The 72,089-nt window shown below is 40.6% G+C and overlaps 2 protein-coding genes across 3 annotated transcripts; one reads left to right on the forward strand and one right to left on the reverse strand.

Moving 5' to 3' along the window:
- The first annotated feature begins 18,854 nt into the window (after window positions 1-18,854).
- Window positions 18,855-22,184, forward strand: LOC307003909 (T-cell-specific guanine nucleotide triphosphate-binding protein 2-like). The gene is made up of 4 exons (XM_079622800.1): window positions 18,855-19,179; window positions 19,639-19,690; window positions 19,912-21,838; window positions 22,076-22,184. Exon 3 carries the CDS (start codon window positions 19,920-19,922, stop codon window positions 21,078-21,080), a length of 1,161 nt encoding a protein of 386 aa, XP_079478926.1. The 5' UTR covers window positions 18,855-19,179; window positions 19,639-19,690; window positions 19,912-19,919; the 3' UTR covers window positions 21,081-21,838; window positions 22,076-22,184.
- Window positions 22,185-25,617: 3,433 nt separating this feature from the next.
- LOC307004240 (uncharacterized protein) lies at window positions 25,618-30,158 on the reverse strand. Of its 2 annotated transcripts, none has more exons than XM_079623341.1 (2): window positions 29,194-29,296; window positions 25,618-28,008 (listed from the first exon to the last, which is right to left on the reverse strand). In XM_079623341.1, exons 1-2 carry the CDS (start codon window positions 29,230-29,232, stop codon window positions 27,076-27,078), a joined length of 972 nt encoding a protein of 323 aa, XP_079479467.1. In that variant the 5' UTR covers window positions 29,233-29,296; the 3' UTR covers window positions 25,618-27,075. The 2 variants fall into 2 exon arrangements, with proteins under 2 accessions (XP_079479467.1, XP_079479468.1); XM_079623342.1 differs by lacking the exon at window positions 29,194-29,296 and adding an exon at window positions 29,921-30,158 and having other exon boundaries at window positions 25,624-28,008.
- Window positions 30,159-72,089: the final 41,931 nt, after the last annotated feature.

The following is a 72,089-nucleotide window of genomic DNA, read 5'->3' on the forward strand; positions in this document are numbered from 1 at the left end:
GAACAGAGCCAACATAACATACATGAATTGGATTACACTAAACAACACAATGCATTGCATGAAGGAACCATATAGAATAATGAAAATAATAACACTTAAAGCGGACTCCATCATGGCTCCGTGGGAGACAGAATAATAATACTTCCAACACTTAAAGCAGTCTCCATCATAAATAAGCTCAATAATGAAAGTCCTCAAAACAGCCTTTCCCAAGCCAAAAAGTTGACATATAATGTACATAACTGTTTGAAAACACAAATGTTATCACATGACTCTTAATGAGAGAACCAATTAATAGAGAGGTCCATTGTTTTGTAACATCCCAAATTCTCCTTAAGACATGAGGCGTAGCTCTGCCGCTCAATTTCACGGTCTAGGTCCACCAACTCCCCTCTCTTTTCCTTGCATCTTTTTCTCATGGAATTGGATTTAGTGATAAGTTCTGCCATCTTGGTCCCTGCTGTATTCTCAGCCTTCTCTGCAAGGCCATCTGCATCCTTTTCTAGAGTTTCACACACAGTTGAGTTTGTTCTTTTCTTGCGTAGCTCTTCAAGCTCATCTTCAACCCCTTTTCTCTTGTTCGACTGTTTTGTCTTTTCCTTTTTCTTCCTCTCATCTTCCAAGAAGATCCTGTACCGGTTGCGTGCAGATGCACACTCATTTAGCAGCTCTTTAGTTAGTGGCACTTTGACCACTCCACCACACATCCTCACATAGTCGCAGATTAGTCTCTGTGAGACTATAGTGTCTTCATTCATATTGCACATCTCCACCTCCTTGTTTATGGAGAACCCACGCTCCACAAAGCTCCAAAGTTCAGGGCTGCACAATTCTTGCTAAAATGTGAATCACGATTTTTCTCCATGGGAATTGAGATCCCGATTCTCTTATACGATTCTCATTTTTTAAACCAAAATGTATTGCACTCAAGTACAAAACACAACAAAAAAAAAACTCAGGACATTCAGTATAATAAAGTGCAGGAGTAACAAAAAATTGTCTCTTTTCTTTATTTTAGACCCCTTAAAGTGAATAATTTTAAAGCTTTGCACATAAGAGAGCATTACAATAATAAATAAAAGTAACTAAATAGAACCTGTGCTTTTTGCTCCAATTGGCAATTTTATAATTGCCTTAAATCCCTTGTTTTTAACGGTGTTGATTGGAGCCATGTCTTTAGCTAAATGATAAGCGATGGTGTTTGTTATCTCTTTGTGCCGCTGGGAACTTGGAGGGTATGGCGATGCTCCGTACAACAAGTTATGGAAGTTTGTGTGGTCTGGCGGCTGGTATTTTGAGGTGTGGCTCCTTTGTCTTTCATGGCTAACCCGTACTGTATTACTCGTACATTCATATTTAATTTTAAAAGGGCTTTTTAAACCTGCTAAGAGTTATCCAGCCAAGAAAAAGCCTAGAACTGCTTTTCTGACGGACTGATATTAATGATGGCTTTTTATTTCTCATCTCCATAAATATATCTTAGTAAAGCAAATGCAAGGGCTAGAAATCAATTAATTATTTGCTGATACTTCCCTCGTCATCATGGAGAGCGCAGTTCGCACCGCTTTCTCCTTTCCACAAGCACTTGCTCTCCCGTGGCGTCTGTCGTTGCTATGCAACCATGAACATAGGCACGCCTGGAAAAACGAGCGCGCCGCGTCTCTATCATTATGAGCGAGCTTGTCGCGCGCCTATATTTGAAATAACAAATCTGCACGCGCAAAAAACGCGCTATGTGAACGGCCCCTTATGGCAACGTGACATTAGCCTAATCCAAAATATTTCCAAATGTGGATCTTTCCTCCTTTCTTATCAATAAGTGGATTTACAGCCACCACATCAGCAGCACTTGACACAGCAGCACATCAGCAATAAACTTTATTGAGACCCAGATAGCAAACTGACATCGAATCAATGTGGAAACAACGTTTCTCGTGACATTTAAACAACATCTTTTTGCTCATCGAATTAACGTTGAATCAAAGTCAGACACGCCATTCAACCGCATTTCAATGTTGAATCGATGTTTTATTTTCGGTGTAATAACGTTCTGATTGAACGTAACTGTTGATTCAACGTTGAAATTTGATTGATGATTGATACTAACCTTTACAACTAAAAATCAACGTTGAATCGACATCGGTCTGCTATCTGGGGAGTTGGATCTGTTTGTTCGTTTCATTTGCATATTAATATACCATAATGTATATAGCTAACAAACAAACGTTAAGTTAGTAATCAGGGGCCAAATAGACAAAACCAATCCAACCAGGCTTTTTTGATACCATGATGCTGATCATCAACTCTCTCTGTCAACTCAGGCTTTGATCCTGAGTTTAGGTGTGACATCAATAGCGAACTGCCAATCACATGCTGAGAGAGAGTGAAACTGCGATTCATTTCTCCCAAGAGAAGCAGAGCAATTCACTTATTAAATAAAAGTACTAAAATATTAAGAATTTAAACCAATTTACACAGCAAGAAGAAAATAGCTGTCTATAAGAGAGGACAATTAAAAGAAAAAGTCTCGCTACTGTAGCAGTGCAAGTAAAAGTTGTGAAGTTAGTTTATACAGTTGATAAAGGTATAGAGATATTACAAGCATTGAATATTGTACAAATGTAGTCATTTTATAGCTTCATGTATTTATATTACCTTTATATATTAATTAATTTAAACTCTGTGTAATAATAATTGATGAACGTGATCGATTAAGGGTAATTACATAAATAATATCTAAATCATACAAATCTATTATTCAAAATAAGCATTACTAAAAGCCAGACAATTTTGTCTTTAGAAATCATTTGCTATGTAGTGACCTTTAATTTGGAGTAGAAACAGGTGGAGTGACTTTATCACATCAGACATGACACTTTGCTCACAGCTGATTGGTCCAAGTTCGGTTGGCAACCTCTTACCTGGAACATAACCTGACCCGGACCAGGTTAGCCGTGGAGCGTGAGTTACTATGGTGATGAACACTGCTAACAGCCAAACCACTTTCTTGGAGCCTAAAACCCTTGTGCATTGCTTCAGCATAAAGGTCAGTGGCAAACTACTAAAGGTGATGCCATACCCCCTCAAATTGCCTACACAAACCATCCCAGCTTAATGCCCTCACAGCATAACAGCCACCATCCCCCAACTGTAAGGGTGAAAGGGTCATCACCCCCCAAAAAAGAAATTCTGCCATTAATTATTCACCCTCGTGTAGTTACAAACCCATAATTCGTTCATATTTGGAACATTTTATTTACATATAAACATTCATCCATGCACACTTCTGTTAAGCTCAAGCATGCGTTTGAGAACCAGTGACGTTCATTCTCGTGTTATGCCGCACTCCGTGTTACTTGAGCTTCAGTGCGAACCAATGAGGTTTGTTCTCGTGCGTCAAGCAGTTTCGGGTTAAGCTTTAGTTTATGTTTTGTGATCAATGTTCATATGTGAATAAAAGCCAAACTTCAATCTGTTCATCATATAAAGCGATTGATCATATGAAAATAACTGTCATTTGATAATATGCCTTTTTACCTTATTTAACCCGTACTCATGATAGTTGTGACGTGTGGCAAAAGGACTGGAATTGGGAACCCCTGGTTTAAATTGTCATCCATAAATTTAAACACAGTATGTGTGTGAATACTTGGTGAAATGTATTTTCTTTCTTACTCATAAATTAAACATTTGTAGAGTACCATGATTCATTTACTCAAGAATGAAGTTGCCACAGTTACAAACCAAACTTACAAACTGCATTTCTAGGGAATGCAGATGATTACTGCGTGGTATGCTTCTTGCTTGAAAAAGATGCAGATCAGAGCATGATTGAAATGGTAAAGTATAACATAAAATGTGAAGTTTTATGTATCTAATGCTGCTTTTTATTTTTTTGTAGGTGCAGTGTGATTTGTGCAGTAGGTGGGCACATTTTAAATGTGCCAAATATGAAAAAGATAGTTGTGCTACATATACGTGCAAAAAGTGCCAGAGAGTGTGAAATGTGAACAAAGTAGGTAGCACTTGACACGAGTAATCAGATTGTCCTAACTTTAATGTTGTGTGATATGGCACACGGCTTTAAATAAATAAAAAATAATAATTTACTGTTTTGCCAGATTCAGAGTACTTTCATAATTTTAGTTTCTAGGGCTGGCATAGTGTTCTGCTTCTGTAAAATAAACTGAATAAAGTATTCATACAGTGCATATGGAGTGAGTAGTTTGTATTCATAAAGGGTCAATTAAGTTAATGTTAACATAACTTGTTACATGAATTTAATATTTTAACATTATTCAACATATTAAACATTAACTCAATCGACTGATGTTATTTCATAGCCAACTTTTCATAAAATGTAACATGTTATTTAACTAGGGCCGGGACTCGATTAAAAAAAAAATCTAATTAATTAGAGGCTTTGTAATTAATTAATCGAAATTAATCGCATTTTAATCGCATATAAATATTTGACCTGAGAACAGTGAGAAGTAATTTTTTTCACATGGATTTTTAGTATACCATTGAATAATGGCTGAATACATAAGCTTAAGCAACAAAATATTGTTTATTTTTGTTCAACCAAGTCCAGCAGACCAGTGCTATTTTTGCCATTAAAGGGATAGTTCACTTTGAAATTAATTTTTGATATGTTTTAGCTTACCTCAAGGGCATCCAAGATAGGTGTCTTTGTTTCCATATTATTTTCAATTTTGATATTTTCAGGTCAAACCGTTGTTGTCTGACAGTCATACCATGCAGGTCTATGGGGTCCACCTCAAAAGAGCATGCACAGAGAAGTCCAAATTAAACATGATTTAATGACTCGTAAATGTAAGTACACATTGATGGCCTAAGACACGAAACGAGCGGTTTGTGTGAGAAAACGAACAGTATTTATATCGGTTTTACCTCTTATACACAGCCACGTCCAAAGTGATCTGAGGGCGCGGGCGCTTCCTTCTGTGTGACGTGTGCGCAGACTGGAGCATAGAAGTATACACTAGATGTCGCCTTGGCTACGGCAGTTCATTGGAACGAATGTCTTTAATGCGACATCTAGTGTATACATCTATGCACCAGTCTGCGTACACGTCACACAGAAGGAAGCGCCCGCAGATCACTTGTACGTGGCTGTGTTACAAGAGGTAAAAACGATATAAATACCGTTCGTTTTCTCACACAAACCGCTCGTTTCGTGTCTTAGACCATCAATGTGTACTTACATTCACGAGTCATTAACCGTTCGCATAATCTGTTCGCTATTGGTGCTCCAGTATAATCGGTCCGCCTAAACTCATCCAGTGAGAAACGTTTCGCAGTGCGATTAAAATGCGTTAAAAAAATGTTACGCGTTATTTTTTGTGTAATTAATTAATCTTAATTAACGCGTTAAAGTCCCGGCTCTATATTTAACATTAACTTCAAGTTAAACACAATGATAAGATATTCATACATATTTAATAAGATTTCATACATCAAATTATTGTTTATAAATTGTTTTTATGTACACAGTTTTAATGATTTATAATTTGTAATTTGATATATAATTTGAAGTGAACGTGATTTAAAAATGTTTTCATCATTTAAAAAGGAAAGTTAAGTAAAAACCAAAAGATGTCAGGAAAGAAAATGCTGTATGCGAAGGAGATCTTAGTGCAGGCAGTAGAGGAAGTGAGAGCAGGAGCAAGCTTGAGGGCCACAGCAAAAAAAGTACGGCACTCCCCACATCACTCTACTGGATTATATAAAAAATGTATATTCCCACAACCCTCATCCTAATTCGGCCCTGACACCCACAGAGGAAGAGGCCCTTATTTCTTTTATTTTTTGTATGGCGGATCATGGCTTCCCAGTTACAAGATCCCTAGTAAAAATACTTGTGACAGGGATCATAAAGGAGAGTGGCAGAACAGACAACACCACTGTCAATTTAGAGAAGGGACCAAGTGATGTCTGGTGGTCCAGGTTTAAGGCCCGCCATCCGGAACTGACCTCACGGACAGCAGACTCCCTGGACAGAGCCAGAGTCCATGGTGCTACACCAGAGGCTATTGAGTTTTTTTATTTTTTATATATGAGGCCCTCTACTTGATGCACGGTTTGGATGAAAAGCCACAGCTCATTTTCAACTGTGATGAGACTGGCTTTGGGGACAAGCCTCGGTCCAGGGAGAAGGTCCTGTGCCAGACTGGGAGGAAACATCTACCAGCAGCAGACGACGACCAGGGAGCACATCACAGTGCACTGCTGTGTGAAGGCAGCCGGGGACAGCATTACACCCTTCATCATTTACCCCGGCTGCCTTCACACAGCAGTGCATATAGGCTGGATGGGCCCCCCAACGCCTCTATGGCATCCAGGATAAGGGATACATGAATTCAGAGCTATTCCTGAAATGGCTCTGCCATTTTATCCAGTATGCCCCTAAGGAGAGACCACTAGTATTAATCATGGACCAACATGAGACACACGTTTCAAAAAATGTAATTATGTACTGTAGAGAGAATAAGGTCGAAATGATTTGCCTGCCTGCCCACACCACGCATCCTATCCAGCACTCAAACACCTTGCCCCACCTGCAAAAGTGTGACTCCGAAAAATTACCTGGTGGCAGCAGGTGTAATTCCCGAGAGTCTGGCCAACGTCCTCATGAGCGACGCCCTGGAGAGACAGGAGAAAGTGAGGCGTCACATTCCGCTGCCAGCCCGTGTCATCACCAGTGACCAGTATTTCAGCCTGCTGGTAGAAAAAGAAGCTGAGGAGAAAGAAAAGGAAGAAAAGAAAACGGAAGGAAGAAATGGCAAAGAAGGAGGAAAAAAGGCAAGCCCAGGAGGCCAAAAGACAGAAAAAGCAGGGACCTCCTCAGACTGAAGAGGATGGAGAACACTGCGCTCTCTGCAGAAGAGCGGTCCCACCCGGCTCAACAGATGACACCATCGACGAATGGGTCCAGTGTGATCTGTGCCATTTGTGGTTCCACCTGGAGTGCGCAGGGGTGGAGGAAGTGCCAGACACTGACTGGCTTTGCCATAAATGTTGTCGGTCCACATAAATACAACACATTATAAACACACAATGTAAATTGTGCACACACACACACACACACACACACGTAAATAGTTCACACAGAAAAGGTTACTGTCTAGTTCTGTTATTTTTTAATCAGTTTGTTAAATGTAAATAGTTCTAACGTTAAACACACACACACGCACCCTGATAATTTATGTTCGTAAGTTTTTTAATTGGATAATAAAACGTTTTTTTTTTTTTTTAAATCAATGCAAATTGTTTGTCCTTCTTTGTCTTCAGAAAGATATGGTTATTCACTAACGTTTCACATGGTTCATGCTTAACACACATGCCATAATTAATATCAGGACACAATCATGTCTAACTTGCATGGTCCTCTAGCTTAATAAAGCAGTAATTAACTTCCATTTTAATCAAATAAAAAGGTACTCACCTTTTTTTATTAATCTGTTTAAATGATGTTTTCTTGATCAGTTGATCAGTGAAATGTCCATTTTCGCGGTTGAAATCAAGTGATGCGCTCTGTACGGAACACAGTTATATGCCTGTACAGAACATCGTTAGGCCGGTGACACACTGGATGCGTGGCGTTTCTGTTGCGTGTCAGCTGCGTCGCGTTTTCTCCGTCTTTACCATGCGGCAACCTCCCTGTCTCTCTCTTGAAACCAACACGGAAGTGAATTAAACGGCAATTCATCGAGTTTAACTTCAGCTGTGCTAAAGTATGTAGAGACATTTTCATTCAATATTTTATACTGTTTAATACAGCGTCTGGTGCAAAAACATAAATATGCAGTAGTCAACATTTAATTTTTTTTATACAGTATATACATTATACAGTTTTTTTTTGTACAAAACTTGTACAGGCCCAAAAATAAAAATAAAATTCAGCCTCTACACACTACTCACTCTCCTCTAAAATGGCTGCCTGTTTTATAGGCTTTGGCTCCTCCTATTCTTGGAACATACCATTTTAGAGGGAAACCTATAAATGACAAACAGGTGATAAGAAAAACAAAAAAACCTTTGACATTTTTAACTCTACAATATATACCGTTTAAAGTGCTCAAAATAATAAAGACAAAGCAGCACAAATAATATGTATGTATCTAATTGATGCGTTTTAAAGACGCCTTTGAATTCACATTGGGAAGATTTAGTTCACCATTACACTGAACCTAACTGTACCGCTAAAAGGAGAAAAACAAACCACTGGAAGGAAAATTAAATATTAGTTTAAAAAATTACTTTTCTTGTCAATCAGTTGTTGTAAATTCAGTTGGACCTTTGTCAACATCAGTTTTTGTCAACTCCACCCGTTTTTTAACATGTCAGATGATTTTGGTTAATTTTGAAAAAAAAACTTTTTTTTCATTTGTTATGTTAAAATACTAAAACATCAACTGAACTACATGATATTATGTCTGATTTACCAAGAAGATTGGATATATAAAAAAAAGTGTAGAGATTTAGGAACTGGATTGTTCATAATAACCCTAACCCAGGGGAAAAATGAAGAGAGTGTATTAGTTACTGGTGTGAATGTATTATATTACTAGAATATAATAGTTACTTTACTGAACACCAGTATTACTTAATTGAAGACTTTACTATAAATCAAATTAAAATAGCATGCTTTTTAAAGTCCCACTCCGATCATATTTTGAGCTATTTTGAAACATTCCCAGTGGTCTTTAAATTATGATTATGCCATTTTTAGCCAAAATCTCAAAACCTGTGCCGTTTTCTGGGACTTCGCTTTAGTAGAGCGGCAGTAGCTCATTAGCAATTCGCCTCTGCGTTGTGGGCGGAGCCGTTGGCACGGAGAAGCATTACAGTATTATATACACGTTAATTATTATTATCCGAAGTTAATCAAAGTTATCACCGATCACCGATCATTATTTCACTCCGAGACGTCGCGGTAAAAAACAGCTCGACTTCGCCTCAATATTTCATCCCTCCCACAGTGATCAATCAGGACATATTTAGTATCAGTGGATTGCTCGGAATTTCGGGATTATTATGATGCTAATGTCACCGCTATATCTGAAAAACTGACTGACTCTCTCACGAGTGATGGGCTTGACACACGAGAGGACAAACGACTGCGACAGGCGAAACTCGTCGCCACCCGGCGTGTGCAAGTCTACTTGGACGAGCGCGGAATTTCACATGCACGAATGTCGCCTGTTGCTTGGCTGGAGGAGGCTGGCTGCCCTCTCTCTTTATGTAATGATGTAATTACTGACGGTATCAGTCTGTGCTCTCCAAACTTTAGTTTTGACGATTGATATAGACGGTGAAAAGTGACTTATTTGTTACAGTATGTGTTCCAATTTGAGTATGAGCTCGTGGCCCCGCCCAGTGGAGTCACTACGTCATAACTCCAGTCTATTTTAAACGGCATTTTTGCGTCTGCTACTGATTCACAGACATTTGAATGTAGAAATACTCAGAAATACAACTTTGAGCTTATTTTTCTCAAGATATGTCCTCTAACATCAGAAAAATGCCACAAGAACATGTTAACACCTAGAAAAACATGATTTTCATCGGAGTGGGTCTTTAATGCATCTGACAAGAGTTGATACAAATCAAGTTATGAAGTGAATAAATATACATTTTAGATAAAAAACAAAACATTTCCAGAAAAAAAAAACTTTGTTCCCTTACATGGTTCAGTAACTAAGTTACTTTTTAACTGAGACCTTAGTCTACAAATTTCAGTTTATAATAATGTATTACTAAATAATAAAAATGAATTTCTAAAACATGTTTCGTCCCTTATCTCAATAATCTTGTACAACAGTTCACATTAAATGTGTTTATCAGTGAAACCTGCACATAAGATATTTATAGTAATCAGTGCAAGCAACAACTAACCGGTCAGCTGACTTTGTGCATTTAAGGTGGAACCACTGTCTGCAAATAATGCATAAATATACTCATCTCTGTGTTTGGGTCGATGTTAAGCAGAAGTCCAGTCTTTTCATGATACCTGTGTAATCTGCTTTATTTACAGATACTGTTTGTGTGACTGCCTCATATTTCTGTACTTCTTTTTTTAAAGCATTGCAGTTTTTCCTGTGAGAATCCCTGTCTTCTGGCCATTTGATGCCCATATCTTTCAGTAAGTGAGTTAATCCACATTCTTCTCTGTTGACTGCACCTAATGGTGCGTTGTCACTGATAGCACAGTCGTTCAAAACAGCAAACACACCACAGTGATACCAAGTGTCTTGTTGTGGAGTATTCACCACATCTGAAATTTTCCAGTCAGAAGCTTGAAGGTCTTCTGTTGCTGAAGCTACAACTGTCATTAGTATTAGAGCTATGATTAGTATTATGTTTTAAAGTTAAGACTGTGGACTAAGGCCCCGTTTACACGATGGGAAAACGCAGATATTTCTCTGCGTTTTGGCCTGTCATTTACACGAAAACGCCGTTTTTATCCCAGAAAACGATTATTTCTAAAAACTCCGGCCAAAGTGGAGATTTCTGAAAACGCCGGTTATGTGTTGTCATGTCAACTGGGAGAAACGGGGTTTTAGGTTCTCTCTTGTCGATTCTGAGGATTCTGATTGGCTTGCATGGCTTTATCCTTCTCCCTACACTGCCGCCCATAGGTTTAGCATAGTTGTAAAGGCGCTCGACGGCGTATTTATGCGGGTTGTGTGCACGATGTTATTATTGAAAACGGAGGGGGAGAAATATTCGTTTCTCTAAATACCCGGCTATGTGTAAATGTGGCCTGAATCTCTCGCTCTTTGAAATTTGCTGTGGCAAGATCCCTTTGATAACCACTGCCGGAAATGCTGAATGGAATATATTGATTAGATTATAATTTAGAGCCCTGTTTGCAGCACAAAACTGGACTAAAGTCTCCAAGGGCAGCCGGCTGGTAAAGGTTTGTGTGTGCATATAGAATTGTGCACATGCCTTATTAGTTAAATAAATGAGCAAGAACTGTTACTGTATTCCTGGCATTTGAGCCAGACCCTCAGTCACCTCTCAGATATCAAATACAGACATTAAAAGAATACACAAAAATAAAAAAAAATTGGTGATCACACTCATATAATGTAATGAGGGCAAATATTGATCAGTAATTATTAACTTGATTGTAAACCATATTTGTAAATCATTCATATATCACTCAAAATAATATATATACACAGAAGAGACAAGGGATTCCAGAATTTCCCTTTTTAACACATACACACGTCCATCAAGTTCAACTGGTGAATTCAGATCAGGTCTTCCTGAGTCTATTACAGAAGAGGAGTTTCATAAAGCTGTTGAGAACCAGTTCAACCAGATCTCATCTGTGGTTAAACAAGAGCTAAATACCGTGATTGAAGCTAAACCCAAAGAAGTAAATCTGCTAAATGTGTTACCAGAGTATATTATAAGCAGGGGCGGATCTAGAAAAAAAATCATGGGGTGGCAAGCAGGGTCAGGGATAATTTCTGGGGTGGCGAATGTTTATAGCGGGGGTACGCAAGTTTTGCTTGATCGCAAGGCAATTTTTCCGTTTAGGTGAAGGCTGAGCCTCCCAAACTTATATAGAAAAGTACCATTGTCCATATTATAAGTAGTTTTTTTTTAAACTCAGATAAAATTGTAACTTTTGTAAAAAAAAAAAAAAAAAAATCATCTTGGGAGCCACAGGAGTTGGCACCTGGCTCCTTATTTAGCTATAAAGTTATTATAATTCTTTGTCCTGTAAAAAAGTACTAACTGAGAGTGAGCCTCTGTAAGCACCCAAGTAGCTTCTAGAGCAGATGTGAGACATCACATTTGTTAAACAGACCAAAAGAACGATTAAATTAATCAGGTTTTGAAGATCTGGATTGCAACTAGCCTAGTCCTTGAAACAATGCATTTATAAAGTGCCAGGTTGATGACTACACTAGAATTTAGACAGTTCCAGACAAGGACAAAAACTGGAAGACTTTTCCAAACCAGGACTAAACATGGAATGCACCACTAGGTATAATCTGGGACTAAAAAAAAAAAAAAATTGTCATAATGCTTTTCAAAAAAAAAAAAAAACAAGTGGTTTTATTTATTTTAAAGCTTAAGCTTGAGTAAGCAAACTGTACTTTTTATGTAGGCTAATTTATGTAATAAATATAACCTTATTGTAAAGTGTTACTGATTAGTTATACACCGATTCATTAAAATGAATCGGTTCAAATTAATCATTAGTTCGCGAATTGGACGTGTCATGCGCGTTGTGTGATTATACAACCTCGTACGAATTAGCCACCTTTTAATCACTCGTACAAATTCGTACGAATTGGTCGTGAGATAGCGTTGGATTATCCCAGCAGAAGGACATTGACATCCAATATTTCTGTCAACACAGAAAACATTTCATCACTGGATATTTTTTTCCCGTTTAATTAAAGTGTTATTTTATGTCAGCTGAATGTCCAGAACGCTTTTCAGAGAAGATAAGGCAACTTATTTAGCACAATTCACACCCATCGGTAATTCAGAAAAAAAAAAAAAATCTCCGAATGCTCCACATGAAACTTTGGTCTTCCGACCTTTTACCACCGTGTTGATTTATTTTGATTAATATGTGCGAGGGAGAGAAAGCAAGACAGCGCTTAGTTTGGAGATGGTGAATTGTTTACACTTTCGCCTGGCTCCGAAGAGAGAGAGAGTGCGCGCGCGCGACCGTCTCTCTCTCTCTGCTCGTTCTTGCAGTTAAACATGCGCCCTGTCACAAGCGCGGCAGTTCATCTACATTACTCACCGATCAAATAAGACTTTGGCGGGACAAAATTTCACTTTGGCCGGCGGTAAAACAAGTTCAATGCAGGAAAATTCATGCGTGAAACTGAGTAGTAGCCGGACTGGCTGACATCAATGGGGTGGCAGCTGGGGTGGCAAGACCTTTACTAGGGGTGGCAGCTGCCACCCCGTGCCACCCCAGTAGATCCGCCCCTGATTATAAGTAATAATTAATAATATAATATAATTATTGGACTGAGTGTTTTCATGCGCTGAAGAACTCCCTGATTTTTAACCTTTTTAAACCTGGGATCTGTGTGGTATGCTGAGTAATCCTCACTATAATTAACAGCTTCTAGTGTAGGCTATTGTGATTGTCAAACTATTTGGTAGCCTAAACTACACATCATTTTATTAAGTTTAGTGACAGCATGGTGCAATAATTGGTAGACCTATAGAATAATATGTATTCTATTTTGTTTTATGCAGCTGGGGTCTGGGGCTTCGAAGATGCTCCTGAATGTAATAGATTGCAGAGCAGGGCCATGAGGTGTTTCCTTGGAGTGCACCGGTTCACTACTAGAGCTGCGCTAGAGGGAGATATGGGTTGGGAGCCTTGTATGGTGAAACAAAAGGTGGAAGTAATAAGATTGTGGAATCGTTTTATAAAATTACCTGAAGATAGACTTACTCGGAAAGTTTTTGATTGGGATAAAGCTCACAATTATCCTTGGTCAATGGAGGTCCTTGGAATACTTTCATCAGTAAAGCAACATTATATATTTACAAATACTTTACGAGGTGATATATCTCAGGTCAGGCAGCTGTTGTTTAATTCTTATAAAGAGCAATGGCAATGGCAGGTGTTAAATAAGCCCAAATGAGAAGTTATGTTCACTTTAAAAATGATTACTCCACTGAGCCTTATGTTAAATGTTGGTTAACTAGATTACAGAGGTCTTTGTGTGCCCAGCTCAGAGCTGGGGTGTTGCCCTTGCAGATCGAGGTGGGGCGCTACAAGGGTGTCCCAGAAGAGGACACATTATGTGTTTTGTGTGATTTAATGGTTGTTGAGGATGAATGGCATTTTTTGTTTTTTTGCCCGTTATATCATGATTTAAGAACGGATATGTTTGAGAGAATTCAATATAAAAAGCCTGATTTGTTTTGGATGACGGATGGGGATATGTTGAATTGGCTTTTTGAAAATGAAATCTATAGTCTGGCTAGATATGTGGAAAAAGCGTGGAAACTTATATCCTGACGTAAATTGACGGTGTCTTGTCTTGTTTTGTTTGTTTATATTGTGAAAATGATGGTAATGTATTGTGTATGATGTTCATCTTTCTATGTTCTTTGTTTCATGGTCATCTTTGTGTATTATTTTTGTTTTATGTCATTAGTGTCTTTTAAGCCTATTTGGGCTGGGCATGTAAGTGCAAGACACTTTAATAAAAATAATAATAATAATAATAAAATAGGCTACTGCTTTTATTATTGCTTGATACAAATTTTACAATTTCAATTTAATTATTGTGGTTTTATTCCGATCTTGATTCAATTTGGATACATATTAGGTACAGTATGGAGCGAGAATTGTGTCTTTATTACATGCAAGAAAATAAATGATTTGAGGGGAAAAAAAAGTTATCACACTGATAGCAAAAAAGCATTTCATGAGAGAAAAAATTATATTTGAGAGAAAAAGTTTTCATACCAATAGCAAAAAATAATATTTGAGACTAAAAAAGTTTTGAGAGAAAGTATTATATAAAAATAAAAACACTAATCCTTTTAGAGCGATGACACCTCCCATAATTCGCCGATATGCCATCAAAACAGGCCTTTGTTTGTTCTGTCAGTATAACATGATGCAAATATTAGTTTGACGTCCATTAAAGCGTCCCATGAAAAGTGGTGCGAATAAAGCCTGTAGTGGTTGCTGATGAATATAAAATATATCGAATTTTTTCATTTTAAAAATGATTTCTGAGGAAAAAAATCTCTCTCAAAATACTTTGAAAAAAACTCTCAAATATATATTTTTTGCTATCAGTGTGAAAACATTTTCTAAGTGTTTCTCTCAAAACGCTTTTCTTTGCTCTCGATGCAATTTCCTGCTCTCGTGTCAGGATTTTGCTTTCGCTGTGAAAATTGTGTCATGGGCGGGGCCACGTTCCTATTGGCCAGTCGGGTGAGCATTGTCTTGTCTTGGGAGTCGAACTGAATCATTACACTATTGTTCGGTTCACCTAGATAGATGCCGCCTCTGCCTTGGTTGAGTACGGACACTCCAATGTTTGGGTAAGATGATGACACACAACTCGATGGGTAGCTGGTAGGGGTGTGACGAGACCCTTATCTCACGAGACAAGACGAGACACGAGATTGGGTTCACAAGAACGAGACGAGACGAGATTTTTGCACAATATTTCATAGAAATCCTCAATGACAAAATTCATGACTGGAAAAATAGTCTGCAGGTGCATTTTGAAATGTTGTAACTAAATCATCTTGTAATGAATGTCATTTCAGTTCTACTTTGAGTATGAATTATCAAATACATTGAAATACAACAATATAGAAGCACTGTAAAGGTTTTAACACAAACTCAACTGACTGCCTTCTCTCAAGTATGATTTCACACGAGTCTCTTCAGATCTTACTGTACATTATGAGCTTCCAGAACTTCTGATTGAGGCTGTGTGACCTCCAAATAAAACTACTTTCCACAAATTGAAAATAGAAATAAAAACAGTATAAAACAACAGTTTTTCTTATTAGTGCAAACGATAATTAAGTGCAAGGGCAACCATAATCAAAGTAGGCCAACTCTCTCTGTATTCAAAGTGCAAACAGAGACCAAAACAGAGACCAGAGCCACAACTACAACGTCCAGAGATAGGTTTGATATTGGGAGACGGGATATTGTATGCAGTCTATTGGGAGACGGGTTATTGTATGCAGTCTAATTTGCGCGCATCATGTTTACTTTCACTTTCACTCCGTAGTGGCGGTGCTGAACGCGCGTTCTACAAGATAAGGGGCCATTCACACAGAATGCGTTTTTGCTGTGTAAAATGCGATACTACGTAGAATGGGGGAACTGATTTTAACTTGAGCACCGCGTTTTTAGAACGCTGTGTCATGCGCGAGACGCTGCAAAAGATGCAAGACGCGAGCGCAAGGTTACACATCCGTCTAGCGCGTTTACATAGAAAAACAATGGAAAAGTGCCGCACTGGAATGGAAAAACACGTTCTGTGTGAACCGCCCTAAGACATCTCAGATCGACTCTGTTGCGCAACAAATCCTCCGCCATCATAACGCGGTCAGTGAACTGAGTCCTGCTGCACTGTCACAGTCTGTGTGCGACTGCAACTCGTGCTGGATGAGCAGAGGAGACGTTTACAATAGCAAAACGACAGTGGAGGCGGCCGGTGCCGCGGTGTACACCGTAATGTGAATGTAGCGGTGGCATATTCTATTCTAATTATGGCGATATCGCGAGACAGCTTTTCAGTCGACGAGACATCTCGTCACATTTTAGTCTCGCGAGATCTCGTGGCACGAGATCTCGTCACACCCCTAGTAGCTGGCTGAGCAAGTTCAGCGTCACTGAAGATTAAACATTAAAAAACAGCACTCAAATTCATGAATGTGTATTATATTATTAGCTGGCTAATCACTAGTAAGGCTAATCGCTAATTAGCCATCATGCTAGGTAAACTTGCAAACTCACCTGGTTTATACTATTTTTTAAATCAAATGCCAAATGAATGTTTTGATTTAGATAGATTCACTCCTTATTTAGTGAGTAGTGAGCTAGTTTCTACCTTTGCACTTCCTAGCCTCAAACGTAGGCTACCTGAAGAGTAACTGCTTGTTCATCATATACAACCTCCTGTACAACTTTCAACTAACGTTAGTATGCATGGGAGGTGGCAACCCTATTAGCTAGCTAACGTTAGACAGTGATTGATATACCGTTTGAAAGTGTCCCACCTAGTTTTGTTTAAAATAGTTTTTGTATGGTTGTTGCACTACACGTTTAGCTACACGGCTTATTCTAAATCTTTTGACATGTTTACATAAAATAAAAAGTTACTGTCATTGTAATGTGCATTCTTGCTGCTTTTTATTTCCAGCATGGAAAATCACTGCAGTGACCGCACACAACCTCCGGCAAGCCATTGCAAAGTTTATTTCAGTGCTGTTGCCACACAATATGTTGTTGAGGTGTCCTTACATGCATAATCCCTTTCAGTCTGATGCACATGAGACTGTGCAACACCGTCCTAGAGTTCAGGTATGAGGCCCTCTTTACCCAAACATTGAATTATCTGTATCCTATCTGCACTTCATCTCCTTGTTGATTTTTTTCTTTCTATTTTCCCTCTTGCAGGAACTTGCATAGCATGGATACATATATTTATGCATAACCTATTCAGGGTAAAATTTGACCAATTTTAACATTTGTGAGGGTTAATCTATTGTGTTTTTAGTTGTCATATTGTAAGACACCCACGTTGTTGTTTTTTTGTTTTGTTTTTATTTGGGAAGTCTTTTATTATTCCTAGACTTATGGTCTTTTGATAGATTTTAAAGATCATTATAGTTGATGCTATTGTGTGAGTGAGGTTCGAGTAATGTAGTTGACTTGAAGTTATGCCAGCACATTTTCTGTTCTCGTGCAAGGCTCACACATTCATGTAAAAGGACATTTTCTGTTTTCAAGGACTATAAACCACAATGTTACTACACATATTTGCCTTTTGTCTGTAAAACCATACATATCTTTGTTTCTAATAGAGAAAATGGATAAATATGTATAATAAACAGTTTGGACCACTGGCCATCATTGGATTTTCTGGAGGGAAAGGGGTCCATCAAATAGATAGCTAGATTGATTTATTGAATTTAAGTGTCATGCTTCAAAAAGCCCAGACCATATGGGCTTACAAGTAACTCCAAAGAGGTCAAATACAGTGTTCAATAATACAAAACAAACAAATGCTATGTTTTGTAAACTGCTTATCCAGCTCTTACATAAGGAATGAGACCAATAGAAGATCATGCATATAGATATCCCGCCCAAGAGAAGAGGAGCAGTGGGGTTAATATCTTGTAAGGCAGCTAGAGCCTCAGCTGACAAGGGGCATGCAGTTTCTGATACTATGACTCCATGTTCTGGATCAGCGCCACGAGCTGCCTGGTCATGCAAGTGTTGCATCTGTAATAGAAAATAAAAAGTCAAACAAAATACTATTATAACAATTGTCTTCTAACGTACTGTGAGATTGAATATTCATACTATGTTAGGTCGTAGTTATCTAGATACTTCATGTACATGTAACCTGCTTTAAAAACTAATGTATTACATGCTGCAATGTCTGGGACAAACCTCAGACAGATCTGGCTCTTGCACCGGTACTCACTAAATAAGGAGTGCAACTATCTAAATCAAAACATTAATTTGGCATTTGATTTAAAAATAGTATAAACCAGGTGAGTTTGCAAGTTTACCTAGCATGATGGCTAATTAGCGATTAGCTTTAGACCTTTACATTTTTTTTAGCGATTAGACGGGACGTCGGGCTAGTGATTTTGCAAGCCCTGAGCCTACGGCTGCTGCTCACGAAAGTTGTGTTCTGCTCTTTCTGACGGCTGCGTGCCTAACGCCACTCAGTGACAAATGCTGTTTAGTATATTGAAATATCAAAAAAATATTTTTTAAATCATATCACCGTTATTGAAAAAAATATATATATATTGCGATATATATTGATATTGAATTATTGTCCAGCCATAATGTTAACTAATGAAACGTTATTGTTAAGTGTTACCAATTAAGAGAGCTTTTTGTGATTTTTTTTTTTTTTCACGCACATGATTTTTTGTCGTTGTGTGTACGTGAATTAGGTTTCATGCATGTGAAATTGTCTACGCATGTGTGAATAAAGTTTTTTCCATGGATTATAATTGAGACTAATCAGCTTCCATATAAAACAAATCTAACTTCAGGCAATCTCAAACATCTGCTGGTACTCTTATTCACTGAGGTAATAGTTGTTAGACAAGGAAGTAGGTTTGTTCATTAAGCAGTTGGGAAAGCCCCACAAGAGTTAAAAGCCTTGGAGCGGATTTGCCAAGCCCTAACCGCCAGTTGGTATCCTGCCCCTTTGTCAAAGTACCTGCCCCCTTTTTTTTAAAGAGGCTACAACTGAGCTGTAGCTACATGATAAACTATCCAGCAGGAACTTAAGAAGGCATTAAGAACTCTTTATACTATTGTTAACTATTGTTTTCTCAAACCTCACTTGTAACTACAGAGGAACACAAAACATTGTCATCATTCAGGTGTGTCACTACTCCTGCTGGAACAAAGAATTTAAGGTAATTATAATTCTTTCTTTAAAAAAATAAAAATAAATTACTTTATGGAATGACATTATTTTAATAAGTATTATGTCTCCTATCAAGAATATCAACCAAGTATCTTTAAATATACACTATTTTAAATTAATGAAAACATTTTTTTAATGATTTGTTACTTTTTAACATTTCTTTACCTATATTTGACACCACATTACAGTTATATATATATATATCATATATAATTTAAAGCACAGCAGTATGGATACGGTTTCTGAATACACATAATTGAACATAAAAAAAATAGCAAAATTAAACCCTGACAAGGAGGATCAGGACCCCGAGCTGGTTTTGCAAAGTATTGTGGGTTTATCTGTCTCTCCTTAACTTTGTTACTCAGTAGTTTTATGCTGTTCAAGTAATTTGACCCCACTACCCCAGTTATCAATGTATGAAACGTGGTTTAATGTCCACTGACAGGCCAGAGGAACATAAAAGGAAAGAAAATGTTAAAAACGTCTCCACACAAAAGGTCAGTATAAAACACTATGACCATCAAATGCTATGTCTTTTTGATCATTTTAAGTGTAATGTACATCCTAATAAATGTATGTGGCCCTTTAGTTAAAACATTACCTGACTTTTATGTAACAATGCATCTAGGCCTTTCTGTTGAATTCAGTTGTTAAAAACAAGCATATGGGTTGAATGTGGATCACAATACAGAAACTGTACTTTTATCTTTTATTGCAGTTTAAAGCATGGCAACTGAATGCTGTGCTGTTTTGGAGGCAGTAAGTGCATCAGGCGAGTCCACCCTGGTCAGGGCTACAGCAAAAGCGACTAAAACAATTGGCCAGTTGTTAAATGTCTCACTTAACATCGCTGTGACTGGAAAGACAGGATCTGGGAAATCTTCCTTTGTAAATGTAATTCTAGGCCTAAGTGAAAATGATAATGGAGCGGCACCTAGTGGTGTCACAGAAACTACAACAGAGCCCAACATGTATGTGCATCCTACAATGCCAAATGTGAACATCTGGGACCTGCCTGGAATAGGAAGTCCAAATTTCAAAGCAAATAAATACCTTAAAGATGTCAAATTTAAAACTTATGATTTTTTCATTATCCTTAACTCGGAGAGGTTCACGGAGAATGACATCATGCTGGCTAAAGAAATAAGAAAACAGAAGAAAGGTTTTTACTTTGTTCGTTCCAAGATTGACATCGACATCTCTTCAGAGCAAAGGAAAGATATGTTTAATGAGCAGGAAGTTCTTAGCACATTAAGAGAGTACTGTCAGAGCCACTTGAGTGAATTTAAAGACACCAAAGTTTTCTTGATATCGTCTGTTTATTTGGAGAAATATGATTTTGAAATACTTCAAAACACACTGTTAGATGATCTTCCGGACCACAAACGAGCTGCTCTTCTTCAAACCTGGCCAGTGTGCTCTGCTGCATGTCTTGAGAAGAAGATCGAGTTATTTAAAGCACTGACCTGGGCTGCATCTCTTGCTTCTGCCGGGATAGCAATGGTCCCTATGCCGGGCACATCAGTGGCGTGTGATGCAGCCATTGCGTTTCTTTTCCTTTCAAAGTGCTATTATGCATTTGGTTTGGATGACAGATCACTGAAAAGGCTTTCAGAAAAAGTAAACATGTCCTTGCTGGAATATCGGGCCAAATCAAAGTTTGCTAATGCCATCCAAAATAAAGCACTGACCACATTACCTGTCTGTGCTGTGGTTGTAACACTTACTACCATTGAAGATTTGTTGAGTCTCCTTCCAGTTGTGGGCAGTGTGTGTGCTGCAGGATTGTCCTTTGCCTCTACTCAATTCTTCTTGACAGAAGGATTAAAAGAACTGGCAAATACTGCTCGCGAGATCATAAAAGTAGCTGGGCTGGACACAATCTAATAAGTCCTAGCTGGCCTGAACATGTGTTATCTTGAAAATGTATGTGGTCTTAGATTGCTTCTGTTAATTTAGTTTATTTCTTATAGAGCATGTATGCATGTTCTGCCTTTGTCATGGACTAAATCATTTATGTTGAATAGAGATTACAACTGTCTTAATAGGACATATGCTAATATGCATGTAAACAGTATACAGGAACAAATTGCCACTTGAATTAGTTGATAACCCTTCAATTGTTCTATTGTTGTTTATTTGATCCTTTTAGTTGTTGAATTTCATTAATGAAATCAGGATTTTTTTATCATGTAAATATAATGTATCATACATAAACAATAATCATGTATATGTCTCATACATAATAAACTATAATCATGTATATGTCTCATACATAAACAATAATCATGTATATGTCTCATACATAATAAACTATAATCATGTATATGTCTCATACATAATAAACTATAATCATGTATATGTCTCATACATAATAAACTATAATCATGTATATGTCTCATACATAAACAATAATCATGTATATGTCTCATACATAATAAACTATAATCATGTATATGTCTCATACATAATAAACTATAATCATGTATATGTCTCATACATAATAAACTATAATCATGTATATGTCTTATACATAAACTATAATCATGTATATGTCTCATACATAAACTATAATCATGTATATGTCTCATACATAATAAACTATAATCATGTATATGTTGTAACGTAAATGACTCGGACTCTGGGTCCATATGAATTAGCTCAAATGATCTATAGGGAATTTTAATAACTAATCATGAATATGATTAATATATTGCATATTACAGTTACATTAAATTATCGAAATTGAAAATAGATTATATGAATAATCAATCACAACGTCTTATAATTCCTCATTCATATATCAATAATCTTATTACAGATCGATTATTGGATAATCCTTAAGGGAAATTAATGTAATTATCAAATCGGTGTTCGTCCAGCGAACGACCATAAGATTAATATCAATTTCTCAATAAAGTTATCCTTTCTTACAAACTCCAAGAAATATTAACTTTCTGGCCGTGAACATTAATTTTCCTGTGTTTATAAAATTATAACTACTCAATGTAGTAACTAGTAAAAGCTGGTAGCTCTTGGATCTGATCTCATTGACTTTGTATTTATTAACTTTCAAACAGAAACAGTCATATAATGGTTTTAATAAATGCAAAACTACAGAATATACGGACTACAAAATATACACTGATTATATGTCTATGTACATAACTTACAGTTAAACAATACAAGGCAAACGGATAACAGGTGAGAGAGGAAGATTTGGAGAGAGAGAAAATCGACTCGGCGGAGGTTTGAGGGTGAGAGAGAGGAGAGCGAGAGAGAGAGAGAGAGAGAGAGAGAGAGAGAGAGAGAGAGAGGAACAGATCACGAATGATCATAGAATAGCAAAATCACAGACCTTTTGAGAGCCAACAATGAATCATACCTTAAAACATGAAAACTCGTTCGAGTTATACTTGCAGTTCGTTTGTGTGTGTGTCTGGGATTCGGAAAGGAAACGCTATGCGTGTGTCCTCAGAGCAGAGCGCGTTCTCGTTCACGTGCTCTCTCGTGTTTATTCGGAGTGCTCTGTTCGCGCGAGATTTGAAGGTCTCTTGGAAGGGAAGTTGCCGAGGGGATAATTCAGCTTACGTTCTTTCACTCTTAGGTGAAAGCGAACAAAGGAGAATTTGAAAATGAAAACAAAGACTAAGATAAAGAAAATAAAACGGAAGGAACTCCTGCGGAGTTCAAGACCGGAGACTTTTCACATGACGAAGCCGGGATGCAGAGAGGAAGAGAGCTGTTCTTCAAGAGCTGGAGAGATGGACAGCGTTGGAAGGAGATGGACAGAGAGTTTGGGAGAGGCGCGAGTGGCCAATCACCTTCAGTGATATGGAAGCGGGAAAACTTTCTTTGTCTTGTCGAGAAGACCCCCTGCTGTATAATTTATGTTAGGGCTTGGAATTGTCATTTCTAGAGCTGAAAAGGATTCATATCACAATAATCATATCATTGCAGTCTATTATCGAGATTCAACTCCGTTAGGTCTCAAGATTTAAAATGATATCAAACACGTCATTGTTAAGATTACAGGAATACAACGTTTGATTATTATGCATTAGTATAAACATTTGCAGTTCGATTAAGGTTACACTGGGACATGTATATGCTTTCCTATGGTTTATAAACACATCTTAACACAAAAATGGCTATATTTAGTACATTTAAGAGTGACTTTATGGTAGAAATCCTTTCCTTTGTGGGTTTCTGTGTGTGTGTGCTCCTTCGTGTGAAGCCATGTGGGTGTCATGTTACGTGTGTGCGTTTAATGTCTCTTTGGAGAGTCACAAAGATGCACTATTGACAGTTTCCACAGACTTACAGACGCCACTGAGGCCTCGTGAACATCTGTTAAAACAATGGTGGCTTGTTCGAACATCTTGGTCAGCAGAACCGTTAAACAGAATGCTTTTTGTTTGTTGATTGGGATTCATTGATCGCAAAGCAGCAGTCATTGTCGCTACAATGTCTCATACATAATAAACTATTATCATCAGGGTTCCCACGGGTCATGGCATTTCTGGAATGTCATGGAATTTTTAAAGGTCTATTCCAGACATTGAAAGTCAGAGAATTTTATATAGTTTTTGTCCAAGTCATGGAAAATCAGGGAATTTAGTTTGTTGCTTTAAATTTTAGTTTCCATTCATCAAAATGTAATTTTTCTATACCAAATTTTTTTATCGCGCTGTTTCACACATCTTTCTACGGAGCCCCTGAGGGTGAAAAAATAATAATACGGACTTTTCGCGTGCACACGCGTTACAATTTCCGGTTTGGTTATAGTGTCATTACTACAAATGTGGGAAAAGGGATGAGCTTGGAGCATACCTCCAGAGATTTGTCTTAATATAGGGAGGTTGTTTGTGGACTGTGCTTTACTGTAAGAAAAAAAGCATGAATATCACATAAAAGAATATCAGGTCCCACATCATTGATTACATAATCCGAGAGTAGCCTATTTCTTTTCGTGTTGAATTGTTTTGTTTAAAGACATTCCAAGCTATCTTCAGATGTATTTCTCATGTATGTGAGGCATACACAGAGTTTCGGTTAATTTATGATGAGATGTGCTCCAATTCACGTGCAATGCAAGTGACCGCGGCGCGTCTCCATGATTATGTTGTCGGCTATATATATTTGCTTCTCATTTATTAAATACAGGCCAAAAATTATTATAATTAAGATACAATTTATACAAAACAAATTTACTTTAAAGAAAGGCTTTCTACAAAACAAAACAGCTCGGTGCTCCGCAAAACAGCAGCCTGTTTTGCCGTTCATTTAGGTCATGGAAATTAATCTTTTTAGTCAGTGAAAGTCAGGGAAAAGTCAGGGAATTTGACATTTGGTTTAGAGTGGGAACCCTGTATCATGTATATGTCTCATACATAATAAACTATTATCATGTATATGTCTCATACATAAACTATTATCATGTATATGTCTCATACATAATAAACAATAATCATGTTTATGTCTCATACATAATAAACTATAATCATGTATATGTCGCACACATAAACAATAATTATGTATATGTCTCATACAATTTATATAAACACATTTTTTGTCCTAAATATTTGTATATGCATATTTTAATATGTCACTGATTCTTGAGGTAAGGGACAAAAGTACTTTTGAAAAGTGACAAACAATAAATCGATACTACATTAATTTGAATTGGATATCTTCATAAACACGGGTCTCATCGATCATACCATGAAAAAGAACAGGTTTTTTATTTAACCACTTTTTATAAAAATTGACATTTACTCAGTAACTTGACAACTCGTTGACAACTTTGTCAACTCCGTCTGACTCATGAAAATATATATATTGTTGTGTGTTGTTTGATCAATTCAACAACACTGTAAAGTCTTTAAGTGTGTAGAAATGGTGTGCCTTAGCAAGGTTAAGAATTGATAAATTGCATTGTATACACTTTAAATATTATTTTACATTGTTTTGGAATTAGCCATTTTAAATTACCGTCATTTAGTTTACTATTTTTTTTATTTTTAATATATACAATCAGTGGTTTTGTGCACACAAGACACTGATGCATGTAGATAAGTTGGTGTTTTAATGTATGAAAACACTCAATTGAACAAAAGAAACATGAAACATGAATCTCCGGCTGGGTCAAAACCGTGGCCAGGTAAGGTAAACTGGTTTGCTGCGTCCTTAATTGCTGGAGTACACTTTAAAATGTGCGTAAGTATTGGGTGTACTTGAGTAAAGTAATAATACTTATGAAAATACACATAAAGCTGTTCAAATGTTCACTTATAGGCTACCTTACGAAGATGCAATTTATTTTTATGGAGTTTATTCTCTTGATCATGCTGATCTTATTTAGGCATGTTTCCAGCGTGTTTTGTTTTAACGCAGTTGAAGCATAAAACACAGAACAATAAATAAAGTCAAATATAACTTTCTTTATTGAAACAATCCTGCAACGGTACTCCTGCTCGCCTTCGGATGCAACCTCTTATATGGGGCGCATCTGTAGTTAGTAACAACAGATAGTCCTTTATATTGTGACAATAAATTGTGCTCGTTTCATTTTCAAAATAACCTGTGGTGGACTGTAAGCAAGTACATTCGTTAAGTATTCACGTACAAATGTGAAGTCATGAGGGGTTTTTCTCTTACACAGGACAGCAACACTACAAAAACATGATCTTTTACAATATGATGCATTGTTGTATAGTAAAGTACTCAACAATAAAGTACTTTAAATATAACAACCATCAACATATTCAGAATTAAAATGCAGCATACACATAGCGCAATATAGTAATATTAAAGCAACAACATATCTAAAAACCCTGACAGGAGGGTTTTTTATGCAGAATACATATCTTTACTTTTACTCTTGATACCTTAAGTACATTAAATCCAAGTATGCAAGATAACACTTGTACATAAGGTTTTAAAACCATAAATAGTTTACTAAAGTATCACAATATATCTTCCAACAATTACTTTATATGGTTTAGGCATAACTCTAAACCATTTCTCTTTTGTTTGTTTCCCTAAACCAGACCAGAGCCCTGTACTGCAGGATAACCCTGAGCATGCCAGTGCTGGACAGGTTTTATAATGACTCTGACACACGGCCTGATTTTTGGCTGAGCAGGAGTGCTGCTGGACCTGTTGAGAAGTGAACGGCAACACGGATCGGGTTCCACAATAGAGACCCTGGTATTTCTTTTCTGTCTGGCGTGTGGTACATCATACAGGGTCGTCTCCGAAGTGTTTGATATGCCTCGTTCCACTGTCCACCGCATTGTCCACCGAGTCACTGAGAAGGTGTGGCCATTCGCCACCAAGTCATTCACTTCCCGAACACCCCAGAAGACTGACGGTGGTAATTATGGAATTAACCTATCACCCGTTACAGAACTGTACACCGTTACCCAACCATTTTAACATAAAAAATAAAATGATTTATTTAAGTCTTATTGCAATACTCTTTTAGTTTTTTGTTACTCTAAAGCACTTAAGTGTACTTCAGTCAAAACAGAAATTATTTTCATACAACAGTTTCCAAAAATTAGAGCAGGGTTTTCACAAAATCATAATGAATATACACAATCATCTTGAGCAACCAACAAAGCATCTCATCAACCCCATGCGATAAATAAGTAAAGTCCACAAATACAAATAATAAAGTGATTGGTTTAACTCACATAAAGAGTAACCTCTTATAGTTCATGAATAACCTTGAGGAACCAGTAATTGTTCATGTGTATTTAAACCCATTTTTTAATCTCACCCCTTCTACAAGATGTATGCTGATGTGGAGGTCTATTTTCTTTACACACATCAAAATCAGTTGTGCTTGCTGTCCACTTACGACTGCTGTAATTTATTATTTATTTCTTTTTAAACAGTTTATTTCAGACAGTTCACAATCGGTGACACTCTTTTCAAGATCTTCTTTAGCGAACTTTAAGACATCATCAAAATGAAATGCCAGGCAAACATGATCCCATACATAATATTGTTCTTGCACAGGTTCAACCTCTGCTATTTTGTCCTCTTCATTCAGTATCAGTTTAAATTCAATGGCATTACCAATGGCTTGTGCTTTCCAGACAATTTGATTTTCTTGTTCTTTCCAGACAATTTGATTTCCATCATAATCTTCATTTTTAATCCTTGGGAATTTCTCGAACCTCTCATTGTGCTCAGGGCTGTGAACAAGAACAACATACATGATCTCCTGCTTGTAAAACATTGTCTTATATTCCCTGAGAACTGGGTCTTCTTGGTCTCCACACATCTGCTCTTTGTATGTTTTCATCAGTTCATTCAAAGGAAAAGAGAATCGAACGGTCCCATAGCGCGATTCTTTAATGTGGAACGCAGGTGATGTGGTGAATCTGTTGAGGAACTCACCCTGTTTTTCCTTTTGTTCTTCAGATCTGTTTGGGAACACCGTCTCCAGATAACGCTTCTCAGCTGCTTCTATACTCTTTTGATCAATCTTAAGGCTCCACCACAAGAACTTATCATCATCACCATAAGCCTTGAATCCCCCTGACTCACAGATTTGGTCAAAACTATTCTTGTCTGTGGCATGAGTCACTTCTGAGATGTGAAATTCAACGGGGTTTGGGTATTCCGGGATGTTCTTAGTCAGATACCTGAGAATGTGTCGTGCATGCTTTCTCAAGTCACTCTGTATTTGTTGTAGATTAGCATCATCCTGAAGTGCATTTCTCAGATCGCTTATGCTAATGTATCCGTCGTGGCTGAACTCACGACGGTGGCGATATTTTTTTCTCCCTTGGAAGTCATACTGGAAAGAAAAAAATAATTTTAATCATAACCTAATTTTATCAGCTTTAAATACTTGGCCAAAATAACAAATTTCACAGCAGGATATATTTATTTTGTTCTTTATGAAGAAGCTAAATTGATTTTTTTAATTTTAATTTTTTTTATTAAAAAGCCTTTTGTATAATTCTAAAAAGGTCTTCTTTTTGCTGTAAAATCTTTAAAGGTGCTCTATGTAACTTTTTCACTCTACTAAAGCTTAAAAATATGTTTGCAGATATTTAGGAAACATGCTGAGTTCACATAGGCCTACTCATTTCTCTGAACTACACTTCTATAGCCAGTTGAAATGTGCGTTCTGTTCTCACAGACTGCACGTTTAATGATTGGAGTAAACAAAAAAAATAACTTTTATCCATCGTTTTTTATCATGGTTTTTTTTTTCATAGAGTTTAACTCTTGTTAAAAATGTATCATAATTTGATACAACCGGTTTTTGAGGAACGTTTTGATGATCTCTCAATTATCATTGTATTGCATTGCATTATGTGTTTTGACCCTCACAATTAAAACTTTAGAGCTTTGTTGACTAACAACATATTATCTGACTAAAAACATATTATTGGGAGATATAGAGTGACAAATGACATTAAGGAACTTTTGTATGCAAGTAGACTGTTATGCTTTTATAAAAATAATAGAATTGATTTAAGTTTAAAGCTCCATACTCTCACTATATCATACTAGGCCTATATAGGGCATAAAAGCAAACACATTTATTTAAATAGATGTTATATTATATTTTGTCTAAAAGTTAAATAAACTGTTTTTTTTTTTTAAAGATCATTCTTACCATTATTTCATATATCAGGCTTTACAGGGTTAAAAGCAAAACCCCACCCCCCACACTCTAGCTTGGTTACTCATCTCTTATGCTGCACAGAGACACATGTTTGTTACAGCTTTCCTTCGGGAAACAGAGACCAGCTCCGTGACACAGTGAATAAACATAATTTGTTTACACAGACTCTTTTCTTACACGCCATTGTCTAACATAGCATTAGGTTCATTTTAATTAATAAAACAAAAAGTAAGTTCTTGTTTATTGAATGATTATCAAATGCATTTGAATGCATAGTATTTGTTTATCTCTGTATTGCCTTACTTTGTGACTGATGTTAGAAATGAATTGTCAAGAATTACTTACTTTTCTTTCTTGTCTATCTGGCGTTCTTGTCTCTGCCATTTTGTGAGGTTTAAGCAAATTATGATCCGCTTGGTCACTGTGAAAAAGTGAAGCCAGTATGAAGTCTTTCATTCTAACACGCCTGTGAGGGCAGGGCTAGTTTTATAAAGAAACCTATTGTATGAAATGGTATCGTGAGGGCAGGGCTAGTTTTTAAAAAGAAACCTTTTGTATGAAATGAGATCGCATTGTTCAGCGAGGTCTGCAGCCGGTCAAGTGCAAATGACAAACACGTGTCTTGAATATGCGAATATAAAACCAACTTTACCTATGTTGTATTGTAGATGAGAGCTACATAGGCCTACCCATTCACATCCATAAACAGTAGACTGAGCCATGTACATTTAGATAATGTTACTTATCAGCTGGGCAACTTATCAGCCTAACCATTACCCTAACATTGACCCTAGTCACCCTACTTTCAATTCGTGTGGCTTTTCATTTTTCCTCATGGATCTATGACTAACTGCCCTCACGCTGACCTCTCCTGTCACCTTGTTTTTCATTGACACTGTTACAGAAAAAGATGAACATACATTTTTGAATCTGGATTACACTCGTTCTTACACTGTGCTAGTTTGTCTGTTTTAATATAGTAGAGTATTGTAAAACAAAATAGCTAACGTTAACAAGTTCAGTCACGTCAGTTTCTTGATTACAATGTAGCATGATAACGTTAGCTACTTACCCTCATAGTTGTCGATATAGCTGCCGATATACATTTTAAATCCCTTTTCCCGCTTGCTGTTGGGAGCGGCACATAATGTTGTTATGAGTCGGTCTCATAACAAATGTAATTTACCATGAGACGAGGTAAATCCTGAAGACAGCGACTATAAAAGAGAGCCATATCTGTCCGTGTATAAACAGGAAGTTGAACAGGAAGTTGATAGCCTAGTACAGTCGAACCCAGAACTGTGTCGTGCATGGAGCCTATTGGCATGACCGCTTAAAAGCCACGGGGAAAAGAGGAACTGGAGAGAGGGAATAACTGACGACTCATGCTGCTAAAAGGATCTGAGGAAATACAGCCTGCTGCCGACTTTGTTTTATTGTTAATACGCAATAGCACAAGTCTCAGTAACAAAAAAAACAAAAACAATTTGAAACGAGATATAAATTGAAATAAAAATATTTGTTTCAATGCTACTGTACAGCCATTAAGAATGTGCGTTTTTTCCCCGCGGAATGCCACTGAATCCTGTCAGCATTTTTATTTTTTTTTATTTTTTTTTTTATAAATATGTTGTGCTTCACAAAATATCTACCAGATGGCGCATGGAACAACATAGGCTAATGTATCTACAGGCCAGAACAAATTGCTCGTCAACACTTTGCAATTATTCGTCGTTGACCGATTGTTAAATATGATTAGATTGATTTATGTTAAATAATTCTATAATTCTAAAATGCAACAGTAATAGTGTCTGATAAATTAACTGCATGTAATGTTGTGATTGTGAGAAAACCACAATAAAATATAGGCTAAATAAAATGGTATTAGACACAAATATTTGATATGATGTTAATACATAAAAAATCAATTTACTCATTATCATTATTTGATATGCTTTGTAAAGGTGTTGTTCAAATTTAAAGATGCCTGCATGCGTGCTAAAAAACAATGTCTCTTCTGCTCACCAAGGCTGCATTTTTTTTTATTAGATATACAACAACAACAAAAGTAATATTGTTAAATATTATGACAATTTAAAATAACTTTTCAATTTTAATATGTTTTAAAATGTAATTTATTCCTGTGATCGAAGCAGACTTTTCAGCATCATTACGCCAGTCTTCAGTGTCACATGATCTTTCAGAAATCATTCTAATATGTTGATTTGATGCTCAAAAAACATTCATTATTATTATCAATGTTGAAACTGGTTGTGTACAATTTTTTCCCCAGAATTCTTTGATGAATGGAAGTTCAAAAGAACAGCATTTATCTGAAATATAATCTTTAGTAAAACTATAAATGTCTTTACTGTAACTTTTGATCAATTTAATTAATCCTTGATGAATAAAAGTATTGGTTTCTTTTATTTCTTTGGTGGTAAAAGATTCAGTACAAAAAGTACAGATACTACTGGTCAAATATTCGTCCTATACAAGTAAAAGTTGTAAAGACACTTTAACCTGTTAGCCTTCAGCGCCACTTTTGAAAAATCCCCAGAAATAGCATACCCAACCTAAAAAAGATTCAATTAATTGACCTTTTGTCCTAAAAGCTCAAGTATGGTCTCATTTGAAAGCTGACACCTGGCACTTTATTGGAAATGTAGAATGAATTATTGTCATAATGAAAAAAAAATTATGAATAGCTTCAAAGTTGTGTAAGTTATTAGAAATTTATTTTTATGAAACATCTTCATGAAAATTAAATTGAAGTTGGCCCGTCAGCACTCTAGAAATGCACTCCAGCTAAAGACACATGTCTGACCATGTTATATTTAAAATTTGAAGGTGATAAGTCTAAAACTCTGTATTTTGTTAAATGTTTTTCAAGATCATCTCAAATGACTTTATTTTGAATTGACTCTAAAATGCAAACTTGTGTTTATTGTCATCTATTAGCATCTATTCAGTCTATTGTCTCTATTGTTTTGTGGTGCAAACGAGCCCCATTCAGTGTCACTCTCTCCTGCTCACATTTACACCTTTCCAGCCGGCTTATGGCCATAAATATTATTTTCCTTTGTCTCCATTATAATCGCTAACGACTGGCTAATCACGGTGTTTCACCCCCTAATTTCTTTCATAATCTTCACTTCACATTTGAAACTGTATCAAATGCCTTTCTTAAATAAAGAAATATTTCAGTAAGCATTCCGATTTAGAAAAAAAATCATAAAAAATAACAGCTAGATGGCAGGTGCAACTAGAGAGCTAGCTAGCATGTTAGCTTAGCACACCATCAATACACGACAATTTATGAGATTAAAACCCTGTTTGTGCTCCAAACTTACTTTATAATGCAAGTCGAGTGTTTTAAATAATCTTCTATGAGCTTATTTGGCTTCAGAAAAGAAAATCAGACAGAAAATATATGATTTGATATTATTCTGCACTATTGTAAAGTCTATATCGATTAGCATAACATTATACATATAATCTATTATTATAAAAATACCTGACATGGCTCGAAGAACACAGGTAAATCAAATATCATTGCAATCATGTTTATTGTCTTCAAAACATCTTTATCTGCATGTTATAGCGATCTCTGAAAGCTAACGTTAGCTGTGTTTGTCAGTGACGTCCTGGAAGGTCACAGGTTATTTCTTCTTCGTGTGCTCCCATATTTGGAAAAAACTGTGCAAATGGCGCCCTCAGCCTGCTGTATGGATTGAAAACACAGTACATCAGAGTATCCAGCGCTCTTTATGTATACATCGACGCATTTGGATATAAATTCAATAAATATTATTCCTGTCTATAGAAATATGATGTAAACCTATGATAATATATCAATATTTCTCCAAATCTGCACATTTTTGAGCCAAAAGCCCTGAGGAACGTTGTTTTGTCACGCGTTCTCAAGACAACAGCACCGGAGTTTTTTTCTGAATGGAGCAGCTGACGCTCATAATTCATATTAAAGGTATCGACTCATTTTTTCATTACATAAATCCTGACACAAATTAAGACATAACTGTCACTATAAGTTTCTCAGAATACAATAGTGGTCAAATACTGAAACGTGAGACTTATATATTTTTAATGATGTATAGTTTGTCAAGGTAATAACATTAAATCTGATAGTAACTTTGAACTATTTAAAAAAAAAAAACGCTTCAGAGCGTCCTCGCTCTGGTGAAGGCTAACAGGTTAAAAGAAAAAATACTTAAGCATCAAAAGTAAATGTCAATGGATTGTTTTATTATTGTAGCATTGTTGTAATACAGTACCTTATGCCTATGAAGCAACCTAGTGAATACACCTACCAGTTAGCAGTACCGAATTAAGTGGAATTAAGAGCTTTTAGAATAAAACCTACAGAAATTAAACAACTGAATTGACACCAAAAAAAAGGATGATTATGGCTGTCTCTTTATTTATTTAACACTCCTACCAGAAGGTCAGGTCAGAATTGTCTAAAAAAAACTTTTATTCAAATTTGTTTAAACTGTCTTTATATTACCAATACATAATTAAAATGCAAGTACTCTGAAATAGAGAGTATAAAAAACCGAGTGACTCTAGTGTATTTAATCTTCAATAAACACAGCTCATTAATTCCATTCACTCCCACCTAAAAACGGTGTGCGCGACTGCGCGCACGTGGGCAGAGCCAGTAATAGCGGCGGTAGTCATGGCGACGGAGAGTGACAGTCGCGCAAGCCAATCCTGTGATTCGTCCCGAATGGAAATAATGAGCTGTGTTTAATGAAGATTAAACGGTCTAGAGTCACTCGATTTTTATACTCTTTTTATCAGAGTACTTACATTTTAATTATGCATTGATATATATAGAAAGTTTAATCAAATTTGGTAAAACGTTTTTATATAAATCCTACCTACCCTACCTTTAATTTAAACTACAATACAATACAATAAAACATGATAATAATAATAATAAAGCATCAGAGCAGACACATGGCATAACTTAAGGCTTTATTCCTCTTTTTTTAAACCACATCAATCACAGCAGACAGGCACATTTTATAAGAGCTCAGGACAGACATGCATGGATACATAATACAGTAACATTACAGTGTGAAGTACCTGTGGCATACAAGGCTTTTTTTTTAAAAACACATCAATGACAGCAGACAGACACATAGTATAAGAGCTCAGTACAGACATGGATGGATACATAACGCAGCGACATTACAGTGTGAAGTACCTGTGGCATACAAGGCTTTTTTATTTAACCACTTGGCGGCAACAGAGCCAGTGGGAGCAGCAGATGAGCCAGCACCAACAGCAGTCCGGTATCTTACATCGCAGCCACTGGACGTAACTCCAAAGACAGTGACCACATTAATGAACATACCCACATGCCTATAACTTGTCAGCGCATAAAATCAGTGTGATAAGGTTCAGTTATTAAATAGCAAGGAAGGAAGAAGACAGGGGTCGGCAGAACTGGGAGTCTCGTTTTATTCATGTTCAAAAAAAACAAAAAGAAAAGGCGCGCACGCAGCAGCGCATTCACCGTGCACAAGCACAGCCACAAAACACTCAATAACTCAGAATATTAAATCGGTAATCTCTCTCAAAAGTCAGCAGCAACAGTTTACGAGGTCCCAGTCCATTTTTTTCTCTCCACTCTCTCTCTCACTCCGGTTTATATCCAGTCTCTCCACGCCAATTACTGAAATCAGACACAGGTGTTCATCATCTGCACGTGACTTACTTACTCCCCGCTCTGTTCCGTCCTCTCTCTCCCGCTACAGACTCCGCAAAACCACGCCCCCCCCAACCCTCCCCTGGAGGGAACGCTCCACGCGACCTGGGGAGTGGAATAGGTTTAGGGGAGAGAGAGTGAGAGGGGAGGGGGGGGAGAGAGTGGGAGGGGGGGGAGAGAGTGGGAGGGGGGGGGGAGAGAGAGAGTGAGAGGGGAGGGGGGGGGAGAGAGTGAGAGGGGAGGGGGGGGGGAGAGAGTGAGAGGGGAGGGGGGGGGAGAGAGTGAGAGGGGAGGGGGGGGGGAGAGAGTGAGAGGGGAGGGGGGGGGGGAGAGAGTGAGAGGGGAGGGGGGGGAGAGAGTGAGAGGGGAGGGGGAGAGAGAGAGTGAGAGGGGGGGGGGAGGGGGGGGAGAGAGAGAGAGAAAGAGATGCAGATGGCAATGGGTCGCCGACCCCTGGGCACGCCACCATCTGGTCCTCTGCCAGCTGGATGGCCTGGTTCAGTGACGTCGGGCGGTGGCACTGGACCCACTGTGCAGTCTTTCTCGGCAGCCTGGCCATGAACTGCTCCAGTACCATGCTATCGATCACTTCCTCGACGTCGCTTCTGTCGGCCATCAACCATTCGCGGCAGGAGTCCCGGAGCTGGGGGGCCATGACGAAGGGTCGGCCGGACTCTTCCAGGGTCAGCGTCCTGAACCGCTGTCGATGTTGCTCCTGTAGGTCCTGTTTTTGCCCTTCGAAATATTATAATAGTTAAAAGACATAGCTACAAGTGAGACTGTGTATCGTGATTCTGTACAGCTATTCTGCTAGGTGAAAATGTTTTATGCAGTAACTTTACAATATTACTCTGAGAGTGTGTGTGACCGTGATTATGTGCATACATGTCAGTCACTCTTTTTTTACAGTTTGTGGTCCGTCAGCGCGGCATCGCTCGTCAAGTTCGTAGAGAACTTTATTATTCAGTCCATTTTAAAATTCTGATTTTGGCCGCATCTCAAATGGGTCAAACCATAGATATATTACCTATGAGGTTCAAGTAAATGCGCTAGAAATCCGCGCTCATTCAAGGATGTGCATTTATTGCACATTTCATCTGGATTTCATCTGACGGTACATAAGCATGTTATAATCTGTTCCAGAGCAACGGTACCGCAGAACGAGTGTAGCCTTTATATCTATAGACGTTTTTAAATCTGAAAACTCCAAAAAGCAACGAAATTGTCAGACATCCATTAGTGCAGAGAGGAAAACTACTCAAATACAGCGCTGGTTGTTCTCCTGAACGATACTCGACGAAAACAACGGAATCTAAAGGCGTGGGCGAAGTAATGGGTGTATTAAATTCTATGAAATAATCCCGAAAAAAAGCACAAACACGGCAGAGATGGCAAGTTCAGCAGCTGGAATTTGCTGAGGTGAAGTGACGGCTAACATTGACATCATCGGGAATCCACCTGTCACTCAAAAGTGGACACACCCTTCATTTTTGCAGAACTTTAAATATTAATCAACTAAACGGGTGAGTTATAAAAAAAATTCACAACACTTGACATTCTATTGGTCCTTTGGTCTGTTACCTTCATACATTTCTTCAGCATGATATTTTCTCTGCAGAATACCATATGTTGACTTGTGGTCGTCCTAAAGAGACAGTTTATCAAATGTATTAATTGTTTATTGCAAAATGTGGATTGTAGGTGATTATAGGTTTAATCTCTGTTACCACTCATTCTGACTTTTCTATAGTAATCAAAAGAATGTGAACAAAGGATCAAGATTTTGAGTCTGACTTTTGTTGTTGGTGAATGAAGACATTGACTGTCAAGTTGTGATCTATTTCTTGTGCAATTCCCCACTTGAAAGGGACAGTCCCTCCACATGAAGATTTTAACTGGATTTCACTCAATAAACATCCATGGGATCAGTTGTTTGTCTTTTATTTACCATTCCTTGGTGACCGTAAACAGGTGAAAAACCTCTAAAGAGAAATGACAAATACAAGTTATTATCCGAGTTGACAGCCAAATTAAATACACAAAATAATTCACATTCACCTCAGATAAACTTATTACTGCCATTATAAAATACAAGGTTTCCACTTTTAAGCAAATGTTTTCCAAAATAAATACCCACCATTCTGAATCAAATGAGCAGAATCAGGATATTTTTAGTTAAACTATGTTCCATACTTTTAGCCAATTTACTAAGTCTTACATTTTTTAGCCAAAGATATTTTAGACTATACAATTTTTACTAAATTAAGAACTTGGTTTATTAAGATTTTTACAAAGTTTAAATGACTTTTAACCATTTCAAACACGTTCTTTGTCAACAATGCATTTGGCTCTTCTTACTTTTCCTTTATACCCCACAAACAACATTTGAAGCTACAAATACCACTGCAAAAGTCCCATCAAAGTCAACAACAGTTAAGAGTCTGTGTTTTCCAGAGTATCATTAGCACTGCTTAAGTCAGTCTAGCCAAGCATGGCCAATATGCCGCTTACCGGCTGTCCTTTACAGTTTTGTGGAGGGCTTGATCTTGCACAGTCACCTTGATGACAAAGATGAAGTTTCCTTGGTCTTGTGGTGCTATAAATGCTCCTTTCACTGCGGTCTAAAGACAACAACAGAGCCAGGTGCTGCCACGCCCAGATTGCCTGGAAGATTTGTTCCACCTGGTTCACCACTGATTGAAGGAGGAGTTTCACCACTGAGGAGCTCCCAGGCAGTTTGTCAGCACATTGACTGCCTTTTTATTCTTTAGTTTGGGGCTTCTTCCAGCCAGCAGATTTTGTTGCATTGCCTCTCCCTCTCTTCCGCATCACTGAGAGGTTGTATGTTCGCTTTGTAGCTAAATTAAGTCCTGTAGCCATTTCTACTGCAAATATGTGGTAGCATTTCCCAGCGCTGGAACAAGATAACAAACCATTGGCAGTATTTAAAACTACATGAACATATTAACTTCAGGGATTTTTTACGACAAACACACTCAATGATAGATTTAGACTCACAAGACCCATTTCAATGACTGTCTTGGCCAAAGATGTCTGAGATGTCAGAAGTCTAACTTGTTCAACTTTGCATGCCTCATTTTCTGTGTTGGCCTTGATCCTTTTGATAATATCTTCCAAAGGAAGTATAGAGGGCATTTTCACATCCGTCACTGCTATTCTAAGGTTCAGCTTCATTATTAACTTCCCAAGCCACATTTTGCCCTCTGAATTTCAAGTAAGAATTAAGACTGCGTGTAGTAGTCCTCGCCAATCATTTGGGGATTTTATCATTTTGTTGATGCTCTTGTATTGTTTGTTGGTGTTTTGTCTTTGAATGCACAGAATTGTTTGTAGTTTACAGTAGGACTGGAACGGTAAGGATTTTTTCTTAACACGGCTGAATAGCAAGAAATTCCCGCGGTATAGCGTTAAACCACACGCCCGTGCCATCTCTTGCATTGCATTTCGTAGAGAAGACTTTACTCTGTGAAAATATTTATTTATTTTTGTCCCTGTGCGCCGATCGGAATTCTGGGGATACAACATAGCCAATAGGGTGCCATCTCTGTAAGTCTTGAATTCATTAACTGATCGATCATTGCAAAGGACACTATTTAGAATCTCAGCCCTGTTTAGAATTGTCTGCAACATTTGCAGAATTGGCACATAAGAGACTGACTGTGAATCAAGCTTGTATTCAATTTGCATGACAATCGGAAATTCCCTCTGAAAATATGATGCTCTTCTGCTTATTGTGGAAAGAGGCTCGCCATCTTTGGTCATTGTCAAGATTGGGTTACTGTCTTTTACTGCATTCACTATTTTTCTCACTAATGAATCACTGCCACTCAGTCCATGTTCAAGTAGAATTTGCTGAATTGCATGGTAGACAAGGGGCTCTGAAAAAAGTAAAATTTGATTTATTTGTTGAATTATTTCCTGCACAGCCGAATCAGAAACATGCAAAATTGCCTGCATTTTGAGAAATAGTGAGGCTAAATTGTGCTCCAATTGATGATGCAATAAATCAAGGTTTTCATTCTTTATATAATTTTCCTCCAGGGGTTCATCTACAGGATCAGGGCTCAAAGGTTCTTCTTGTCGCACATTATCTACACTGTGAGTAGCAAGTGCAAGAGAACCTCAGATTTGAATTGCCTTTGATCAAGTGCCCTATGCTCTCTACTTATATAGGAATTAAATGTAGAGTAGACATTGCTCTCAAAACTGTAATCGTTGTATGGACACTGCACAGTTTCATGATTTTTTAGATGCTGCCATAAATGAGAAAAAATTTTTACTTTGTGCAGGGCTCCTCAAAACTGCAAAGTGGGCAGTGAAATATCAAAGGGATGTTATCACATGGACTGGATTGGCTACCATGTGCCTGATGTGAATGATTTTTTGTTAAGTGTACCCTTAGTGCATTAAATGATTTGAATTTCATTCTGTGAACAGACATTCTGTGTAAAGACATGGAATCGGAGTACTTCTAGAGTAGCTTCCATGTTTTAATCTGTAGTGTTTCAACAGCTGAGCCCTCTTTTCACACGAAAACAAGCAGAACTTGCACGTCCATAAATTTACAGTTTTTTTTATTCGCTTTGGTACAATTTTCACAAGTAAGGTGTACATTTTCAAAACTCTTAGTACAAGTAAGGTGTACGTTTTCAAAACTCTTAGTACAAATATCCAAACTGATCACACTTGTAACGCAGCTAGTCATTCTTTCAAAACCTGATGTTTTCAGTCCACATGATCATCGTTTCAAACACAAGATTATTGTAATATGTAATGAGAACATTTGGTTTAATCACCGAAACACAACAGTATGATCTTCTTTCAGTTTAGTACTTTTAACAGTCAGTTCATCCAACAGCAAACAATGCAAGATACATGTTTCAAATCAGCCTTAGAAGTGCTGAAATGAATATGCTATACTATAAAATACATATTACACAGTTACACATTAGGCAATACACTTACATTACTTACATTTACATAATCTATCATTTCCAAAATATCTCTATGTGTAATCAAGTGAAGGATCAATGAAGACATCCTCTACAATCATTTGGGCAAATTAGTTTTTATTTTTCAGATATAATTGTAACATAGGTATATTTTCTATAATGTAACTAAATGAGAACAAAACATAACAATTAGTGCACACATTACATTAATTTGGCTCAAGCCTGTCTTGAGCATTTGGCCATAGATTCTCGTCCACATCACAATGAATATTTTCATTGTTCAAGCACCTTGGAAAAAATCTTTTGGCATGACGAATCCATGCTTGACATTGGTCTACATTGATGTCATCACATGCATCATCCATGGCCTGAAGGAGGGTGGCACGCTCAAGGGGATGGCGATCATAGACCTTCCACCTCCATGCTGAAAAAAATTCCTCAATAGGGTTGAGGAAAGGAGAGTATGGAGGCAGGTAGAGGGTCATGAATCGAGGATGGGTCTGAAACCATGCTTGAACTACCTCTGCGTGGTGAAAACTGACATTGTCCCACACAATTACATGTGACCCCTTCACCTTGACAGGCCAGCTCAATTTCATTAAGAAACTCAATAAGATGTGCAGCATTATAGGAGCCAAGTGATGGCCTACGTCCTAGGACACCATCTTCAGAGATAGCTGCGCACATAGAGATGTTTCCTCCACGTTGTCCAGGCACTTGGACAGTGGCCCGTTGGCCGATAATGTTACGTCCACGGCGACGAGTTTTGGCAAGGTTAAAGCCCGCTTCATCAACAAAAACGTACTTGTGATGGTTCCCATCAGCGTCAAGCACCATAACCCTCTAAAAAATATAATTTGGTTAGTTCTTTTTACAGTGTTGATGATAGAATTGACAGTTGATCTTTTTAGATTTGGCTCAACTAATCTGGCAGCTTCTGCCATAGTAAGGCCTCGGTTCACCACATGATCAACGATGATGGCTCGGACTTCATTAGAGACAACAGTTCTCCCTCCCCCTCTCCGATGACCAACCCTTTGATGGGCCCCATGCCCACCTCTCTGACGGATCCCATGCCCACCTCTCTGACGGATCCCATGCCCACCTCTCTGACGGATCCCTCATCCACGAGCTCTTCCAATTCCTTGCTGTCTATCCTGGTCCATGTTGAAAGAAATTGCCAGTGTTTAGACCCTCACTTTTATATCTAATGACCAATTGTGGTTACCCCATCTGAAATCAATTAGCAATAACGAGTTTTCATCAGGTGTGGTTATTTTATATGTTCTTACAAACACATATTTTATTTCTATAGTTCTCAAAATCCATATACTGTATTGCTGAAATGGAAATATATAGGTTTACCAAATGGTTAAGTGATTAACTATTAAGATCAGTTGGATTAAGTGTTGGTCAAATGTATTTACACAAATCAGATGAAAAGCATATTATCTAAAGTATTGTGAGCATTGATTTGTGAAAGACAATTACTTCATATGAAAGGTAAGTCTTGATGACACACTGATTAGGTGTGGTGAAAAAGTGAATGTGTAATTTTGTGCGTTGTACTTAGTCAATTGAACATGTTATTACATGTTTGAAAAAAAAAACTTTTTGATGATCTGCTTTGAGTTTTGTACTAACAGTTGTGAGGTTTTACCACATATTTGCGATAATAGTACCAAAGCGAATAAAAAAACTAAGTCCCCAAAATAAGCATACACAAATAAAAAGACAAAATAAGGTAATAATTGCTTTTTAGTTACGCTAATTTGCTAAATTAATGCATCGTGTTGTTCATTTCCATGTGAAAGACACGTGAGCATCGAACGTTCTAGAAAGAATGTTCGTGAAGTATAGGCTGCACAGGTTTTTACATATTATTAAGGATAAACCCCGAACTGTACATAAAAACAGTGTTCAGTAAAAATCGATTTTTGCAACCTAGCTAGTAAGACACTGGTCTCATCTTTTCCTCTTACTTCACAATGAGCTAATTAAATTCTGTTTAAGTTTTTATACGCAATACAATGACATTGAGGTTTATACATAGTTCTTCAAGAGCACACCTAGTTTTGCTGCTGCATCCAGACGAGGTGAAGATCTTCAAACACAAACGCACATTGCGCATGCAATGAGCTTTATTCGGCATATTTTTCTGTGCGAACACACACACACACACACCCCGAAGCGTGCGCAGCCCTGCACATAGACAGCGCGCTGCGTGTAAGGACTGAATTGAGCTCTCTTTCACGTCTGAATGGACAAATAAACACAACGTTATGTCTAAATGTCCGTTTTGGAGAGTATTCGCGTAAACAAAGCGTCTTATGTCTTTACAGAACGTACAGTTGTGAGAATATCGGATGTTCATCAGCAGTGCAATTGGATCGCTGTCCCTAGGTTGGTTTGCGGATGAGGAGCCCCACAGTACCTGCCGAGCCTGAGCTTCAGCTGATATTAATTTGCACTGACAGGGGGCTGGATTGCTTTTTAATTACTGATAGTTTTCAGCTGGTTTCTTGGCTTCCCATGCCTTTTTGCACCTCCCTTTCTTCATGTGTTCAATACTTTTTCCCGTGTCATTTCACATTATTCACACTTATTTTTTGGGGTTTCTTTGTATGTATGAATTACTTGGGTTGTTACCAACATCTGTTGAAAATTTCATGTCAATAGAGAACCTTCTTCAATGAGAAAAATGGTAACGTATTCAATACTTATTTCACCCGCTGTAAATCCAGCACCTTCATGCTTTTAAAAAGGCGGAAAGTGACGACTTAGACAAAAGCATCACGGTTTGCAAGTTGTGTGACACAAACGTGAAATACTCTGGAAATTCCACCAACCTATGTCACCACCCGGACAAGGTAATGCTAACGGAGGACCCCAAGAAGCTGTCGCTGCGTGACCCAAAACAAACCATGCTGTGCATCGATGGTGGTTGTTCCCACAAGTTTTCATCTGTTTCACCAAGGTCGCAGAAAATGCTTTTTCATTGCCATTGCCTACTTTTTTTGTCAGGATTTGAGACCATATTCGGTGGTGAAAAACGCTGGTTTTAGTCAAGTCATTTTCATTTATATAGCGCTTTTAACAATGTAGATTGTTTCAAAGCTGCTTTACAGAGATAAACGTATAATTTAAGGTAACAGATTGTTTTGGCTTTATAGCGGTTCTTGAATATAATTTTCCAGCTAAAGTTAGTTTTGATTGATTCACTTCCGTCGAAAGGATAATTTGTTATTAAATTAGGGGCCGCTAAGATGACAAGATGATGTTCTCTCTACACAGATTTTAAACGCAAACCTGTGATAAACACTGATGGCGCTTACGTGCGCATCAATAATTAATTCTATATTTATGTGCGTTTGAATATATGTGCGCAGGTTTGTAAATCCCTGCAAACCATGCCTAAACAAACTACTTGTCCTGCCTAAAAATTTGATACAAAATGTTATTTTATCACTACGGGGTAGATACGTGAATTTTCCACAATGCTTTATCCGTAGAGTGGTAAAGGGATCCTCCATAGGGAGAGGCTAGTTGGCACTTCAGCACTGCGTTGTCATCGGGTCCAGGCGAAGGTCCTTTGTCAGATCTGGATCCGGCAGGCTGCGGGAAAACCTCGGGATAAACAAAGACACTAAAATTAGCGTAGATGCCATTCTTCTTATGATGTAACGAGTACATCAGGATTTAAGGGAAGTGTTCCCAGTTCTGGCTGACCTAATCTAGACTGCCTAACATTGAGTTATAGAAATCTATAATGTATTATGTGAATGCTAGGTCAAAGAGATGTGTCTTTAACCCTCTGGGGTCTAAGGTGTTTTTGGGGCCCTTGAGTTGTTTTGACATGCCCTGATATTTGTATTTTTTTCAGTTGCTTATAAACATATTAATGGCAAAGGTGTAATTACACTCTATTTAGCACGAACATGGCTAGCATAATATGTGAGCAACATGTATGTACATGTTTGCATTTTTGAGAGAATATTATTTATGCGTGGTTATTCAAAAAACTCAAACTTAAATTGTCTGATATAAGACCACAAACGACCAACTTTACATATTCCCACAATACTTTTGACTAATGGATGTTGTCGGCTAGAGTGTTTACTTTAAAATGATCTGAAAATCATCCGGGCTAATAGATTGATTTAAATTTTGTAAGACACTTTTTGTTTGGAAAGGCAATATGCAGGTGGGCGTGAATGATCCAACAAGGTCATGAATAATGTCCTAATTCACACCTGAGAAGAAGACAAAGATCTGCTAATGCTGCATACTAATGAGCCTTTCATTCAGGTGTCACTGAGCCACAAGAAAGAATGCAAAGACAACACACACACACACACACACATATATATATACATACATACACACACACATATATATATATATATACACACACATAAATACATACACATATATATATATATATATAACTACAGAATTGGTTCAGAGTTGGAAACATCTTGAAAAAAATGCAAACTGTGTATGCTTGCAAATTGTATAATATCCAAGGTAAACATTTCTAGTAATTGTGCAGTTAATTCTCATTCGTATTTTCAGAAAGTTTTGGATGTAAGCTATCCTCTCCCCAAATTTGTCACTAATAAAACACAAAAATAATTTAAAGAGAAGGCTTAGATTGACCTTTTAAGATTTTGTTTGCACCTTGTAAATTAGGTTTTGATGTGGCAGTAAAAACTTTATAATCTATCCAAAACTAAATGTTGTCTTTCATATTTCGTCTGTAACATGTTGTCTTTATAGGCTAATATATATTAGCCTAGGGCATAAATGTTAATTTGCAGTTTAATATGTTGCTTATACAAAGACATTTTATTTCAACGTATTCAGTCAATTTTTATTCATCTCAGTAGGCAATATAGATAGTTTCATTCACACAGACACGCGCGAGCTGTAGTAAACAACAACAACAACAACATGCGTCTGTGCCGTTCATTCATTCAAACACAGAAACGCGATTCAAATTTAAACAGTCTTTTGTGGTTTGCAGACACCATTTCATATCGTGATTAGAACAAAGCACTTACTGATGATCTGCAGCTGGATCCGTTGTTAGGCTACTCCAGCACGTTTGAGGCACAGCTGTTGTGGGCGTTGACTGGTTTGCATGTGTTGCTTCAGATCTGCGTCTGAATAGCGCGCGGCGCGCTCTCGATGGGTGTGTCACATTAGCAGAGTAATGAGCTTGCCAGAACGATAATGAGAACGGCTGATCTCTCGCTCTTTATATATAGATTACATAAACAGAGAATATAGCCGCGTTTCCACCGCGGGAACTTTCCCCAGGAACTAGGAACTTTGGGCTGGTACTCGGTGTGTTTACACCGCAGGAACCAGGGTCTAAATGAAGTTCCGGGTAAATATTTCCCCCTCCGAAAGTCCCTGCTCGCGAGGTAGTACTTTTTCAAAGTTCAGGAACTTTCGGGGGTGGGACTTGTGCGCTGAACGTGCTGATTGGTTGTGTTCACGCTGCATTTTGACTGGAGGACTCCATGCAGCATTCTATTTTAACCGGCATTTTAAAAAATCTATTGCGGTTCGTGGCTTCATGCATTAAGAGTTGTCAGTCTGCAAATATGGAATTTAATAAAAATAAAAAAACACAGCTGGACCGACGACGAGGTTCAGGCTTTATTAAGCGTATTTGTGTAACAGGAAATTTTCTGCACGTTCGTACCAGCCATCTCACATTCAATGTCCGCAATACATCACAAACACAACTACAGCACAGTTTGAATCTCTTCCATACTTATTATAAATGTGGTGCTCAAAACTGATTACTGTCCGTCGCAGACTGGGAGGAGCAGTCGCGCGCAGTTTATAATATCAGTGCTCGTCTCTTTTCTGCCGTTTTGTTAATTACCTCGTTAGTAAACCACTACAGCACAGTTTGAATCTCCTCTATACTTATTATAAATGTGGCGCTCAAAACTGATTACTGTCCGTCCAGACTGGGAGAGCGCAGTCGCGCGCAGTTTATAATCTTCCCGGTACTTTAGACCGCGGTGTAAACGCAGAAAGCAACCGGTCTGGGGCAAAAAAAGTTCCTGGGAAAAAAGTTCCTGGGACAAATTGTTCCGGGTAATTTCGGTAGAAACGCGGCATAATTCTTTTAGTTTTGAATTAGATAATTTAAAACTACACACTTAAATGATTATAGAGATATATAGCTCATGTCTGAGTGAATAGTATTCGCTGAGTTTTGTTTAAGTTTAGAGACGTGCTTCAGAAAAAAAGTTCACAGAGACGGAGAGGCAGAAAGCACTCCCTGTTTACTTTCTTTATTTTACAAAAGCACAATGTTTTATTTCGATTGTAAGTGGACACATAAAAAAGTAGACATTTAACAGCTTATTTTTTCACATTTCTTAAGGCTGTATGACCAAAACTGACGGAGTATTTTAGGTCTATTTTGCTGCTATGTAAAAAAAAACGAGCAAAACGCGCCTGCGCGTTTGCCGACCTCAGAAGGTTAATCTAGCTTTGAACTGACAGAGTGTGTCTGCTTCCCGGACAATGGTAGGAAGACTGTTCCAAAGTTTTGGTGCTAAATAGGAAAAGGCGCATGGTCAACGTGATGGAGCCCCGCTATTCTATTCCAACCCGCGAACACCTCACCAAGGTTTGCATTCCCAGGCTGTACGCTCAGACAAGGGCACACGTCAAAGCCTCCCTGGCCAGCGCGGAGAGAGTTGCCTTGACGTGCGACGGCTGGACCTTGCGCACAACTGAAGCATATGTCACCATCACGGCCCACTTTGTCAACGAGGAATGGGAGCTCGTTACGTATGTTTTACAAACCAGGGACATGCCCGAGAGCCACACCGGACACAACCTGGCAGAACATCTGAGAAAGGCCCTCGATGAGTGGGGAATCAGAGAAAAGGATCAAGTAATCGTCACTGACAATGCATCAAATATGACAATCGCAGCTGAGAAGGCAGCATTCACACTTCATGTCAAATGCTATGCTCACACACTAAATCTGGCTGCACAACGTGCCCTCAAAATTACAGCAGTCGCAATCCTGCTGGGACGGGTGAGGCGCATTGTGAATTTCTTCAGACGGAGCACCACAGCCAACCACAAGCTGAAAGAGAAACAGAGGCTTCTACGACTACCAGAGCACAAGCTGATGACGGACGTGGTTACCAGGTTAGTGTGTGGTTACTTTTCAGTAGTTTATTTGTTTTTTTATTACTAATTTGTTTTGTCATTTATGTAAAGCGGCATTCTGTGCATCCATGCTGTGAAGTGTGAAGGGGCGCTATAGGTCTATAAATAAAGTATATTTCTTTTATTTAACTACAGGTGGAATAGTGCGCATGACATGTTGGAAAGATTCCTGGAGCAACAACCGACCATCTGCGCAGCCCTGCTCTCGAGTGAAGTCAGGAAAACCGAGAAGGATCTGTGCACACTGACTGAGTCCGACGTGACAACAGCTGAAGTAGTCAGCACGCTGAAGCCCATGAAGGAGACTACACAGTACATGTCCAAGGAGAAGACCCCCACACTGTCAGTCGTCGCACCCCTCCAGGACACACTGATCAACTGACTGAAACCGATCGAAGGTGAATCTGCAGTCATAAAAGAGATGAAGGCTGCCATGGCTGGGGATCTTCAGGAGAGGTACATTGACTTCAAGGCAACTCTCCATGCATATTCAGCGATGGATCCAAGATTCAAAAGTCTTCCTTTCCTGACTGAAAATGAAAGACAGGAAGTTTATGATGAACTGATTGTAGAGGCTGCAAGACTGAGCATGCAGCCATTGGAGGTAAGGCAGTGAGAGATGGAGGTACTGCTAGGTTTAACCCTCTGGGGTCTGAGGGGTTTTTGGGGCCCTTGAGATGTTTTGACATGCCCTGACATTTGTGCTTATTTCAGCTACTTATAACATACCTTTGGCCAACTCATAATTCTGCTGTATTCAGCACAAACTCTGATACAATAATATGTGAGCAAAATGGAAGTTACATGTTTGCATTTTATAGAAAAAAAATATTATGTTAGTAAGTTTTGGGAAAAAAATTGTCACTGCAATGAGCACATATAACTCATACTGAATAGTTTGGCACAAGACTTTTGAGTTACCATTCTTGTAGGCTAGAATGTTTACTACAAAATGATGTGAAAATCATTCTGATCACTCTTTCACAAAACAACAATATAACTAGGCTTGGGAATCGGTTCCAGGTTCCGGTTTGGAACCGGTTCCAAACATTCCGATCCATCGGAATCGTACACGTCCACACATTAACGATTCCACTAACGATTCCGAATGTTCCTTTCCATTAGGGCTGGGCGATAATTTGATTTTATTGATTAACTCGAATGTGTAGTGTACGTAGATATGTTTGAATGAAAATCGGTTTTCTCTTTAACATCTGCCGACGCTCCCCTCTGGGCTCCCGCAGTTCTGAACGGTGCTCAGCGCGTTTGCCATAGAGCTACACAAACAACATAGCAAATGAACAAGACCGCGGCTGCACAAGCACACCCGCCAAAAACATTTACAAACTGAATCTGCAGGGCTGCCAACTCTCACGCATTCACCGTGAGACTCGCGCAGTTGTCACTTTCCACGCGCTCTCACGCCACGCACCCATTTTCTCACGCAGAGAAAATCCCGAAGCAAAGAGGACACTGACACCGACAGAGAAGGTTACGGTACTATTGATATAAAACTAATTCTCAGCTCTCAGATTCTGTCAATTTAATTACAAAATTCAAACAATAAACACCGTTTTGGCGCTTGTAAATGTGATGTGACAGATCTCAGTTCAAGCGGCACGTGAACCGATCATCTGTTACTATTAACTGTACAGATTTTCATCTGTAAATTAACTTCGAATGATCAATAGGTAATTTGAAAGATACAGTTCAACTTACCGAAATGTAATAAAATCGATCGATCAAGTGTTTTCAACCGCAGAAAGAGGTCCATAAACAGCTCAGTCACATAACGTTATGTTCACCTCATGAAAGCCATTTAATAACCATAGCACGTAGTTGGACTTAAACAATTGTCTGTAGAGAGGAGTATTTTGCTAAATATTTATTTGGCTAAATATGGTAACTATATTACATATTTATTATATTTTTACCTATATCATTAAAATATTATAAGTATTTATATATTATCATTATAAAAACACGCATTTTATTATAATTTGAGATGCTATTTTTAACCCCAAGGGGGACTAAGTGTGATTACAATACAAAGCTTTGTTTTAGAAATGTTTACTTTTTTTTTTTTTTTTTTTTCAAAGCTTTCAACTTCTGTATTGATATTGCACACTTGGTTTTCTTTCTCTAAAACCACTTTAAATTAGACATTCAAAGCCAACAACTCTCAAAGCCACCCTGTTAAGTGTTCAGCAAATGGTACAGGAATCGATATGGGAATCGATAAGGAATCGCATCGATAAGCAGACTTGACAATGGCATCGATATCGATAATTTCTTAACGATGCCCATCCCTAAATATAACGATTTAAACTTTGCAAGTCAGTTTTTGTGCCCGCACTGCTTTATGCGTAGGGGTGTTGATGTCCATGAATATGAATGAGGGGAGACAATAGACACTCCCCCATCAATGGCTAATGCCCCATCACGGTGCTGAGGCAGAGAGGAGAATCTGAGAATGAGAGGAGATTCAAAGGTTTTGTTTTTCAATCTGTTTTTATTGTAATTACTCTATGTGGATGAACTAAATGTTGTGCCTCACAAGACCACAGTGCTACCGTACATATATAAACATATAGTACCAGTCAAACGTTTGGACACATTACCATTTTCAAAATTTTTGGAAGAAGGCTGCATTTATTTGATCAAAAATACAGAAACAACAGTAATATTGTGAAATATTATTACAATTTAAAATAATTATTTTCTATTTTCATATACTTTAAAATATAATTTATTTATTTGATCAAAGCTGAATTTTCAGCATCCTTACTCCAGTCTTCAGTGTCACATGAACCTTCAAAAATAATTCTAATATCATTTGATAATCAGGTATTACCAATGTTGGAAACCGTTGTGTTGCTTAATATTTTTTTATAACCTGTGATATATTTTTTTCTGGATTCACTGATTAAAAAGAAAAGAATTTATTCAAAATAGAAATCTTTCCTAACAATATAACTTAACACATCCTTTCAAAAAAAGAAAGAAAGGTAGTGTATACTGTTACAAACAGACTCATGGGCGAATGCGAGTCAACAGCTCAGTTGCGGTCCAGTTTCCCGTGCGGGCAGGAATCGCAGTCTGTGCAACCATGTCAACATCAGTCTCGGTTTTCCATGCAGGGTGGACTTGGACCTGTTGCTTGTTTGCCGTGGCTCTCTTCGGGACAGGTGCTTGGACATGTTCATTGTCACATCTGTTGATAAAACAATCATTATATTGATGATGATCAATCATCAACAATCATTATAGCAACAATCATCAACAATCATTATCCTATAACAATCATTATATTGATTGTTATCATGTAATAACAATCAAAGAAACTGTATTATTATCATTATCAATCACTAATGGCCATGGATTAAAAAAAGACAACAGTTTTTGTAATTTCACACAAGAATAGGTAGGCTCTACTTGTATATTATGACGATGTGAACACAATTACATTTCATCAGTAAAATATTACGTCTGTGCACTTACTATCATTCTCGATTGAGAACTGAACGACACCTGCGTGTCGCTCTGGCGTGCTGGAGAAGGAGAGCGTGATGCAGACACATTCCTAAAAAAATTAAAACGACTGTTAGCAAAGATGGGCGATTAATGGGTATGGACGCACAATGCATGTAGTCTATATATCTGTTGATGGGCCATAGGACGGAGAAATATCTATTTATGGGACATAGATCGCGTCACCGCGAGCTGTTGATGGCCATATAGACCGCACGCATTTAGAGCATTTCAAACATTTACACCTGTATTCACAATCATCTGTGTAATTTGAGTATTCACGGTTCCTTGTGTTAAAATCGCATGTGTTGAACTACTGTAGACTGTTGTACTGTTGAAGGTGTAAAGATGTTAGACAGTATAGTATAGTTGTGATTTTGCTGTAAAAACACGTTTTATTATGACAGGGGAGCTCCAGTAAGCATACGTAACGTTAACGTTACGTCTCTAAATTGGATTTACATAAACCATATACATCTTAAAGAGGCTTATTTTAAATGTCTATTAACATCTGACAGGAAAATCCTCTAAGTATCGCAGATAAGCACATCACAACATGAAATAGACATCCGAGTGAGTGATGTGTCCTATTGTGTAGGATAATTTACTGTTGTCAACACTGCGTATTATATGATAAAGTAAGGATTCTGAAGTTTCTGCAGACTGGTATATCATCTTCATTGAGGATGAGGAGCCCAGAGCTGAGTCCTGGAAATGGTGCCATGGATGAGACCCTCCATCTCTCCTCCTGCCCTTACGAGACCCTCCATCACTCCTCCTGGCCTTACGAGACCCTCCATCTCTCCTCCTGCCCTTACGAGACCCTCCATCACTCCTCCTGCCCTTACGAGACCCTCCATCACTCCTCCTGGCCTTACGAGACCCTCTATCTCTCCACCGGCCCTTACGAGACCCTCCATCCCTCCTCCTGCCCTTACGAGACCCTCCATCTCTCCTGCCCTTACGAGACCCTCCATCTCTCCTGCCCTTACGAGACCCTCCATCTCTCCTGCCCTTACGAGACCCTCCATCACTCCACCGGCCCTTACGTGACCCTCCATCCCTCTTCCTGCCCTTACGAGACCCTCCATCACTGCTCCTGCCCTTACGAGACCCTCCATCCCTCCTACTGCCCTTACGAGACCCTCCATCTCTCCTGCCCTTACGCTCTTTAGGCCACCGCCTAAGGGAAGGGGTCCGCGGACTACCTGGCAGGCGCTCCGTGGTAGGAGGTTAGTGGACCGCTGCGCGCCGCCCCCTAGACGATTTTTCGGGGCCCGGCCAACGGCGCCGGGCCGCAGGGGGGGCCCGACGGGGCGGGCAGGAGGCGTCGCCCCGGGCCTGGGGGCTTCGGGGGCCCCACGGGAGCTCGACGAAATTCAGCCCCCTCGCCCGCAAGGGGGCGACCGTCGCCCGCCTGCAGTCGTTTCGACGCGCGCAGAACAGGCTGCAGGTGGGCGTCCACGGAGCGCACTTACCTCCCCCTGACCGCACTTCGGCCAGATTCCCTGACCGCCCGGGACCACCCCCTGACCCCGCCCACTGACACGAACAGCCTATCCGTCCCCCTAACCGCCTGTGTGACCACAAAGTGCCCGTTCGTCCCCCTGACCGCCCATGTGACCACGAACGGCCTGTTCGTCCACCGCCAACCTAAGTGACGGCCCGTGGCCCCGCCCACTGACCACGAACAGCCTATTCGTCCCACTGACCGCCTATGTGACCACGAACAGCCTATTCGTCCCACTGACCGCCTATGTGACCACGAACAGCCTATTCGTCCCACTGACCGCCTATTTGACCACGGACAGCCTGTTTGTCCACGGGCTATCTAAGTGACAGCCTGTGGACCAGCCCACTGACCACGAACAGCCTATTAGTCCCACTGACCACCTATGTGGCCACGAACACCCTATTCGTCCCACTGACCGCCTATGTGACCACGAACAGCCTGTTCGTCCCACTGACCGCCTATTTGACCACGAACAGCCTGTTTGTCCACGGGCTATCTAAGTGACAGCCTGTGGACCAGCCCACTGACCATGAACAGCCTATTAGTCCCACTGACCGCCTATGTGACCACGAACAGCCTATTCATCCCACTGACCACCTATATGACCACGAACGGCTTATTCGTCCACAGGCAATCTAAGTGACAGCCTGTGGACCAGCCCACTGACCACGAACAGCCTATTAGTCCCACTGACCACCTATGTGGCCACGAACACCCTATTCGTCCCACTGACCGCCTATGTGACCACGAACAGCCTGTTCGTCCCACTGACCGCCTATGTGACCACGAACGGCTTATTCGTCCACAGGCAATCTAAGTGACAGCCTGTGGACCAGCCCACTGACCACGAACAGCCTATTCGTCCCACTGACCGCCTATGTGACCACGAACTGCCTGTTCGTCCACAGGCAGTCTAAGTGACAGCCTGTGGACCAGCCCACTGACCACGAACAGCCTATTAGTCCCACTGACCACCTATGTGACCACGAACGGCCTGTTCGTCCACAGGCAGTCTAAGTGACAGCCTGTGGACCAGCCCACTGACCACGAACAGCCTATTAGTCCCACTGACCACCTATGTGACCACGAACGGCCTGTTCGTCCACAGGCAATCTAAGTGACAGCCTGTGGACCAGCCCACTGACCACGAACAGCCTATTAGTCCCACTGACCACCTATATGACCACGAACGGCCTACTCATCCATGGCCAATCTAAGTGACATCCCGTGGACCCGCCCACTGACCACGAACAGCCTATTCGTCCCACTGACCGCCTATGTGACCACGGACGGCCTGTTGGGCACGGGAAGGGCCCACCTGTAACTTATTTGACAGGGTCCTTATAAGCTCTCCTTGGTCAATGCATTAATAGGTCATAATTGTAATGATATTTTTTAGGAGTAGCTATGGGTCAATGCACAGGAAACACCATATAAAAAGTTTATGTAGTTTAAAAGTTTATTCCCTGAAATAGCAAGCTAGTTAAATAAGCCATAGTTGGTATGTTTTGGTGAAATAGATGAGAGAGACAAAACCATAATTTAAAATGTTTAATTATTTAAAGCTTGATTTGACAACATTTATTATTTATAAAATTAGAAAACGAACAACACACAGAACAGATTATATTTAAAAACACGATATATAAAAGGACATGATATAAATATAAAATATAATATAAAACTATGACACAAAATAATTAAACTATATACATTTACACATTTACAACTATTTACAAGAAAAGGAGGTCACTGAGATCAACTGTGCACAAGTCAGTGCTTTCCTGCAGAGCTTGGCAAATGAAAAAAGGAAAAGGGAAACAAAGAAAAACAATTAACAATCAAATAAATAACACAACAACAAAAATTGGTTTCATGCATGTACAATTATCACCTATTACTTACCTTGTGGACCTGAAGAGACCTGTTCATTAGAGCCGATTTCTTTGAACAAATCGACTAAGAAGAACAAATAAAGGTTAATTTTTTTTTATTAATGTGCTGTTCATGGAAAAAACAATACAGTACAAGTTTAAACAATTGTTCACCTGATACCTACCGAGGCTTTTGACTTCCGTCTGGGGCTTGCTGCTCTCCATAAGAAGGTCTACAATAAAAAAAGTTATTAATGTATTGTTCTTGTATAAACGATATTGCATAATTGCATGTTGATCACTTACCCAGAAAGCTTGGAGCACCTTCCATTTCAAACTCATCTACAATACACACACACACACACACACACACACACACACACAAAAACAGACTCAATAGTTTGTTCAACATTTAAAAAAAAATATGTTATATTCCCATTGCAAAAAATCATTCAAAACCTACCCAGCAACTGAAGGCACTCCTCCGGAATGGCAAGGGGGCTCTCATAAGGGACATCCAGAGCCGACAGGACTGGAGGGTCAAGTTGTTGCCTGTCCCTTATAATTTGAAGTTGCTCTTCGGCTACCTTTTGGTGCAATTGTTTGGTCAACAACTTCACCATTTTTCCCTGAAGAGAGAGTTTTATTCAAAACATTTTTTAAATTAATTCACAAAAAACAAGTATGCTAGTTTGAGATTATACTTACTGTCAGCTCTGGATGGCCCGATTTGAAGTGCCGCTCCACATTCTCATAAGTGATTCCACACTGTGGGCACCTTATGTTGCGGAGCTTGATTCTGCCCCTTGCCAGTCGCAGTAAAACCTGTCGCTCCTCTGGATCCTCTATTTTATGCTGCGACCGGAGGTGATGGCGCAAATATTTAGTCTTGGCCGGGCACAGAGGACAAGTCAGCAGCATCTTTAAAAAATGGAAACAAAGTTAGTTCACACAGGTGGGCAGAGAAAGGGCCCACCTGTAACTTATTTGACGGGACCTCTTTAGGCTGTCCGTGGTCAATGCATTAATAGGTCATAATTCATAGGCTGAAATATTCTCAAAATATCACTTTGTAAATTACCTTGTCGAAGGGCTCCGTTGGAGTGGAATCTTAGCTGCTTTCACTGTCTTTAAAAATGAATTTTGAGGGTTAGGGGCGCTTTTTACATATTCCAAAAATAATAGCATTTTCTAAAAATATATTAAACAAGAACATGTATTAATAACAGGAAAAAAATGACATATTAGCATTAAAATGGCATGACCACGGACAGCTTACAGGGACCCTGTCAAATAAGTTACAGGTGGGCAGAGAAAGGGCCCACCTGTAACTTATTTGACGGGACCTCTTTAGGCTGTCCGTGGTCAATGCATTAATAGGTCATAATTCATAATTCATAGGCTGAAATATTCTCAAAATATCACTTTGTAAATTACCTTGTCGAAGGGCTCCGTTGGAGTGGAATCTTAGCTGCTTTCACCGTCTTTTAAAAATGAATTTTGAGGGTTAGGGGCGCTTTTTACATATTCCAAAAATAATAGCATTTTCAAAAAATATATTAAACAAGAACATGTATTAATAACAGGAAAAAAATGACATGCATTATTATAATTAATACTACCTGTCCATGGAAAGCTTTTTTAGGTCACGTCAAACAAGTTACAAGTGTCACTCACAGGCTTTCCGTGGACAGGGCATTTGCGAGTCATATTTTAATGCTTTCATAACAGGTTATAACAGGTATAATTTTTTATTTCATTTTTATTTACAATGAAACATTCATCTTAAAATAAAATAAATATTATTAAAATAATTATTAAAATAAAAACTGTAATTCCAACCTGTAATGTTTCCAGTCGTACCACGGAAAGCCTATTAAGCTGTAGGTGGGACGATCCACTCCATTTACAGGTAAGGGTACAGTAAATTACTTGAAATTGCACTCCATTTACAGGTAAGCGTACAGTAAATTACTTTAAATTGCACTCCATTTACAGGTAAGCGTACAGTAAATTACTTTAAATTGCACTCCATTTACAGGTAAGCGTACAGTAAATAACTTGAAATTGCACTCCATTTACAGGTAAGCGTACAGTAAATAACTTGAAATTGCACTCCATTTACAGGTAAGCGTACAGTAAATAACTTGAAATTGCACTCCATTTAAAGGTAAGCGTACAGTAAATTACTTTAAATTGCACTCCATTTACAGGTAAGCGTACAGTAAATAACTTGAAATTGCACTCCATTTACAGGTAAGCGTACAGTAAATTACTCTAAATCGCAGTCCGTTTACAGGTAAGTGTACAGTTAGAGGCTCTAGGCAGCGAGTCGACCCTAGTCACTCCACACTGGACCACCGAACGAGACAGTCCGTGAGCTCGCCGTCTCCAGTCTAGTTTAAAGATGCCAGTGGAAACGTGCCCGCTGTGTTTGCGCTCGTACGCCCGCCTCGGCCAGCACCTGGTCACCGTGCACAGCGTGAAGAACCCGGAGGAGGGGAAGCTGCTCCTGGCCATGGAGTCGGGGCGAGTGAACGCCCGTGCAGGCCTCTGCCCGATTCCGGCGTGCGGGAAATTCTCAAACCGGCTCGACCGCCACATCCTTACCCACTCTGAGGTCTCGGTGGGGGTGCAGGACGAAGCACTCCGCTTCTGCAAGAGGAGGGTGTGTCTGGCCAAGCTGACTGCCCTGAGGGCCTCCGACCCGGCCGTACCGATGGTGTCCACCCTCGACTTGGAGCAGACCCAGCTCATGGAGGAGGATGCGCCTATGCCCCAAGACCCAGAGGACCTGGAGGAGGAGGAGTGCGTCAACCCGGGCTGCCAAAGACATAAGGAGCTCCTCAGAACGCAGGTGGGCGACTTGAACAGGCAGGTCGACACCCTCAGCGAGACGCTCAGGATGGTCACCAGGCGTTATTGAATCCTGAAGAGGAGGTCGACCGCCTTGGGCTCGGCCCGAATCGGGCAGGTGGCGAAAAGGCTTCTCTCCTCTCTCGGGCCGGAAGAAAAGGAAGGCGGCCCTGCGGAAGAGGACGTTAAGTCCTCCCCCGAGGTGCCCTCTGACACGCAGCAGCCGCCCCGCGACTTGCCCGACACCGGCGAGGAGAAGCCTGACGTGGACGACGGGGCGAAGCCTTCCACCAGTAAGATGGATGTCGACGAAGACCAACCCCATTACCCCGACCACGTGGCCGTGCTGAGTGAGTGTGACGCTTTTAACCGTTTTTATCATTTTTAACTTGTGGCTGTGCCAACACTAACTCTTTGCTCTTCCTCTGTTCTCTCTTTTTTTTTTCTCTCTCTCTCTCTCTCTCTCTCTCTCTCTCTCTCTCTCTCTCTTTCTTTCTTTTTTTGCAGACGAGATCGTGGAGGAGTACAGGCGGCACAGGCCCGGACCCTTGCAACAAATTGAATGAGAACGTTGGGTGTCAGGTGTACCGGATTAAAAAATTTCTGGCGGTCATGTCAAGGGGCAAGACAAACCTGGCCGACTTCCGCTTCCTAAACGACACTGCCAGGATACACAGGTGAGTAACTTTGTCCTCCCGTCGTGGGCTCGGTTTGAAAATAATCTATCGCCTCTGTAACCATGTTTGTCTTCTTGCAGTTGGATCAGCTCCCTTCGACAGGCCAAGATGGCGGTCGCCACCATTCAGCACTACGTGCTGAACGTCGGCTGCTTCATGCGGTTCCTTGCCGAAACCCCTCCGCAGTCCTGCCTCCTATCCGGCAAAGCCCTGGTCGGCCTTCGCAGGGAGATGGGGAGCCTGAGGAAGTCCCTCAAGAGGGGCGTGGCCGTCCACCAGACCGCGGTCAAGGAGGGAAAGGAGACAAACATAATTAGCAAGGCCACCCTTTTGAGGTGCCGGGAGCTTGCGGCCAAGGCCATCCCCGAGCTGTTGAGTAAGTTGTCTTTTACCTTCTCCCCGACTCGAGGTACTCACCTGTTGCCGAACTGACGTTTGAACCTTGACGTTGTGCTTCTTCCCCCCCCCCTTTTGTCTTTAGCCCTCCTGGAGGAGGAGCCCGTCCAGAAGACCCTGTGGCGCTTTTACGGGCACTTTGCGGCGCTGCTCTCCTGCGTTTACGGCCACAGAGGGGGTGTTTTTCAAAATATCTCAATGCAGGAGGTTCTGGGGGCCCGCAAATCCTCCTCGGAGAAGGCGCACCTCATCAATGTGAGCGTCTGACTTTTATCTGTCGTGTGCCTTATTTGTTTGTCGCCTCCCCTGAGTAACAGGTGTGCGTTTTTTCCAGGGGGGCAGTGTTCCGAAAGACATTGAAGCCGACCTGGGCGCCGCCATTGGCTAGCGGACCCCCACCTGCTGTTAGCATTCCATTGACTCCCATTCATTTTGGCGTCACTTTGACAGCGAATAACTTTACATCTGAGGCGTTTAAAGACACCGTTTGTCCATTGTTTATTTCTAAAGAAACACGAAAATGTATAAAAGGCTCCATTACCTTGTATCTTACGTTATGGCCCCGTAGAAGCAGTTTTTGTAAAAATAGGCTAACGATTGCGTCATACCCGCGCGACTCTGTCGCACAAGTCGAAAAATTACCGTATGGACAGGCAGAGAAGCTCGCAAGCAATCGGGAGGACGTGGAGGCATAAAGTCAAGGGAGAAGCCCATAGAGAGTGATAAAGTTGCTCCCGTTGCTAGCTCATGGACAGCAAATACCCACGCTCTCCGTCTCTGCGAGATTCGGAACGGAATGATTCAGATTTCTCTCGGCACAGCTACTAGAAGACCTACAGGTTGCTCACGTCACATCTACGTCGTCAAGCTCAGTTTGAGCCTGCGCAGTTCGCCTTGCGATCAGGAAGTGAGTGCTTCTAATTGACTTCATTTCTCTCCGTTGAAACCTATGGGGTCGCTGTGTCCAGTTTATATACTGTCTATGGTTTTTTCTCTCTCCCTTGTGTGTCCGCAGGTTGCTCATCACAAGACAAACATGGCTTTCGGGTCGGCCCAGATCCTACTGACGGATGAGGAGTTTGGGTGGGTGCAGCGGTTCCTCAGTGTGAAGGACCAGCTGCCGGGCGGACCCACGGCCAAGTACTTGTTCTTCACCTCCTCCCAGAACCCCTGCAAGAATCTGAACAATTACTTCCAGGAGGCCTGGAAGTCCATGGACCTTCCCGGCTGCCCCACCTTCACCGACGTCCGGACGTCCATTGCCAGTCACGTAAGTGCATTTCGGGTGTTCGGGCGGTCTTCCCTGGCGGCAGCATTGGTTTTGATTTTTCTCTGCCTCTGTCTTTCCAGATCAAGTTCAGCCACAACAATGACGACCGGGTGAAGCTCTCGAAGTTCATGTGCCACGACACGCGGACGGCCGACAAATTCTACATGGCCAACTTGACCCCTTCGCAGGCCATGGAGCACCGCAGGCTCTTCGATGCCGCCCTGGAGGGTCCGGAGAGGGGCTCCCCGTCGAAGGAGCCATCCTCGGGGAAGCGCACGTGGCCTGCGAAGGGCAAGGGGAAGCGACCGCTTAAGGCAAGAGCTCCCAAGTCCCCGGAAGAGGAGCTCTCGTCGGGCAGCACCACTCCCGAGAGGACTCGCCTGGAGTACCAGGAGTCTGGGACGACCAGCCCCGAGTCCAGCGACGTAAGTTGGCTTCCTTTGACTGCAGCGTCATAACCGTTTGCAACATCACGTTCTATCGCTCACCCTGTCTTTGTCTGTGTGTATTTGTTTCACCAGCACGGGGAGGAGGCCTCGGAGAAGGGCGGGTCGGAGGGAGAAGCAGTGGGAGGGTCGGAGGGAGAAGCTGTGGGATCCCCACGAGAGCAGGAGCCACAGGGGCCGAGCACCCCCCCAAGGAAGTATCCGGACCGGAGGGGCAAGGCGACGGTGCTGCTGACTCCCTTAAAGTCGCTGGCCTCGAGCCAGAGGCACGTTTCGCCACTAAAGGTGAAGAAGGCCGTCTTTTCCCCAAGCTCCACCACGCTTGTCGGCATGAGCCGCCGAAAAAAGGCCACCGAGAGAGTAAGGAAGGCCATGAAGAACCGGCGACAAAAGAGATAGGCGTCGCGTTCATTTTTTGCTCCCTTTTTTGAGCTCGAGTTCCAGTGTTCCAGTGTTTGTTTTTTGAGAGACTTTTCTTTTTTTCATCTCATGTTCTAGTGTTCGTTTTTTGAGAGACTTTTTTTTTGTTCCATCCTGTTCCAGTGTTCGTTTTTTGAGAGACTTTTTTTTTTGTTCCATCCTGTTCCAGTGTTCGTTTTGTTTGAGTTCCTTTTTCCAGATCCCCGTTTTCGTTGATATTTGACTTTTTTTCTGTATATATTTGTTGTTCTAAATAAAGTTGTGTTTGTTAATTGAAATTTTTACTTCTTGTCTGCCTTTTTTTCAAGTATTACTGTGACAATAATTCAAACTGAATTAGACATTTTATTAGATTGGTTAAAACTGGTTAAAGGGTTAATTGATCGGATCATGTAATCAAACCATGTGTAATTAATTTGTTATAACACCTATGTCCACAGGCAGCCTGCAGGGACCCTGTCAAAAAAGTCACCTATGTCCAGGTGGGACATAGGTGACTTTTACAGGTGGGAAGGGCCCACCTGTAACTTATTTGACGGGACCTCTTTAGGCTGTCCGTGGTCAATGCATTAATAGGTCATAATACATCATTATAAATGTAAATCATAGAGTACAGTGCACAGGGAAGACAATCCAACATGTTGGTACACTTAGGTCATAATAAATGACATGTCCACGGACAGCCCTGTCGAATAGGTTACAGGTGGGCACTTCCTGTAAGACCACAGGAAGTGCCCACCTGTAACTTATTAGACGGGATCTCTGTAGGCTTTCTGTGGTCAATGCATTAATAGGTCATATTTCATAATTACACATGATTTATAGCTTAAATCACAGAGTACAACGCACAGGGAAGACAATCCAACATGTTGGTGTACTTTCCAGTTCATAATTATGCATAGTTAGCCTTAAAATGCATTGACCACGGACAGCCTACAGGGACCCTGTCGAATAGGTTACAGGTGGGCACTTCCTGTAGTGCCCACCTGTAACTTATTTGACGGGACCTCTTTAGGCTGTCCGTGGTCAATGCATTAATAGGTCATAATTCATAATTACTAAGGCTGTAACGATATGCGATATTAAATCGAAATCGCGATACGCAGGTCCACGAACCTGTATCGCGATGTGAGAAGGCAGAATCGCGACACACCCCTTCCAGCTCCCAGAGTTATCCTTCCTGTCCAGATCCAATGCTACCACATCTTTAAATTACTATTAGTATTATTAGTAGCCTATTATTTGAAGTTAACATTATAAAATTCGTAGACATTATAAAAAGCGTCCTCCAATTACGTGTGCTACCTTAAGCTTTCCAATCATGTGACGCGTCACGCGAGCTAGTTGAAGAATGTGAGGAAACATCATGGCAAACAATCCAGAGATCGCGGACCCTCCTAATACTTTTAAGTCAGCAGTATGGCAACATTTCGGCTACCCGGTGGAGAACAAAGATGGTAATCGTGTTGTTGACAAGACCCACACAATTTGCCGTAAGTGTTTCAAACAAAACGTTGCGCTTTTCTAAGCGTGTAAAATGGATAGCTATATTGTATGGCGGAATACTATAGCAAGTGCTTATGAGCACTTCGACTTGGCGGAGTAATATCTTCACTCGTGAAAAATCCTCTCACCGGCCCCCGCTCCCTCTAGTGAAGATATTACTCCGCCAAGTCGAAGTGCTCATAAGCACTTGCTATGGTATTCCGCCATACAATATAGTTATCCATTTTACACGCTTAGAAAAGCGCAACGTTTTGTTTTGTGTCACCGTCCTAGGTCGAGTTACACTACGCGAGTAACTGTATTTAAATAGGGAAAACGTGGAGGTGTTTGGTAGCTTATCTGCTTGGTCCAAATTGAATGAACTGAGTGATCAAAGTTTCGCCGCGCGCCACAGCGATTAAGTGCACGCACTGAGACGAGAGAGCAGAGGTATGTATCAACTCGTCTTAGTTGAGGGAATAACTAAGCCTCAGTTACCTCAGTGTGAAAAAACAGTTAACATTTAATTTTCTTTGTAAATGTAAGATTGATTGAAGAAGAATTTTCAACTCGAATCATCTCCACTATGGACTTTACTTGTTTTACTTTTTGTTTTTCAACAGTATTTTATTACAAAGAAAACAGAAGTGTTATAGCTTTGGCTATTTAATTTATTTTACTTAGGTGTATATTGTTAATAATTTGCATAGTTAATATTGTTTTTTGGTGTTCAGTTTATACAGGCTTTTCATATCCCCCCCCCCCCATATCGAGGTTTGTATCGTATCGTGGGTCAAAAATCGTGATACGAATCGAATCGTGGGTTTGGTGTATCGTTACAGCCCTAATAATTACACATGATTTATTGCTTAAATCACAGAGTACAACGCACAGGGAAGACGATCCAACATGTTGGTGTACTTTACAGTTCATAATTATACATAGTTAGCCTTAAAATGGCATGTCCACGGACAGCCTACAGGGACCCTGTAGAATAGGTTACAGGTGGGATGCTGTTTTTGACTTAAAAATTTTCAGCGGGTGAATCCCTGTAAAGAATTGGGGATTTCATCACATGTGGTGAAGTCCAGTGAGTAGCTTATTAAGTTACAGGTGGGATGCCAGTACATCAAAGGGTCATATTTCATAATTACAGTGCTTTTATGAGGTAAAACCTACTGTACACCACTCAGGGGACACAGCCCCACACACTGATGTACATTACAGACATTAATTATGCCTAATTTGCATAAAATTCAACCGTCCAAGGGGAAGCCTATAGGGGTCCTGTCAAATAAGTTACAGGTGGGATGCTGTTTTTGACCGGGTGTATCTCCGAAACCAAGCCGACTTTGGGCTCCATACTCTGGGGTCATGGGGGGCCCATGGGTGCCTACCCAACCCCGGAGTATGGACCTCCAAGTCGGCTTGGTTTTCGAGATACACCCGGTCAAAGCTGGACAGGAAGTGGCCGTATCTCGGAAACGGAAAGGCCCAGGAGCTGGAGACGGTGGGGTCTGAAGGGGCCCTAAGGGGCCCCCTCATGCCCGGAGTTTGGAGCTCCAACTCGGCTTGACTCCCAAGATACACCCGGTTATACATAGGGGACTTTTGGACAAAACGGTCGATATCTCGGAAAGTACGAGTCCCAGCAGGTCGTCCTTCGGGGTGCCGAGGGTCCACCAGGGGCCCTCTTAGGCCCCAGAGTCCCGAGCCTCTGGGGCCCTTCCTTCTGAATTGCACCCTTTCCTGTTGCCCCCCGTATCTCGGCCTTAGGGGGCGCTAGAAGCACGGGCCATGGCCCGTTGGAGAGGGCCCCTCGGGACCTTACTTTGACCCGAGTTTGGTGTCGCTAGGTGGCCGGGCCCCCGAGTTATAGCCGTTTAAAGTTTGGAGCCCTCCTGTAACTTATTTGACAGAGCCCCTATAGGCTTCCCCCGGACAGTACGTTAATGGGTCATATTTCATAATTACAGTTGTTTTATGAGGCAAAACCTACTGTACACCACTCAGGGGACACACCACAACACACTGGTGTGCATTACAGCCTATAATTATGCATAATTTGCATAAAATTCAACCGTCCACAGACAGCCTATAGGGGACCTGTCAAATAGGTTACAGGTTGGATGCTGTTTTTGACTTAGAAATTTTCAGCGGGTGATTCCTCGGAAACCTTGGGTTGGAGAAAGTGAATCCTCGGAACCTTTGGTCTGATTTTCTGAAAATTGTAATTTATGAGGTAAAACCTACTGTACACCACTCACAGACCTGCCAACCTTGAAGACATTTTATGAGTACTAATTGAGCGCTGATCGCGAAGCATGTAAACAAGAGGGGTAGGTGGGCGGCGGGTTAACATGCAGCGCTCTGATTGGCCGAAAGCTTTTCACTCCACTTAAACACTGTGGCTCAGCGGCAGAATCAGCATCATAGATTGCATAGAAACTGAAATCGGCGAAACGCGAGAAGCAACAAAATGCGTACCCAGAGAGCAGCCAATCGTACAAGCGTACTTATGGGTCAAAATGCGTGCCGAGTACGAAAAATGCGTACATGTTGGCAGGTATGCACTCAGGGGACACAACACAGCATACTGATGTACATTACAGACATAAATTATGCATAATTTGCATTAAATTCAACCGTCCACAGACAGCCTATAGGGGACCTGTCAAATAGGTTACAGGTGGGCACGGGAAGGGCCCAGCTGTAACTTATTTGACGGGACCTCTTTAGGCTGTCCGTGGCCAATGCATTAACAGGTCACAATTCATATTGTAAATGTTTTATTGCTTAAAACATGCATTACAGTGCACAGGAAAGACAATCAAACGTGTTTGGGGTACTTTACAGTTCATAATTATGCATAGTTAGCCTTAAATGGACACGTCCACGGACAGCTTACAGGAACCCAGTCGAATAAGCTACAGGTGGGATCTTTTTTACATTTTGATGTCATGATTGATAAAAATGCATAAAAAGGACTAAATATAAATTTTACGTTCATATTTGTGTCCCCCTGAGCGATTCGCAGCCTTCAGAACCTCCAAATTACACTGTCCACGAACAGCCTAAATTTTTGAATGGGATAGGTTGTAGGTGGGACGTCCAGATCTCAGCCTCTGGACAGAATTTGGAGATGAAACCTGTGTTCCTCTTCTCACCTGGACGTGCCCTGCCCATGGTGTGAATTTCAAAGAGATTGGAGAAACTCGAAAATTCAACCCAAAAAATCTCACAGGGGTACGTACCCCTTTGAGAATTTTTGGGTCAGATTTTCAAGTTTCTCCAAACTCCCTGAAATTCACAGCGCTGTCGAGGCACATCCAGACGAGCGCAGGTTTCACCTCCAAATTCTGTCCAGAGGCTGAGAACTGGACGTACCACGTGCAATCTATCAAATGCAAAAAAATAGGCTGTTCGTGGACAGTGGAATTTGGAGGTTCTGAAGGCTGCAAATCGCTCAGGGGGACCCAAATATTAACGTAAAATTGATATTCAAACATTTTTATCAATCATGACATCAAAATGTAAAACAGCATTCCACCTGTAACTTATTTGTCAGGGTCTCTGTAAGTTGTGCGTGGTCAGTGCATCAATAGGTCCCATAATTCATAATTGCACATGATTTATTGCTTAAATCACAGAGTGCAATGCACAGGGAAGACAATCCAACATGTTGGTGTACTTTACAGCTCATAATTATGCATAGTTAGCCTTAAAATGACATGTCCATGGACAGCCTACAGGGACCCTGTCAAATAGGTTACAGGTGGGATGCTGTTTTTGACCGGGCGTATCTCCGAAACCAAGCCGACTTGGGGCTCCATACTCTGAGATCAGGGGGGCCCCAAGGGTACCCCCCCAACCCCGGAGTATGGTCCTCCAAGTCGGCTTGGTTTCCGAGATACACCCGGTCAAAGCTGGACAGGAAGTGGCCGTATCTCAGAACCGGGAGGGCCCAGGAGCTGGAGACGGTGGGACCAGAAGGGTCCCTAAGGGCCCTCCTCATGCCCAGAGTTTGGAGCTCCCAGCGGGTCGTCCTTCAGGGTGTTGAGGGTCCCTTGGGGGCCCTCTCAGACCCCAGAGTCCTGAGCATCTGGGACCCTTCCTTCTGAATTGCACCCTTTCCTGTTAGCCCCCGTATCTCGGCCCATGGGGGCGCTAGAAGCAGACCTTACTTTGACCCGAGTTTGGTGTCACTAGGTGGCCGGGCCCCCGAGTTATAGCCGTTCAAAGTTTGGAGCCCACCTGTAACTTATTTGACAGGGTCTCTGTAAGTTGTGCGTGGTCAGTGCATCAATAGGTCACATATTTCATAATTGCACATGATTTATTGCTTAGAGCCACGAAACTCTGGGGCCTGATCCGGGGGCCCGTGGCAGTCGTCCGTGACGAATCTCGAGGTCCTGCGACCTTTCGGCCCCTTTGGGCCCCTGTTTGTTTGACGTCCCACGTGCAACTTATTCCATGGGGCTGTTGGTGGCCAATTAGCGCGAAAAAAGGTCAGAGGGCCACGGAACTCTAGAACCCGTCCCTGGGGCCCGCGACGGGACGCATACGTCAGTTTCGGGACGATCGGGCGTTTCCTTCAAACCGTTTGGCCGAAACACATACTTGGAACCGATCTAGAACCACGAAATTCTGTATCTAGAACCAGGGGCCCCCGGACTACCGCCGTGTCGAATTTGGGGTCGCTGCGACCCTCCGACCCCTGTTCGTTTGACGTCCCACGTGCAACTTATTCCATGGGGCAGTTGGTGGCCAATTAGCGCGAAAAAAGGTCAGAGGGCCACGGAACTCTAGAACCCGTCCCAGGGGCCCGCGACGGGACGCATACGTCAGTTTCGGGCCAATCGGACCTTTCTGTCCACCCTTTGCCGAGCACATGGTCCCGTTAATGGTGGCCCTCTTGCACTCATAGAAAGACATATGGCCAAAGTGAAGCAAAGTGAGGAGAATTTTGCACCGCAAAAACACACGCTTGGAACCGATCTAGAACCCTGCGATCCGGGATCTAGAACCGGGGGCCCCTCGACTACCAGGGTGGCGAATTTGAAGGCGCTGCGACCTTTCGACCCCCGTATTTCCGCCCCCCCACGTGCAACTTATTCAGTTCAAATTTCACCGGCGCTTCCAGGTCGAGGGGGTCTTTTTTGGCCAAACGAGCAGCTTCGGACGCGGAACTCTGGGGCCCGTCCCGGGGGCCCGTGGCGGGACGTGCGTGTCGATTTCGGGGCAATCGGACCATCGTCCACGAAGTACCTGTGAAATCGCATTGAATAGGTTGCACGTGTCACCGGACCTCGTTCGGCCCCTGGAGGTGCTAGGGGCCCGAAACTTCACAGAAAGCTGCGTCGCGCGGCCCCCGACAACATACAGAGAGGGGAACGTCTGCGCGCGCAAGAAAACAACTCGTTGCCCAGTGTCCACAGAACACCTATGAAAATCAATGGGTTAAGTTGTACGTGGGACGCTTTGCCGTTTGGCCCCCGGGGGCCCTGGCGGCCCCAAACTTGATCCGCCTGCAGTCACTGGGGCCCAGAAAGACCCTTGTGGATGGAGAAAGCTGAACCATGCGTGGATCAGGCCGAACCGCTGAAACACACAATTGGGATCAACGTAGGACCTTGAAACTAAGGATCCCGCCCTGGGGCCCACTGGGCTACCCTCGTACCGAATTTCGAGGCCCTGTGACTTTTCGGCACAGAGTTAGAGATACAGTAGACAAAAAACAGGTGGTCAGGGGGCAGAAAAGGCACTCCGTGGTACTGAGGAGGACTGTGGTGAAGTTTAGGCACATTGTGGCAATGAAGGAGAGGATAGGTGGTTAGGGGTCAAAACAGGCACTCCGTGGCACTGAGGAAGACTGTGGTGAAGTTTAGGCACTTTGTGGCAATGGAGAAGGTGATAGGTGGTTAGTGGTCAAAATAGCCACTTCGTGGCACTGAGGAAGACTATGGTGAAGTTTAGGTGGTTAGGGGACCCCATAGGCACTCCGTGGCAATGGAGAAGAGGATAGGTGGTTAGGGGTCAAAATAGGCACTTCGTGGTACTGAGGAAGACTACGGTGAAGTTTAGGTGGTTAGGGGACCCCATAGGCACTTCGTGGCAATGGAGAAGAGGATAGGTGGTTAGGGGCCAAAATAGGCACTTCGTGGACGATGAGGAAGACTATAGTGAAGTTTAGGTGGTCAGGGGACCCCATAGGCACTTCGTGGCAATGAAGAAGGGGATAGGTGGTTAGGGGTCAAAATAGGCACTTCGTGGACGACGAGGAAGACTATGGTGAAGTTTAGGTGGTTAGGGGACCCCATAGGCACTTCGTGGCGATGAAGGAGAAAATAGATGGTTAGGGGTCAAAATAGGCTTTCCCTGGTACTGAGGAGGGACTATGGTGAAGAGTAGGTGGTTGGCGGACCCCAAAAGCACTTGGTGGACCCCCACGTAGTGCGCTGGTGCCCCCAGAGGCGTCCACAGAGGGCCTATGTTAATATATGGTAATTCTGGCCACTTTATATGCGATTTTAGAAAACGTCCACGGCACCACTGAAATGACAGCTCGTGTCGTCCATTTCGAGCACGCGGACCTCGGAGTGTCGGAGCTGACAATGGCAACTTAAATGAATGGGAAAATTCCCACGAACAGCCTAGGTTCCCTTACGAGACCCTCCATCACTGCTCCTGCCCTTACGAGACCCTTCATCCCTCCTCCTGCCCTTACGAGACCCTCCATCACTCCACCGGCCCTTACGAGACCCTCCATCCCTCCTCCTGCCCTTACGAGACCCTCCATCTCTCCTGCCCTTACGAGACCCTCCATCACTCCACCGGCCCTTACGAGACCCTCCATCCGTCCTCCTGCCCTTACGAGACCCTCCATCTCTCCTGCCCTTACGAGACCCTCCATCACTCCACCGGCCCTTACGGGACCCTCCATCCCTCCTCCATCCCTCCTCCTGCCCTTACGAGATCCTCCATCTCTCCTCCTGCCCTTACGAGACCCTCTATCACTCCACCGGCCCTTACGAGACCCTCCATCACTCCACCGGCCCTTACGTGACCCTTCATCCCTCCTCCTGCCCTCACGAGACCCTCCATCCCTCCTCCTGCCCTTACGAGACCCTCCATCTCTCCTGCCCTTACGAGACCCTCCATCTCTCCTGCCCTTACGAGACCCTCCATCTCTCCTGCCCTTACGAGACCCTCCATCACTCCACCGGCCCTTACGAGACCCTCCATCCCTCCTCCTGCCCTTACGAGACCCTCCATCCCTCCTCCTGCCCTTACGAGACCCTCCATCTCTCCTGCCCTTACGAGACCCTTCATCCCTCACCTCTGGCCATAAAGAAAATAGAGCACCAGCTTGTTTTCAGCATGTTAAAGGCTTGCTCTACTGCGCTTCTCTCACGGGAGTGTTTGCTGTTGAGACGAGTCTCACAGGTTCTGTTCAGGCTCTCTGTATGAGGTGATGAGGGAGACAGTGCACTCAGGCAAAGATAGCCTCATGTCCCTTTCCCATCCATGATCAGATCCCAGTCTGACTGCAGCATGATGGACAGGAGAAGTTGGTAACGCTGGTCAGTTGATTCATCAGAATAAAGCTGAAGAATGAGAGCTGCTATGTTGAGATGGCAGTAGTGTGGGGTTCACCGCCTGTAAATATGTGATTGTTAGAACATTAAGAATGAATAAAGCTTTGTTTCATGTGTTGTTGACTTGTATATATTTATTTATTTATTGTGATGGTTACTTTTATTTTACTCATTTATTCATGTTTCTTATTGTTGTCAGTAAATAATATATAATTAATTTAATTAAATAATGCATTAATTCATTGCTTGACTGAAAATTTAAATGTTCACTACATTTATCTAGTGTGTATTCATGCATAGCTGTGTCATATGACCAAACAAATAACATTTTGCTTGTTTTACTAAAATGTATAATTTTCTGTATAAAAAAGTAGGCTAATATTAAGTATTGGTCAGCATTTATCATTATTATTGTGCATAAGTTTTGGGGTGGGGTAGCAATGCAATTCATTTTGGGCTAATCTTAATTTTTAAGGGGTGATGCTTACATTTTCCCAGAATAAAGTCAACAATCTTCGCACAGCTGCCCGTCTCCTTAGTACAGACATTACAAATGATGAGTAAAACCAATCTAGGTATGGCTGTCGAGTTGCTGATGTTATGATGAGGTGTTAGTGCACCTGTCACTCATATCATTTTGTTATTGCAGAACTTATAGTTACATAAAGATCAGGGAAAGATACCATGGTTGTATCTTTCAACAATGAACAATCATAATGAGAAAAAAACAGAAAACATAAATAGCATTGGTTTGCTTACATCATAATATGTGACCGGTCACGGAAAGTAGGGACACATGTCGGTTCTGGGGCATTTTGAGTTATTCACAGATTCTGAAAGTGTAGTCTCCAAGCTTTCCAACGATGTGTAACATGGAAATCTGATAATATTTGGAGAAGTTGTGGCCATTTGAAGGTAGGCACTCAAAAAAATTAAAAGTGGAGAAATCTGCCTCTAAAGATTGAGCAGTTCTCGCCTCTCTCTGCTGCTGGGAGTGACAATAGGGCTCATTTACATCTCATTTAGATAAGCCATACCCCCTGTAAAGCTGTAAAGCACATGGGGGAGCAAAAAGGTCAGGAAAATGTGCCATCAAAGAAAAAAAAAAAGTTTGCAAACAGGTAATATATAAATAAATGTCTCTTAGCATCTACCGATAAAACTGTATAGGCAACTCTTTTGATATCAGATAGAGCCGGCTAGAGCGCTGCATAATAAGTAACCACGCTGTAGGGCTGGGCGATATGGACCAAAAGTCTTATCCCGATATATTTAGGCTGAATAATCGATATATGATATATATACCGATATTTTTTACTCAAAGTGAGAGCAAATGTTCAGTGAAAGTTAAAGCCAAATATGGACTTCACTGTATAAATTATACATTGATTCTTATTAAAGTTACTATTAAAGTTCTCAGTCAAGAGCAGTGTGTGATGTTGTTTTATTAACATTAAATGGATAGTTCTCCCCAAATGTTTAATTGTCATCATTTACTCTCTCAAGTTGTTTTAAACCTGAATAAGTTTCTTTATTCTGTTGAAGTTATTTGGAAGAATGTGGGTAACCAAACAGTTGATGTTCCCCAGTGACTTCTATATGTATTTCCTATGGTAGTCAATGGGGACCAGCAACTGTCTGGTTACCCACATTCTTCCAAATATCTTCTTTTGTGTTCAGCACAATAAATAAATAAATACAGGTTTGGAACAACATTAGAGTGAGTAAAGAATGACAAAATGTTTATTTTTGGGTGAACAATCCCTTTAAGGACAAGCGGCAGCGTGTTACTATTAGGGCTACTGTCTCTTTAAGACCTGAAAGCAACGCGTCTAATATGTACGCATAATATGACACGTAGATTTCTCTCAATTTTCTCGGTTTGCTTTCAGTTTAGACATAACCAACTTTCTTTATGTAAACCTTGTGTGTATTTGACAGTATTAGCTCAAAAAGACTCGAAAGATAACTTAGTCCAGTATCCAGGCGCTGTTAGACAGGCTTTTAGTGCATGCGCGCGTCTGCTGTTTGTGCTCAGAAAAGCGCATTAGAACAGCGCTTCAGCAGCGAATGACATGTTTAACCGGCAAGGCTTTAAAGCACATGCAAATAATGAACTTTTGAGAACTGCAGTGTCCTGTTCCTCTGCGTAAACATTTAATGTGAGTATTTGTCGCGTTGTACACTGGGCTGTTGAGACGCAGACTGCTACAAAAGCACACAGCAGCTTGCTTGCAGCAAGGATCACAGCGCAACTTTGAACTATATCGATGCGATATGGTCTAATTCCATATCCCATTTAAAAAATATATCAATATATATCGCCCAGTCCTACCACGCTGTTCCCTTGGAGGGCGGGGGCAATAACAAAAGAAACAAAAGCCGGCTTATCCAGTATGGAAATACACACAGACAATGACACACCCATACTGCGAGCTAGAATCTCACAAAACAAGCCGATTTCAAACTAAAAATGTACGATTTTAAATATACCAATATTGATATCTAAAACATGGAGAGGCTTCTTCGTGATCTCAACTAACAGATTCTGCAAAAAAGCGAAAATCACCAGTTTAGAAAAAAAACGCTTCTTTCTCATTTTGCTCGTAAGTTGTGCTGCCGACTTGTGTCCCTGGTTTCCGTGGCGGGTCACATATAGGATTATATACACACGGGGGGAAAGCACAATAACGAGGTTAAATATCTTTGAATAATTAATCATAATACATTAAGAAAATGCATTTTTGTTTGCTATTTATAAACCTGAGGGATAAAACGAGGGTTAAATTCAACAAGAAAAAGAGGAAACCAATGGAGATTTAAGTGACTTTTTCTTGTGGGCGAACATTCTTGCATATAAAATAAAGAAATTCAAGATTCAACATATTCAAGAGATGATGATTTGGGAGTTTTGTAATAAAAAATGATATATTTAAGGCAATGTTGTTTTCGTCAACGATGACGATAACGCAATTATTTCGTTGACGCACCTTTTTTTTAGGACGATAACGTTACGATGACTAGCTAAAAATGGCTCCAAGGTGACTAAAACATGACGAGACGTTTTCTAGTTTTCGTTGACGAGACGAGATGGAACGAAAATGATTATAAATCTGACGTTCACAATGCATGTAATTTCTGCCATAAATACGATCATTTTGACCTCTGTACGATGTACGATCAATAATGAAAAAAATCCCATAATGTACGATAATTTCAGAATTGCCCGCAAATTAGTTAAAATGTCCCGGAA

This window comes from Phoxinus phoxinus (genome assembly GCF_949152265.1).
Source record: "Phoxinus phoxinus genome assembly, chromosome: 9".
Classification (NCBI taxonomy): Eukaryota; Metazoa; Chordata; class Actinopteri; order Cypriniformes; family Leuciscidae; genus Phoxinus; species Phoxinus phoxinus.

What these genes read in the sequence shown, in the direction of transcription:
- LOC307003909 (XM_079622800.1), top strand. Translation starts at nt 19,920, where the DNA reads ATGGCAACTGAATGCTGTGCTGTTTTGGAGGCAGTAAGTGCATCAGGC.
- LOC307004240 (XM_079623341.1), bottom strand. Translation starts at nt 29,232, where the DNA reads ATGGCAGAGACAAGAACGCCAGATAGACAAGAAAGAAAA. An exon ending in CAGATAGACAAGAAAGAAAA is followed by an intron (nt 28,009 to 29,193) that starts GTAAGTAATTCT and finishes TTTTCTTTCCAG; the next exon opens with TATGACTTCCAAGGGAGAAA.